The sequence below is a fragment of the Oncorhynchus mykiss genome, chromosome 27 (assembly GCF_013265735.2).
Source record: "Oncorhynchus mykiss isolate Arlee chromosome 27, USDA_OmykA_1.1, whole genome shotgun sequence".
NCBI lineage: Eukaryota > Metazoa > Chordata > Actinopteri > Salmoniformes > Salmonidae > Oncorhynchus > Oncorhynchus mykiss.
The window spans coordinates 21,054,880-21,120,000 of record NC_048591.1 but is presented as its reverse complement, the minus strand read 5'-3'; the positions used below and the strand labels follow the sequence as shown (position 1 = coordinate 21,120,000).

Sequence of the window (65,121 nt, the reverse complement as noted above, 5' to 3'; positions counted from 1 at the left end):
GAGAGCTGTGTTTTTATCCAATGTCTCTTCAGAGTTTACACAATACTTATGGCTTTGTAAAATGCTTCCTCACTTCAACACTGAGAACTGCACAGAACGAGATCATGTGAGGTGAGACCTGACAGGCACTGAATGATGACTCAAAATATCAGCAAATAAACATTACTTCCTGTGCATGATCCTGAAGAGTCAATTTATCTTATCTTACAGTGTCTTGTGCTTACTGTGTATGCGTACACAACAGAGCTGTGAGTGCTATTCATCCAAATATATGTTTGTCAGATGTATTGCAAGCTATTGATTGATCATATTTCCTTGATGACTGAACATAGGCAGACAGAATTTAACTGATTAATCTAGTAGTTGAGACTACTAGAACAAGGGCACTGATGCCATCCATTTCAATCCATCTCATACACTACATGACCAAGCGTATGTGGACACCTGATTGTCGAACATCACATGCCAAAGCAATGGGAATTAATATGGAGTTGGTCCACCCTTTGCTGCTATAACAGCCTCCACACTTCTGGGAAGGCATTCCACTAGATGTTGGAACATTGCTACCGGGACTTGCTTCCATTTAGCCACAGGAGAATTATTGAGCTTAGAATGTTGGGCGATTAGGCCTGGCTCGCAGTTGGCGTTCCAATTCATCCCAACGGTGTTCAATGGGGTTGAAGTCAGGGCTCTGTGCAGGCCAGTGAAATTCTTCCACAAATCATGTATGGACCTCGCTTTGTGCACGGGGGCATTGTCATGCTGAAAGAGGAAAGGGCCTTCCCCAAACTGTTGCCACAAAGTTGTTCATGGTGATCTTAGGCTTGTGTGCAGCTGCTCGGCCATGGAAATCAATTTCATGAAACTCCTGATGAACAGTTCTTGTGCTGATGTTGCTTCCAGAGGCAGTTTGGAACTCGGTAGTAAGTGCTGCAACCGAGGTCAGACAATTCTTACGCGCTACGTGCTTCAGTACTCAATGGTACTGTTCTGTGAGATTGTGTGGTCTACCACTTCGCAGCTGAGCCGTTGTTCCTCCTAGACGTATCCACTTCACAATAACAGCACTCACAGTTGACCGGGCAGCTTCAGCTGGGCCGAAATTTGACGAACTGACTTGTTGGAGAGATGGAATCCTATGACGGTGCCACGTTGAAAATCACTGATCTCTTCAGTAAGGCCATTCTACAGCTAATGTTTCTCTATGGAGATTGCATGGCTGTGTGCTCAATTTTATAGCCAAATCCACAAATTTGAGGGGTGTCCACATACTTTTGTATATATAGTGTATATTAACAGCTGCAAAATGAAAAACAACAGTACTGTGTGCTGGGGAAAACAGGTTCCACTTGCATTCTGTGCTTTATGCAAAATGCAGAAAGTGGAGCTATCACATGCACTTTAGCTTCAATGGATGTACAGAGTAGAGTTTCCCAAAAAGGAAGTCAGTACCACTTCACCTTTGTAGGGAGGGATGAAGGGATGGACGGGGGAAGGGAGGGATGGTGAGTGCATATGAACAGACAGTGTGTGGGTGAAGAGAGAAATGGCAGATCTCCACACACAGAGCACTGACACTAACATCTGCTCCATCTGCCTGCTGCGCCTGCCAGCTTGGTATTATACTGTAGCTAAACCCAGCCATCTTGGTTTTACACTGTAGCTAAACCCAGCCAGCGTGGTTTTATACTGTAGCTAAACCCAGCCAGCTTGGTTTTACACTGTAGCTAAACCCTACCAGCTAGGTTTTATACTGTAGCCAAACCCTGCCAGCTTAGTTTTATACTGTAGCTAAACCCAGCCAGCTTGGTTTTATACTGTAGCTAAACACTACCAGCTAGGTTTTATACTGTAGCTAAACCCAGCCAGCTTGGTTTTATACTGTAGCTAAACCCTGCCAGCTTGGTTTTATACTGTAGCTAAACCCTGCCAGCTTGGTTTTATACTGTAGCTAAACCCAGCCAGCTTGGTTTTATACTGTAGCTAAACCCTGCCAGCTTGGTTTTATACTGTAGCTAAACCCAGCCAGCTTGGTTTTATACTGTAGCTAAACCCTGCCAGCTTGGTTTGATACTGTAGCTAAACCCAGCCAGCTTGGTTTTACACTGTAGCTAAACCCAGCCAGCTTGGTTTTACACTGTAGCTAAACCCTGCCAGCTTGGTTTAATACTGTAGCTAAACCCAGCCAGCTTGGTTTTACACTGTAGCTAAACCCTGCCAGCTTGGTTTAATACTGTAGCTAAACCCAGCCAGCTTGGTTTCACACTGTAGCTAAACCCAGCCAGCTTGGTATTATACTGTAGCTAAACCCAGACAGCTTGGTATTATACTGTAGCTAAACCCAGCCAGCTTGGTTGTATACTGTAGCTAAACCCTGCCAGCTTGGTTTTACACTGTAGCTAAACCCAGCCAGCTTGGTTTTATACTGTAGCTAAACCCTGTCAGCTTGGTTTTACACTGTAGCTAAACCCAGCCAGCTTGGTTTTATACTGTAGCTAAACCCTGCCAGCTTGGTTGTATACTGTATCTAAACCCTGCCAGCTTGGTTTTACACTGTAGCTAAACCCTGCCAGCTTGGTTTTATACTGTAGCTAAACCCTGCCAGCTTGGTTTTATACTGTAGCTAAACCCTGCCAGCTTGGCTTTATACTGTAGCTAAACCCTGCCAGCTTGGTTTTGTACTGTAGCTAAACCCTGTCAGCTTGGTTTTATACTGTAGCTAAACCTTGCCAGCTTGGTTTTATACTGTAGCTAAACCCAGCCAGCTTGGTTTTACACTGTAGTTAAACCCAGCCAGCTTGGTTTTACACTGTAGCTGGGCCCAGCCTGCTTGGTTTTATACTGTCGATAAACCCTACCAGCTTGGTTATACACTGTAGTTAAACCCAGCCAGCTTGGTTTTACACTGTAGCTGGGCCCAGCAGGCTTGGTTTTACACTGTAGTTAAACCCAGCCAGCTTGGTTTTACACTGTAGCTGGGCCCAGCAGGCTTGGTTTTACACTCCCCCCAAGACAAGCAACAGCTCGTTGTCAACAGCTTTTGTTGTAATTTGAACAACTAAACTTACTGATGAGTTTTTTATTCCAAATAACATCTAGCCGTTGTATACCGAAGGGTTTCCCAAACTTGGTCCTGGGGCCTCCCTTGGGGGCACATTCCCCCCCCCCCCCCAGCACTACACAGCGTATTCAAATAATTGAAGCTTGATGATGAGTTGGTTATTTGAATCAGCTGTGTAGTGCACACAGTGGGCCCCAGGATCGAGTTTAGGAAACCCTGGTATACAGCACTCATCTAACTCAACTGCTGCAATAAATCCAGAGAGAACTCCAGACAACCCAACAAATGAACTTGTTTACCTGGCCATGAGACCCTGGTTTCAAAATGAATGTCCCAGAGCTTCTTACTGCCTGATAAATATTCTCTCGCCCACAGAACCTCATCCTGATTTCCTCCCATGACACCTGACTCTATCTACGCCCCAAACGACACCCTATTCACTTTATAGTGCACTACTTTTGACCAGGCCTGGCCTATGGGCTCTGGTCAAAAGTAGAGCACTTAATAGAGAATAATGTACCATTTCGGACACAGTCTCTCTTTCCTGTTTCACACTCAATCTTTTCACCAGGAGGTAGGCGGGTGGCAGTGTGTATGTCCAAAATGACACCCTGTTCCCTATATAATGCACTATTTTTAACCTGGGCCCACTTGGAAGGCAGATAAGGGCTCACGTTGCCCCGCAGTCACATTGATCGAGAGCCCAGACATTGTACCTGGGAGGCAGCGCTTACACCAACATGCCCTGCAGCAGAAAGAAGGTTAAATAAATGCTGACACCTTTTTTAAAACTCTCCCATACACCTACAACCTCACGAGAAATAATATTAGGTTGCAAAACAGACTGTGTGGCTTCTTCCTCCCTGTAAGCGGAGCACATTTCCAGGCCCAAGGCCTCCATTTCAGGAAGCAGCCTCCTCCTTATCATCAAAGGAGGGATCTGGGGCAGTAATCAGATTGTAAGCGCTGCTCTGACGTGACGCCACTGCTCTGATAATGCCATCAGAGTAGAGAGAGGAGGGAGAGGCCGCTGGGCTAGCTGGCTGACTGGATCTAGGTGGTAGTTAGCTCTCCCTCGTCACACCAAAACGTATATTCATTTAACATCCAAGTAAGAGCGCCGATTCAAGGATCAGTTTTACATCTTAAAGAATAAGGTTATATGGATGGGGGAGGGGGTCTGAAACGCTTTATGTATACGACCCCCAGACCCACTACACTGGCAGAGAATTAATCAAATCAGAGATGGAGCCCATTGTCAAACTGGGAGTCTGGGAGAGGTGTCACTAACAGGACCTGCTTACATAAAGCAACTCAGCACTGATGCTATGATGGAAAGTTGGTTATCATGTAATAGCATTAATAAACAGGTAACTGCTATTACACAATAATAAGTAAAATACTACACCATATACTGTAATACTTTTTACATAAAACATTTTATTACAGGAGAAATAAATACACTGTTATTTTCTTATCTGCTGCTGTGTCACTGACAATAAAGTACTGTACAAATAGGAAGGTATGTCAGTTTGGTTAGAAGTTAGAACATATACAAGGCAAGACTGATGCAAAATGTAGGACCTGAAGTTGATGACAAATTTAGAGATACGATAGGAAAACAAACATTCAAACAAAGGAGGGCCATTGAAACTTAGTTCTCACAGCACGTGACAACATCATTTCACCAAAACAACATGAGTATAAAATGTATCAGTTAGTGTCCAGTCCAGCCATGATCCCTGCTGGAACAGTCCTGACTCTGAATGGGTCCCAAATTACACCTGGCTCTGGTCAAAAGTAGTGCACTATATAGGGAAAATGGTCCCATTTAGGACACAACCTGTCTCTCAGGCTGGCCTAGGCTTTGTTGATGTAGCCCTCCTTGATCAGGAAGTCGTAGATCTTGCGTGTCTTGTTGACGTCGATCTTGATGAGTGCCCGGGCCTGTGCCAGCCGTAGACCACCCTGCCGCCTGCACTCGTTCAGCAGAGCCTGCTTGTACTCCAGGTAGGCACCTGGCACCAGACGCACCACCTGGCACAACTGCAGACAGCCACAGGACAGAGACGCCATGTTACATCAACACAATACCAGTCACCATGACCCACTATGACCCCAACCCGCTGTTTAAGCCTGCGTCCCAAATTCCACTGTGTTCCCCAAACCTGTTCCCGGAGAGCTAATGTAATATTGATTTTTGCACCAAACCTAATCTAGCTGGCCAATAAGGTGAATCAGGTTAGTCACAACTCGGGTTAGAGTGTACTACTAAAAGTAGTGCACTATGTAGGGAATGCATGTACTTTCCTGGTGGGGCTGAGAGCCTTACATCCATAAAGATCCTAGAATTCATATGTAATAGAATGTATTTTATATGCAATTCTATTTGTACCTCTTTCTCCCTGTCGTTGAGCTTCTCTGTCCCTGGCAGGCCAGTCAGGTTGAGAGGAGGGGCGCATCTCCTGCCTGTTGCTGTGGAACAATTAATCACACACATTTAAACCGACGTAAAACCTGACTGTTCTGTTGTTTTAAATGACAACCTGACAGGTTGATGAATCCAGGTAATCCGTTTTGTTGGAAAATAAAGACAAATATTTACAATAGGCAAATTAGTGTAAATGGATGGAAATGACTGAGTGTACATAGATGTGTCCTACTTGTGCACTGGAGGTTACAGAATGACAACGGAAAGATAAAGCTAGAGACAAAAACACATATTCGTCCTGTTTGTCGAGCGTATTTCTGAATGAGCATCTCTGAGAATGCATTAACGTGACTCCACCTGTTGCCATGACAAGAAAAGTCGGAGAGAAGGAGAGGGAGTGGGAGATGAAGAGTCCTTACCTGATGTGGTGATGGTGGTGACAACAGGAGTGATACCAGCGTCACTGTGAAGTGAGATAATAGCGTCACTACAAGCAGCACACACACAATTCTCACTCTCTGGGACCCTCGTCCAGAGAGAGAATGAATCATCACACACACTAGCAGTTTTGTTCTTTTTCTTCATGAAGAATAATTATCAGAACTTGGAGAATACCCAAGAGATGGGCTTAAGATAAGTATTGCTATTCTTGTTGTTTAATTTTTTTTTACAATCAAGCACTACTTGTTGCCGTTAGAGCCAAGCACACAGTAATAAACTACAGAGTAGGTGGGTGGTACCTCAGTTATAGTCCGGTGCTAGCACCCCTAATTCAACTAGTCAACTTATCAAGCCCTTGATTAGTGGAATCAGGTGGGCTAGTGATTGACTTGAACATGAATGTACAACCACAGGATCCAGAGCAATGGATAGTGAAACACCACACAAGAGTAAGGAGGAAGGATTACATGGCAGCCTGTTTGCTGAGCCACTGCTGGCAGGCCCGTCCGTCCTGAATGTACTGCAGCACATCAACTAGCATGGTCCTCTTCCTCCGCTCATCCTCCCTCACCTGCTTCACACGCTCATACACCTTGGCACCTGCAGGGGGACATAGAGGAGTGAGGGGGTTACTGGGGCAGTCAGTCAGCCCTGGGTCCTGGCTGACACAAGGGAGTTACTAATGAGGCTCTGGCTATGTCCCAAAATGCACAATTTTCCTACAAATTGTACTACTTTTTAGAGCTGTATGGGCCTTGGTGATGGGGTTAGATGGGTAGACTGGACTCACTGCAGAAAGACTGGATGCCTGCTCTCCTGTACTCCTGTAGCCTGCCGATCTCTCTCCTCAGCTCAAACTCCACTGAAAGACAAGGAGGACGAGGTCAATGAGGCCTGTCCACACTCACCTCAACGGTCTCTACTGTAGACAGGCGGACAGACGGACGAACAGAAAGGCAGACAGAGTGAGAAACACTTTACCCCTCAGATCTGTGCTTCCCAACATCAGAGCTGATCAGACCAGAGTTGTAGCTCAGGCAGACTCTACGGCTGTTCTCTCTGACACAACAATGGAGTAGCGCCATGCTATTCTGAAGCCCCAGCCCTTTAATTAGAACGAGATGATGTCTCATCCCCAGACACAAACGCACAGACACACGCCTCTCACTCAAAAGGGAGTTCACACATCCAGTCACCCCGTTGGGGTCTGCTGCTGCGTAGGGACAGGAGATAATCTGACTGGCTCATTACCACGCTGATGACCGTAGTGTTACCCACAATATTAAACACAGGGGAACACTGGATGTGTGACTGCTCTCTGTGTAGACCAGAGGGGGAGGGGTTGGAAGAAACAATTATATTGGTGTTAACATCAACATGTCTACTGTGTGTGCATGTACAATATCATAATGTTAAACTCACATGCATGACTCTCTATGAACTTGTCGTGTTCGATGGGGCCCACCACCCTGGCAAAACGTCTCATAGCATCATACAGATCCTGTACCTCCTTAGGGTAGCGACGCTCCAGAACTGGAAGACAAAAACACAATGGTCATGTGATATGTAGCTGTTATTGTAGAGCAGGGCTGCCCAACCCTCTTCCTGGAGATCTACCGTCCTGTAGGTTCAGTCTAACCCTCTTCCTGGAGATCTACCGTCCTGTAGGTTCAGTCTAACCCTCCTCCTGGAGATCTACCGTCCTGTAGGTTCAGTCCAACCCTCTTCCTGGAGATCTTACCGTCCTGTAGGTTCAGTCTAACCCTCTTCCTGGAGATCTACCGTCCTGTAGGTTCAGTCTAACCCTCCTCCTGGAGATCTACCGTCCTGTAGGTTCAGTCCAACCCTCTTCCTGGAGATCTTACCGCCCTGTAGGTTCAGTCCAACCCTACATACCGGACTCAGCCAGTTAAGGTCTTGGTGAGCAGTTAATAACTAGAATGAGTTGGTAAATTAGAGTTGGACTGTAAACTTGGTAGATCTCCAGGAAAAGGGGCTGGCAGCCATGTTGTAGAGAATATGACAGCAGTGATCTGTATTGGAGATCTGTATCACATTCAATATTGTTAGATTAGAGGCTTTTGCGGAACACCAGAGGAGGAAATGTCCAGACATCGCACATGGAGTGACCCCCTTGCATCAATGAGATACCCTGCCATGGCCGATGTAAAAGCTCCCCCGATGGGCAGGTCACCCCATACCACCCTACTCACCTCACCCCCCTTCAAGGGCTGCTGCTGCTCTTCTTTCAAATCATTGCTAGTGTTTGTGTCCCAAACGGCAGCATATTACCTATTTAGTCAAAGCCACTTCATACTTTGTGCCGTAAGAATCTACCTGTATACCTATGGTATATATTGAGTGGACTCTGGTGGCTTTGCAGACATGACAATTTCTTGGATAGTTCTATATTCTGTTCACAGTGAATGTGGGGTAGTAGTATGACAGCAGCTCAAGGCTGGTGCCCCGCACATCTGTGTCTGTCTTCAAGCTGGCAGCTGAGTTCCTCATTTATTTGGAGGCTGTACAGTGATAGCAACGTATAGATAGCAGCAAAACACACACAGGTAGAGTCAATGTCCTGCTGAGCGAAGTCAAAGATTTGAAACACTCCATAACAGGAATGGACTGGTGGTCCTGATGTCTATAAGGGGAGTGAGACTGTTGGTCAAACTGCCTGGAGCAACAGCATGATCAGACCAGGCACGACACTGAGCCACCCAGGCTTGGAAACTGCTTCTATTACCGTGACACACACACTTTGACAGTCTCCATGACAACCAGGCTGCAGCTCCACGGCAACTCTGGGTTCTCTTTTGTCTTGAAAGACTAGAGATAAGAGGAGAGAGGGGGAGGAGGTGGGTGGTAGTGACTGGAGGCTGGTAAATAATAAATAAAACGTAAGGGTGTCCTCCTCCACCCATAAAACTACAGCCAATTTCCCAGGGCATGACCTGGATATAGTACTGCACTGGGCAGTAAAGGAAAAAGAGGACTGATTGGACACATCTATTCAGGGAGTCTCTTGCCTTCCCATCTTCCATGAATAAAAAGTGGGACATGAACATCGATTATATTACCAAGCTAGATGAAACGCTGCCCATGGAGAGGGGATCAATAAGAGCTCAAAGCTCCAATACAGTTGGTCATTAGACCTGCAGTGTTCATTTCATAGGCATCTATTCATAGTGGAGCAATAATTATGCTGTGGCACTCTGGCACTCGTCGCACTGGTCTCAGCGTTCATCGTAAATAAGAGCACTGGCAGTGCCTCCGGGATCACAGGTTACTGTTGATCATTATTGCAACCATGGATACATAATGCATATTCAGTCTGGGTGTTATATTAATGCCTGGTTTGCTGGTGGTTATGCAACCCAGCTCTAATCTGTTAGGAGAGCACTTACTTTGGAACTTCCTCAGGTTGATCAGTCCATGGTCCCGGATTATCCTGGAAGACACACAACATTAATATGGACACCGTCCATTGGTAAATACCAGCAAACTCTCAGGCTGGTAGAGTGAATGAAAACAGCAGTGGGTTTAGACTGACATTAATTGAATGAGTGATGGTACCATATAGCTGTTGAACCTGAACCACATAGCTTGAAGTTGTGATTGTGATATAGAACAGCTTTGCAACAAGTAGCCTTCCTGTGATGTTAAACAGGACCGGACAGTGAGGCCTACTGCGTCTGAACTCTGTGGCCTGTAGGTCACTGCCTTGGGCCTTTGCCATTAGACCACTCCCAAGTGGCGCAGCGGACTAACATGCTGACCAGACCGAACACGTCACGTGCGCCACAAAATAAATGTAGAAATCCATGTTATTCAATTACTGCACTCACACTGCTCGCGCACGCCAACGAGCGTCTGCAACGCCAAGGGCCAAAATATTTCTGACGCAGATCGCGCTGCAAGTCCTGCCTCTCCCATCTCCTTATTGGTTTATAGAAGCCATCTCCTCATTGGTTATACCCATATGGGTGATTGAATATTTTGCCGGTTGTCGTGGTAATACTGTGAATGTGTAGATGCCAATCACCATATAAAGTTCAAAGATGAAAAAGCCTGGAAGGAGGAAAGATGACTAGAAACGATTCGGTTGGCTGTTTTATGTGTGGATTAATTGTCGGAGTAGAGGACCTTGTGCATTTCAGGTAAAATAACAACTCAATGTTTATATCCCAGGACAAATGAGCTAGCAACAGGGCGACCAGGAGGTCTGTGGGGCGACGCACAATTGGCCTAGCGTCGTCCGGGTTAAGGAGGGTTTGGCCGGTAGGGATATCCTTGTCTCATCGCGCACTAGCGACTCCAGTGGCGGGCCGGGCGCAGCGTCCGGGTTAAGGAGGGTTTGGCCGGTAGGGATATCCTTGTCTCATCGCGCACTAGCGACTCCAGTGGCGGGCCGGGCGCAGTGCACGCTAACCAGGTCGCCAGGTGCACGGTTTTTCCTCTGACTTCCGGGTTGGATGCACGCTGTGTTAAGAAGCAGTGCAGCTTGGTTGGGTTGTGTTTCGGAGGACGCATGGCTTTCGACCTTCGTCTCTCCCGAGCCCGTACGGGAGTTGTAGCGATGAGACAAGATAGTAACTACTAACAATTGGATACCAACATTTTTATAAAAAATAATAATTTGCTAGCAACAGCAAGCTAGCTAAATGGGACACATTAGCTAGCAAGTGCAAGCTAACTAGCTAAATTCCCATACATGTTTAATTATTTTTGACCTGTCCCCAAATGAATGTCATCGGTTCAGAGTTTGTTTTGATATTTTAACCTGCATGTCGGGATCGCGTTTGGTGTAGGGGGACAAAATAAATGTATGCACAATAGCGCACGCACGCAGCCGGTTTGGGTTCCGTGTAAGGCACTGCATCTCAGTGCTAGAGGCGTCATTACAGACCCTGGTTCTATTCAACCAGCCGTGATTGAGTCCCATAGGGCGGCGCACAATTGGCCCAGCGTTGTCCAGGTTAGGGTTTAGCTGGGGTAGGCTGTCATTGTAAATAAGAATTTGTTATTAACTGACTTGCCTAGTTAAATAAAGGTTAAATAAAATAAAAATATGTCACCAGCTGGGGGTAGGCTAGCAGTGTTTGCATCCCAAATGGCACACTATTCCCTACATAATGCACTACTTTTGACCAGGGCCCACCAAAAGTAGTGCACTATGTAGGGAATAGGATGCCATTTGGGACACACATGCATGCATGGTCCTGGGAGCTCTGGCCAGCTAACATACCATACCTGCCCCACATGCCATTCCACAGAGTTAGGGGAGCAGCAATTCGTTAAGTCCGATTTAATGATGGATGTATTACCACATGAATGGACTGACCACCGTGGCCAAGACCAGTACTGACACACACTGAACGGGGCAGTGGACGGAATGTGACAATCCATGAACATCTCAAATTCATTTAAAAGGGTGGCCAGGTCAAACAATACTCAAATTTGAGTTGTGTAATGTTTAAGCCTTTCAGCATTAATAGCAACCGGTGATTCTGAACAGGCTAGTGTAGAGTGTTATGTTACTTGTGTAGGTATCACATTTCTGATTTTGGAAAGCCAAATGTTATTGTGGCAACATTTGCAGAGTATTACAGGCATATGATAAAGGGCAAAGCTTCTAAGAATTGAGCTGAATAAGTCCATTACATCTTTATAGTTAAACGCAAAATATTTCAACTTACTTCTTTCTTCTTCCTCTCTCCTTTAACCTTGAATGGTATATGTCAACAACGGCAATCTTCAGCGCTAGAAAGAACCAGACAAATGTGTCAGACAAGGCAATGATGATATTAAAACACAGTACATGTACAATAAACATAAGCAGGGTTGGACTTTTCTCTCAATTCAAATACAATGATAGCACTTTCAACTCACCATGTAGTATGTCTGAGTCATCATCCACAAAATCAATGTCTTTCAGATCCCACTCAGCATAGTTGTCAAATTCCTAGACAGGATGACAAATAGCAGGAAAGAATCACAGAGGTACAAGGAGATGAGTCAGAGTACAATAAGACTGCAGTGAGGCGGCCATCAGGAGAATTAACATCTTCATTCATACATGGGTGGCAAGGGTTCTGTCTTGGTGATCTTTAAGTACTTCCTATGATTCCAATCATAATATGCCAAGAGTATGAGAACATACTCATTATGACATAGGGATATGTTCTTTGAACATGCAGAACAGAAAAATGGAACGTCTATGTCCGACTATGTGATTGGAACTACTAAAGGCATGGACGCTTTAAGACCCTAGTTCCTCTCACCTCCATGAAGTCTGCTCTGGCAGGCATGTATCCAGCCATGTCTCGAGACAACAGGGAGTCAAAGGTGGGCCTGGGGGGGTCGTCAGTGGCTGGGAGGAAAACCAACAGAGTATTTTTACCTAGTGATCTGAAAAGTCCCTCATGACAAACATGACAGTACAGTAATCAAGTTATTACTGTGTAAGAAATAAAGCATAAATGAGGAACGATGTAGTTGCATATCAGATAAATGAAAAAAGCCATGTATTCCTCCCTGCCTTTATCAGCTGGACATCAAATCAAATGCGTGCTGAATACAACAGGTGTAGGTAGACCTTACCGTGAAATGCTTTACTTACATGGCCTTAACCAACAATGCATTTCAAGAAATAGAGTTATGAAAATATTTACTAAATAAACTAAAGTTAAAAAATATAAAGTAACACAAAATAACAATACTGAGGCTATATACAAGGGGTACCAGTACCGAGTCAATGTGCAGGGGTACAGGTTAGTCGAGGTCATACACAAAAGCATATCCTAAATCGTATTTGTTGTGTGGCTTAAGAATTCTACTATAACTTGTGACAAACAAACTCTCCTTATTACTATGAAGGGAGAAGTCCAGAGGAGTAGGTGTGTTGTGTGTATACTGACGTTTGAAGGGAATGGCTGTGTCTGCAGTACGAGCCTCCTCTATCTGTCTGAGGTTGAGCAGGGTGGAGGAGAACAGGGGATTGTTGATGAAGTTCTTCATGTAGTGGGCTTCACACTCCTCCTTGTTTTTGGTGCGCATCTGATACGCCACATCCTGCCTGTGCAGAGTCAAACAGGAAAGTGACAGTTATGTTTTTGTTATCAACTTGAACGTGTTTATATGGGCAGATAGTACAAGTGAGGGATGCTACAGAACAAATCAGACTGCAAATGGCAACTAGTCTGCAAGTTTGTAATACAGTTGAAGTAAGGAAGTTTACATACACTTAGGTTGGAGTCATTAAAACTTGTTTTTCAACAACTCCACAAATTCCTTGTTAACAAACTATAGTTTTGGCAAGTCGGTTAGGACATTTACTTTGTGCATGACACAATTCATTTTTCCAACAATTGTTTACAGACAGATTATTTCACTGTTTCACAATTCCAGTGGGTCAGAAGTTTACATAAACTAAGTTGACTGTGCCTTTAAACAGCTTGGAAAATTATGTCATTGCTTTAGAAGCTTCTGATAGGCTAGTTTACATAATTTGAGTCAATTGGAGGTGTACCTGGGGATGTATTTCAAGGCCTACCTTCAAACTCAGTGCCTTTTTGCTTGACATCAAGGGGCAATCAAGACCTCAGAAAAAAAATTGTAGACCACAAGTCTGGTTAATCCTTGGGAGCAATTTCCAAACGCTTGAAAGTACCTCATTCATCTGTATAAACAATAGTACGCAAGTATAAACACCATGGGAACACGCAGCCGTCATACCGCTCAGGAAGGAGACGCGTTCTGTCTCCTAGAGATGAACGTACTTTAGCGCGTAAAGTGCAAATTAATCCCAGAACAACAGCAAAGGACCTTGTGAAGATGCTGGAGGAAACAGGTACAAAAGTGTCTATATCCACAGTAAAACAAGTCCTATATCGACATCACCTGAAAGGCCGCTCAGCAAGGAAGAAGCCACTGCTCCAAAACCGCCATAAAAAAAGCCAGACTACGGTTTGCAACTGCACATGGGGACAAAGATTGTGCTTTTTGGAGAAATGTCCTCTGGTCTGATGAAACAAAAATAGAACTGTTTGGCCATAATGACCATCATTATGTTTGGAGGAAAAAAGGAGAGGCTTGCAAGCCAAAGAACACCATCCCAACCGTGAAGCACGGGGGTGGCAGCATCATGTCGTGGGGGTGCTTTGCTGCAGGAGGGACTGGTGCACTTCACAAAATAGATGGCATCATGAGACAGGAAAATTATGTGGGTATATTGAAGCAACATCTCAAGACATCAGTCAGGAAGTAGGCGGCAGCTTGGTCACAAATGAGCCTTCCAAATAAATGGACAATGACCTCAAGCATACTTCCAAAGTTGTGGCAAAATGGCTTAAGGACAACCAAGTCAAGGTATTGGAGTGGCCATCACAAAGCCCTGACCTCAATCCCATAGTAAATGTTTGGGCAGAACTGAAAAAGTGTGTGCGAGCAAGGAGGCCTACAAACCTGACTCAGTTACACCAGCTCTGTCAGGAGGAATGGGTCAAAATTCACCCAACTTATTGTGGGAAGCTTGTGGAAGGCTACCCAAAACGTTTGACCCAAGTTAAACAATGCTACCAAATACTAATTGAGTAGATGTAAATTTCTGACCCACTGGGAATGTGATGAAAGAAATAAAATCATTCTCTCTGGTGATCCTAACTGACCTAAGACAGGGAATTTTTATTAGGATTAAGTGTCAGGAATTGTGAAAAACTGAGTTTAAATGTATTTGGCTAAGGCGTATGCAAACTTCCGAATTCAACTGTATATGACACTTGAGCGAGAGAGTCAGAGAATGTGTGTGTCTACTTACCAGTTCCCAAAGCCACAGTCCATGACTGCTTCCAGAAGGGCCATCTCCTCCTGTGCTGTCCAGCTAGGTTCCAGCACAGGGAAGTCTGATGTCTGTGAGGGAGGAGGCATGGTATTGAGCATGATCACAATAGCTTGCCAGAAGCATACTTTTGGTAAATAATGGATAACTAAAGAGTCAATATTATATATGTTAATCAGAATGGACACCACAATTTCCAATGTCTTACCATGATTTCATACTTGTGATTACTCTCATGTTTCTTGAACTCAAACCCTCTGGTAAAACACTGTAACATATTTGGATTAAACAATTCAAGTGTCAGCAGAGATGCAAAGTTATCAAGCTAGGCAAAATGTATAAACAGTTTTATGTGCATGCCCGAGGAAGCAATGTGCACCCCTCACCTGGAGACAGAGAAGGAAAGGTGAGGGTCCACACTCCGCACATTTTATATAGGGTTCCACCAGGTTAGATGAGCAACCTCGACATGGGGGCTTGTCAGAAGGGTCATCTGAAAGACATAAATCGGCATCCATGCGCATGAAGGCGTAACAGCTAGCTAGCTAACCTGAAAAATGTCCTCAGTGTATGCTGCCAGCGTCGGGCCATTAAGGGCACAGGGAAGAAACCACTGAAACTCTGTTGTGTGCCCTGAGACGAAGTCAGGAATGTTTGCATCATTGAGAAGGGTGAAGAAAGTTGGACAGATCTCATCGAGGCACATAAGGATTGTATGAAGGCGCTTGAATTCAATAAAACTCCATATAATAAGTGTGTCGTTGGTGGCCGGCTGTCCGGAAGGAGACCTGGGATATTCCTCATTTATACTGCAACCTGAATGGAAGATGTGATCGCTGTAATGATGATGTTCCACTGAGAGAAATGCGCTGGCACTTGTTCTGCTAATTAGAATTAAATGCATGTCCTATGAATAATCATTTTAAAAAGGGTTATCTGAAAATAAATCCGCGTTATGTCGCAAAACTTGCCAGTTTTACTGGTAAGAATATGTAGACTTTAGATACTGTAAATCCTCTTAAAATGTGTTATTGGTCAGATTTAAAGCCAGCATCAAATTTAGCAGTAGCTAACAACACAGTTAACGTTGGCTAGATAATGTAGCTAGCTAGGTACTTCAAGTCGGAAGCTAGGAGACAATTAAATGATGGATTAGTTAGCCGATTGAATGGATTACATGAAAGAAACTGATACATATAGTTTAGCTAGCTAAATGGCTAACTCTAAGCTAATTGTTAGAAATCTCGCTAGCTGAGCTGCCTTCTACCTAGCTAACGTTAGCTAGCTATGTAGCACGACGAGCTGAGCAATAAGCTAGTTAGATGGATGCCGATATTTCGTGCAAACTATTTAAGCCGTATTTGTACGCTGTTTTTAAATGTGCATTTTAGTCAACACTTACTTCCAAAAGATGCCAAGTGGTCCATAAGATCAACCAAACAGCTGAAGCCTGGATTTGTTGTTTGTTACCAATGTGTATTGCTTCGCGTTCGATTAAGCGTGTCTGAAAACGCAGCGTTGGCGCAACTTTGTTGATTCTACACATGGAACACACCTACACTGTTTTGAGAAAAATGGTACGCAGCGTCATCTTGATATGCGTGCAACAAAACTTCAACATTCATCTTCTGCTACCATTTCTGTAAACCCGTCTACGCATTCAATTTGATGCATTTGTTCGATAAAATCCGAACGCGCTGCAAGTTGATGTAACGTTACTTTTGGTGTACCAATACGCAAACACTGTCGGTATGATCGAGGGGAAATATGGGTAGATCAATGCACAGCATTCGCGCAAATGCTGCACCGTTCATGCTCAAAAATAAATCAAATTGAAGGCTAACTCATGTATCTGCAACCAGAGTGGGGACTACCAGGGTCATTAGTGTTATGCGGTACCTTATTTAGTGTAAAATGTAAAGTTAGATGTCCTTTGAAATAAAAATACAAAGATATGGATCTCAAAGGGAATTTTATTCATTTTGACCATTTTGTTTTCAGTGTATGTTGGCGTTTTTGACATGTCCCCAGTTGCTAATTCATCAATTTAAACGAGAAATATAAGCAATTAAACAATAAAATATTCCAAATATGTATTCATTATTTTGTAGTCCTACGTAAAATATCTGTCATCTATAAAAAAAAATTCTCTCATTATTATTATTATTAGTATTATTTCTTCCTGTGTGTCCCTGATGTCACTTTCCACCCTGTTAGTTTGCAGTAATACTCCTTTAAAAAACAGCCCCTTCCCACAATGATATCACGTTCAGGAAGTGTCAATTATCAACACCCGATTTTAATCTATATTTTAATGTTTCATGATGTTAGTCAGTATGTCTCACTCTTACATTTCCACCCTGTTAGTCCACATTAGATGAACATGTTATAAAAATTTTGAATTTCAAAATATTTGTATTTGTTATTTGACCTTTATTTAACTAGGCAAATTATGTTTGACATAAAAGTTTAAATTCTCTTCAAGTGTTCCCCATTATGCTAGCTGGATCTTGATCACTCACAGTGCTATGGCTAACTTAGCCTCCAAATTTCCATCCTGTTAAGTTGATTGGAGTCCACCTGTGGTAAATTTAATTGATTGGACATTGTCTATATAAGGTCCCACAGTTGGCAGTGCATGTCAGAGAAAAAACCCCAGCCATGTGGTCAAAGGAATTGTCCGTAGAGCGCAGAGGCTGGATTGTGACGAGGCACAGATCTGGGGAAGGGTACTAAAAATATGTCTGCAGCATTGAAAGTCCCCCAGAACACAGAGGCCTCCATCATTTTTAAATGGAAGAAGTTTGGAACCACCAACGCTCTTCCTAGAGCTGGCTGCCTGGCCAAACAGCATTCGGGGGAGAAGGGCCTTGGTCAGGGAGGTGACCAAGGACCTGATGGTCACTCTGAAAGAGCTCCAGAGTTCCTCTGTGGAGATGGGAGAACCATCTCTGCAGCACTCCACCAATCAGGCCTTTATGGTAGAGTAGCCAGATGGAAGCCACTCCTCTGTAAAGGCACTTAAAGGACTCTCAGACCACGAGAAACAACATTCTCTGGTCTGATGAAACAAAGATTGAACTTTTTGGCCTGAATGCCAATTGTCATGTCTGGAGGAAACCTGACACCATTCCTACGGTGAAGTGTGGTGGCAGCATCATACTGTGGGGATGTTTTGCAGACGACACAACAGTAGTAGGCTTGATTACCAAAAAAAACTCTAACTTTAACCGATACACAATTGAGAGCATCCTGTCATGGTACTGCAACTGCACCACCCACAACCGAGGGTGGTGTGGTCTGCACAACGCATCACCGGGGGCAAACTACCTGCCCTCCAGGACACCTACGGCACCCGATGTCACGGGAAGGTCAAAAAGATAGACTTGAAATCATTGGTCACTTTAATAAATGGAACACTAGTCACTTGAATAATGCCACTTTAATGTTTACATATATTGTATTACTCATCTCATATGTATATACTGTATTCTTTACCATCTATTGCATATTAGCCTATGCCGCTCTGTCATTGCTCATCCATATATTTATATATTCTTATTCCATTCAATTCCTTATTCCATTAGGTATTTGTTGTGGAATTGTTAGATATTGCTGCACTAGAAGCACAAACATTTCGCTGCACTCGCAATAACATCTGCTAACCATGTGTATGTGACCAATAGCATTTGATTTGATTTTTCAGCGGCATGGACTGGGAAACTAGTCAGGGGATCGAGGGAAAGATTAACGGAGCAAAGTTCAGAGGGATCCTTGATGAAAACCTGCTCAGGACCTCAGACTGGGGTGAAGGTTCCCCTTCCAACAGAACAACGACCCTAAGCACACAGTCAAGACAACGCAGTAGTGGCTTTGAGACAAGTCTCTGAATGTCCTTGAGTGGCCCAGCCAGAGCCTAGACTTGAACCCGATTTAACATTTCTGGAGAGACCCGGAAATAGCTGTGCAGCGATGCTCACCATCCAACCTGACAGCTTGAGAGGATCTGCAGAGGAGAATGGGAGAAACTCCCCAAATACAGGTGTGCCAAGCTTGTAGCATCATACCCAGGAAGACTCGACGCTGCAATCACTGCCAAAGGTGCTTCAAAAAAGTACTGAGTCTGAATACTAATGTAAATGTAATATTTCTGTTTTTTTTAAATACATTTGCAAACATTTCTAAAGCATCTGGTTTTGCTTTGTCATTATGGGGTATTGTGTGTAGATTGATGAGGAAAAAAAAACATTTAATCAATTTTAGAATAAGGCTGTAACCTAACAAAATATGGAAAAAGTCAAGGGGTCGGTTTACTTTCCAAATGCACTGTATGCACCTAACAGGGTGGAACATACACCTATCAGGGTGGACATTTTGTCAGAAAAGATAGAAAAGGATTTACTTATGTAAATATTTATTAGCATTTACATAATGCATTTATATTTTATGTACAGTATATTTAGATACATATTTGTTTCTAATTACACTAGGCCTATTTACATTTACTTAAATGTGATATATACAATTACATATCACATTTATTTAGTCATTATGATGTATAATTAGTAATGTAATTAGCAACAATATGTGTGTATCACAGGTTGCTGGTGGCACCTTAATTGGGGAGGACGGGCTCATAGTAATGGCTAAAACGGAATAATGGAATGGCATCAAACACATCAAACATGTTTTACATGTGGTTGATACCATTCCTTTCACTCTATTCCAGCCACTATTGTGAGCCACCCTCCCCTCAGCAGCCTCCTTTGTGTGTGTGATGATATATCACCATTTACATTATACATTTCTACGTTATGTACAGTATAATTAGATACATATTTGTTTCCAATTACTTTACAATGACTAGGCATATATATATATATTTATATATCTCTGAGTCAGAGCTATGGCATCCTGTAGTTGCCTCTTCACTGTTGACTTTGAGACTGATGTTTTGTGGGTACTATTTAATGAAGCTGCCAGTTGAGGACTTTTGAGACATCTGTTTCTCAAACTAGACACTCTAATGTACTTGTCCTCTTGCTCAGTTGAGCACCGGGGCCTCCCACTCCTCTTTCTATTCTGGTTAGAGCCAGTTTGCGCTGTTCTGTGAAGGGAGTAGTACACAGTGTTGTACGAGATCTTCAGTTTCTTGGTAATGTCTCACATGGAATAGCCTTCATTTCTCAGAACAAGAATAGACTGATGAGTTTCAGGGACAAAGTTCTTTGTTTCTGGCCATTTTGAGCCTGTAATCAAACCCACAAATGCCGATGATCTAGAAACTCAATTAGTCTGAAGAAGGCCCGTTTTATTGCTTCTTTAATCAAAACAACAGTTCAGCTGTGCTAATATAATTGCAAAAGTGTTTTCTAATGATCAATTAGCCTTTTAAAATGATAAACATGAATTAGCTAACACAACGTACCATTAGAACACAGGAGTTATGGTTGCTGATAATGGGCCTCTGTATGCCTATGTAGATATTCCCAAAAAATCTGCCGTTTCCAGCTACAATAGTCATTTACAACATTAACAATGTCTACACTGTATTGCTGATCAATTTGATGTTATTTTAATGGACAAAAAAAATAGTTTTTTTTCTCCAAAAACAAGGACATTTCTAAGTGGCCCAAAACTTTTGAACGGTAGTGTATATAAACTCATCAAAAAAAGAAACGTCCTTTTTTCAGGACCCTGTCTTTCAAAGATAATTCGTAAACATCCAAATAACTTCACAGATCTTCATTGTAAAGGGTTTAAACACTGTTTTGCATGCTTGTTCAATGAACCATAAACAATTAATGAACATGCACCTGTGGAACGGTCGTTAAGGCACTAACAGCTTACAGAAGGTAGGCAATTAAGGTCACAGTTATTAAAATTTAGGACACTAAAGAGGACTTTCTAGTGACTCTGGAAAACACCAAAAGAAAAATGCCCAGGGTCCCTGCTCATCTGCGTCAACAAGCCTTAGGCATGCTGAAAGGAAGCATGAGGACTGCAGATGTGGTCAGGGCAATAAATTGCAATGTCTGTACTGTGAGACTCCTAAGGGACTCCTACTGTGAGACTCCTAAGGGAGACTGGACGGTGTAGGTGATTGTCCTTGCAGCTTCAGACCACATGTAACAACACCTGCACAGGATCTGTACATCCAAACATCATACCTGCGGGACAGGTACAGGATGTCAACAACAACTGCCCGAGTTATACCAGGAACACACAATCCCTCCATCAGTGCTCAATAGGCTGAGAGAGGTTGGACTGAGGGCTTGTAGGCCTGTTGTAAGGCAGGTCCCCACAAGACATCACCGGAAACAACATCGCCTATGGGCACAAACCCACCGTCGCTGGACCAGACAGAACTGGCAAAAAGTGCTCTTCACTGACAAATCAAGGTTTTGTCTCACCAGGGGTGATGGTCGGATTCACGTTTATCGTCGAAGGAATGAGCGTTACACCAAGGCTTGTACTCTGGAGCTGGATCAATTTGGAGGTGGAGGGTCCGTCATGGTCTGGGGCAGTGTGTCACAGCATCATCGGACTGAGCTTGTTGTCATTGCAGGCAATCTCAACGCTGTGCGTTACAGGGAAGACATCCTCCTCCCTCAGGTGGTACCCTTCCTGCAGGCTTATCCTGACATGACCGTCCAGCATGACAATGCCACCAGCCATACTGCTCGTTCTGTGCGTGATTTCCTGCAAGAAAGGAATGTCAGTGTTCTGCCATTGCCAGCAAAGAGCCTGGATCTTAATCCCATTGAGCACGCTAGGGCCATTCCCCCCAGAAATGTCCGGGAACTTGCAGGTGCCTTGGTGGAAGAGGGAGGGTAACATCTCACAGCAAGAACTGGCAAATCTGGTGCAGTTCATGAGGAGGAGATGCACTGCAGTAACTTAATGCAGCTCGTGGCCACACCAAATACTGACTGTTACTTTTGATTTTGACCCCCTTTGTTCAGGGACACATTATTAAATTTCTGTTAGTCACATGTCTGTTTAACTTGTTCAGTTTATGTCTCAGTTGTTGAATTTTGTTATGTTCATACAACTATTTACAAATGTTAATTTTGCTGAAAATAAACGCAGTTGACAGTGAGAGGACGTTTCTTTTTTTTACTATATATATATATATATATATATATATATATATATATATATATATATATATATATATATATATATTTACACTACCGTGTAAAAGTTTTAGAACACCTACCCAGTCAAAGGTTTTTCTATATTTTTACTGTTTTCTACATTGTAGATTAATAGTGAAGACATCAAAACTATGTTCCTGTCACGGTCTTCCTCCTCTTCATCTGAAGAGGAGAGGCGAGAAGGATCAGAGGACCAAAATGCTACATGGTATGTGTTCATAGTGAATTTTAATAACGAAAACATCGAACACTGCAACACTATACAAAAACAATAAACCAATGACGACCGTGACGCTACAAATGAGACCTGTGCTGAACACAAGCCACTAACATAGACAATCACCCACAAACAAACAGCGCAACCAGGCTATCTAAGTATGATTCTCAATCAGAGACAACTAATGACACCTGCCTCTGATTGAGAACCATAATAGGCCGAAACATAGAAATCCCCAAATCATAGAAAATTAAACATAGACTGCCCACCCAACTCATGCCCTGACCATACTAAATAAATACAAAACAAAGGAAATAAAGGTCAGAACGTGACAGTTCCTGCCAAAATAGATGAGGGGGTCATGGCCTGTCCCTGCTTTGAGTTAAAAGAAGCAACTTTAGCAGCTGTTGAGACTCCAATATCAAATCTAGAAGCTATTGAGTCTCCAATATCAACTCTAGAAGCTGCTGAGGCTCCAATATCAACTCTAGAAGCTCCTAAGGCTCCAAGATCAACTCTAGAAGCTGCCGAGGCGCCAAGATCTGTGTGCACCATTGAAACACTGTGGCGACCAGAGGCCATTCACTCTCAGCATATTGGTCATTAGTGTGAGGTGTCCTACGACGATGAGCCATACCCAGGAATCATAACAGATGTGGAGAAGGATAACATCCAGGTCAAGTGCATGCACCGTAATGGAATAAACAAATCATTCTGGCCAAGCCCACATGACGGCACTTATTAAAGGTTCATGTATCCTTATATGTATAACATATTTTATAAACTTTTTGAATAACCATTTTATTAAGCGTGAACCGTGAGCCCAGAATTATTAAGAGCAAAATGAGTAGGACTGTTTATCATAAAATGCCTGATTAGTGTTATTAAACTTGAACCAACAATGATTTTCAAAACAATCTAATTGTTTTACATCTTGCTTTGTTTTTCTAATGCAGTACTCGTGTTTTAAAAATCTCTTTTTCAGTTGTTTAACAAACTTAGGTTGACAATGTTTTAAAAAGATGAAGTGAAATTAAATTAAAAACATATTTTTTTTTACATTTCACAGATGTCAAAGTTCATAAAATATCTTTAATTGTTTAAATATTTTGCTCATTACTGGTGTTAGTTCCACCCTGTTATGCTTCATTCCACCCTGTTAGGTCAGTGTTTTAAAAATCATAATTGAACAATTCCATCAACTGTTATGTATATCTTTGTGGTAACTTGTAGAGATAGATGGGATCAATTACAAATGCAAAAATGGTGACCAAATTCTGTTGTTATTCACTCTTATTAGGAAGAATGTGGCGCAAATGAAGCTTTGGTTCTGAAAATAACACACGTTTCTCTCAATAATCATTGATTTAGTTGCTAGTTAAATAACTTGCCTAGTTAAACATTTTTTTTTTTCAAATATATAATTATTTGAAGGAAGTAAATTAAAGCAATAGAGTAAGGCACATCTGATGTCTTAGAACATCTAAATCTATGTATATACATGCATTGATAGCACTTTCAGACAGTTATGTGTTTGTCCCTAACAGGTGGAAATATTCCATGGTCCATGTGTGAACAACATGCCCATATTTATTAGGATTTAAGTGCCTGAGCTTTTTCTGAAAGTCAAACGTCTTTTTTCTGATCGAATTCAAAACAAATGAAAAATATATACTTTTTTTCACAAAATGTATGTGGTCCAAAAGGCACCGCAACGTAGGAATGACCCACCACCAAAGCACTCTTGGTGTTTTTATCAGGAACCAAGGTAAGACCCAGATACAGACGGTCGAAGTAACAATGTTTATTACGGCCACAGGGCAGGCAAACGACAGGTCAAGGCAGGCAGGGGTCGATAACCAGAGTAGTGGAGGAAAGGTACAGGACGGCAGGCAGGCTCAGGGTCAGGTCAGGCAGAGGTTGGTAATCCAGAGGTGGGGCAAAGGTACAGGACGGCAGGCAGGCTCAGGGGCAGGCAGAGTGGTCAGGCAGGCGGGCTCGGAGATGGGACAGGCAAGGGTCAAAATCAGAGACTGGGGAGAAGCAGTAGATGAGACGAAAAACGCTGGCAGGCTTGACAAACAAGACGAACTGGCAACAGACAGACAGAACACAGGTATAAATACACGGGGGATGATGGGGAAGATGGGCAACACCTGGAGGGGGTGGAGACAATCACAAAGACAGATGAAACAGATCAGTGTGTGACGGTTTTATACATATTATTAGCAGAAAATGCTGTAAAAAGCAGCCTTTTCCTTCACTTCATCTCTTCTTCCAGGGATAATGGATCTCTTTATCTCTGATGTGTTTTGACTGCTGAAGCAACAGGACTGAACGGGGTAGAAGCCCTCATGACATGACAGCTGCTTATGTCTAATTGAGAGTGACTCCATGCATATATTAAACACCACCACAGTTTTATCTCAATTTTAGATCTATGATAGGTCAGTCGTAACATGATGGTGTGCTTTCTGTGTGGTATCATTTCATGTAGCGGTAGCTGTGAATACACATTTGGTTATTCTTGTGTTCATTAATGTTGCTGCTCTGTGTGCCTCCATGCTGTTTAAGCTATAACTAGACACCTTGCTTGATAGAAGGTATGGTTGTGCTTTAGTGCAACCATACTTTCAACTATAGTGAAACCCTACCATCATCAACATAGCTGGTGTTGAGGTGAATGCTGTGACGAAGAGCCTTCGTTATGAGGTCGAGCTGCCTGGACACAGTCTGGAGATGGTTCTAATGCGATGAAGCCTAGATGAGGAGGTATATTCACAGCAGCCACCCCAGTCTGAAATGGGACCACTGTTGTTGTGAGTTGATTAGAAGAAATTAAAGGTAAAGTGATAACAGTATGTAATATGATATCATACAATGTTCACACGGGCAATTGATAAGATTTTGAAATCTAAATATTTTTTAAGACATACTAGTAGACAGAATACTTTCTAGTATTTTTTATTTAACCAGGCAAGTCAGTTAAGAACACATTCTTATTTTCAGAACAACAGATTTGTACCTTGTCAGCTCAGGGGTTTGAACTTGCAACCTTCCATTACTAGTCCAATGCTCTAACCACTAGGCTACCCTGCCACCCCAGTAGGCTATTTTAATTCCACTAGGTTTACTCACTGCTGTTTTCAAGCATGGTTGACTCCATATGGTTGTTCTGAATTCTAAAAAGAAAAAAAGTAGACCTTGGTATAAAACATTAGTTCATTTATACATTTTTGGTTAATTCCAGTCATAAAACAAATACACAGACAACTCACATGGCTGGGATGTTAAATGGAGTACACCTCTTCCGAGGAAAGTGCAGATTTTCATAATACACTTCTATATTGAAAGCAAATGGGTTTTCTTCACATTGTTGTGAGATCTAGAAAAATAGTCATAGCCAGTTATTTGATGTTACAGAAAATATATGCTAATTTATTTACACATTCAATTCATTTGTTATTGTAACATTTGAAATTCAATGATAAGTACTTGGACAGTTCAGTAGTTTAGCAGTTGAAACCAATACCGTTAGAGGTTGGTGAGGATGCCGTTCATCACAATTCTCAACCTCAGAGGGGCTGACGCCTGGATTGTCCTCATTCGGAGCCTCACTCTGGGTCTGCAATATCACAAAATGCATTCATAACTTTAATAACCACTGTACTGAATGAAACATAATAAAGTGAAGAAGTTCATTTTCTTTATCATATAGTTTAATTGTTGTAGTTTACTCATTTGGAACTCAATAGATATTGTAGTAGGTCAGCATGTGCTACCCTCACCAAAACTGACTTTGACTGTCGTCTCCGAGGCTGTTTCCTGTGCCATGCCCTGAGGGACGAATGATCCCTATAGACTAAAATTTGGTCAAATCTCCCATCTACACTATTGTGCAAAATTACCAAATATCTTGTGAAATTATAGAAAAAATTATATACAGTTACGTAATTATATTGCACTTGTTGAGTAGCATAGCACACACAATATGTTGTTGACCTCTATCTTGCCAAAAATCTACACGCATGTATGCACATAGTCTATGTTTAATGTAGATTAACATTCTTCATTTCCATATGTATAGAGAAAAAAAAAAGAAGAAGAGTTTTAAACACGAAACACTACCTTTTCGGCATCAAAATGTTTTATCGTCATGTTTGCAGTCATTGTTTGTGGATGAAGAAAGGTTCCGCCCACTAACCTACGTAAGTACTGTGACTGTACGTTTGGCGCCACTGTGCCTCATTTACATAATCATAACTCTTTGTATTCGTTTTTAGTAACTAAAGAATAAACAGTGTATTTTTGGAAGAAATTTCAGTATTTTGAATATTCAAGATGAAACTGATTGAAACCATGCAATACAATCGCTTCCTTACCGTGGGGTTGTTCCCGTCTGAAAACTTAGTCTCATTGACATGAATCCTTGTATAAGTTACTTACTGTGCCAAATGTTGTTCATTGTCCAATTCCAAAGTCAAATAAAGGCTTAATATGCTGTCAGGGAGCTTTTGAAAAAGTATTCTTCCAACTAAAACCTGTTTTAGTGTCCTCCTTCATAGATCGATATATAAAAACCTGGAAGGCATGTTCAAAGGCCTACATAGGTAATACTGCACTAATTAACTCTTGCCAAAAATATGTTCTGGTTTTATAACATAGACTGTGCTCTGTGCGATGCTGCTTAGTTCCCATTCATGTAATGATTGAGTTAAATCTGTAGCTAGTTATTTTACAAGAGGAAATGAAACTTGTTCAGAAGTAAACTACTATGGTCAGCATTATTGAGAAACAAACGGGTTTTAGGCTTACTTTGTTATTTAAAAGAAACTGGGTTGTATAGACTATGATTGTGGGAGCAGAGGAGAACTGTGGATCCACCAACATTTTGCTGATCATCATTAATTGTTTAATTTGACTTGATTGGTAAGACTCCACGTATTTGTTATAATGTCAATAAGAAGCCATGGGAAACTATTCATATTAAGTTAACATACATAACTAACTCCAACTAACTCCCTTGGCGGGAACTACTTGTCAAGCTTTATGTGACCATTCTTGTTCTCGCCACTCTTGAAGTCAAATGAGAAAATGGCACAGCACAGTGGTGGTCTAACGAACATGCTCACGCTCAAACTCACTCAAAAGCTAAATAAAGACCCAGGTTTAGCGTGAGAGGCTCCCCTCCTTTCCCCTGAAGTTGTACTCTAGACCCACACTGACATTGCATTATGCCCGAGTCTGCTATTTCACAATCGTCTGACGTATAATGCAATATGCTAGCCTAGGTACCAATCTGTTTAGCTAACATTCTACTCCTTGTATTCAGTGTCATATGCTGTATGTTAGTTGCAAAGAGTGGAATGATAGCTAAACAGACTGGTATCCAGAATAGCTACAGTTGAAGTTGGAAGTTTACATACACTTAGGTTGGAGTCATTAAAACTCATTTTTCAACCACTCCACAAATTTCTTGTTAACAAACTAAAGTTTTGGGAGGTCGGTTAGGACATCTACTTTGTGCACAATCATTTTTCCAACAATTGTTTACAGACAGATTATTTCACTTATAATTCACTGTATCACAATTCCAGTGGGTCAGAAGTTTACATACACCAAGTTGACTGTGCCTTTAAACAGCTTGGAAAATTCCAGAAAATTATGTCATGGCTTTAGATGCTTCTGATAGGCTAATTGACATAATTTGAGTCAATTGGAGGTGTACCTGTGGATGTAGTTCAAGGCCTACCTTCCAACTTCCAACTTGCTTGACATCATGGGAAAATCAAAAGAAATCAGCCAAGACCTCAGAAAAAAATGTGTAGACCTCCATAAGTCTGGTTCATCCTTGGGAGCAATTTCCAAGCGCCTGAAGGTACCACGTTCATCTGTAAAAACAATAGTTTTTCCCTCAAACCTGACTCAGTTACACCAGCTCTGTCAGGAGGAATGGGCCAAAATTCACCTAACTTATTGTGGGAAGCTTGTGGAAGGCTACCCAAAACATTTGACGCAAGTTAAACAATTTAAAGGCAAATACTAATTGAATGTATGTAAACTTCTGACCCACTGGGAATGTGATGAAATAAATAAAAGCTGAAATAAATAATCTCTCTACTATTATTCTGACATTTCACATTCTTAAAATAAAGTAGTGATCCTAACTGACCTAAGACAGGGTATTTTTACTAGGACTAAATGTCAGGAATTGTGAAAAACTGAGTTTAAATGTATTTGTCTCAAGTGTATGTAAACTTCCGACTCCAACTGTATATGCTGTTAACTGTTTACTTATGAATAAACATCATGTTTGGCAAGAGTTATTAGGGGTGGTGAGTAAAATGATCAAATTACTTTACAGATCTACTGACAGCTATTCCTAGGAACCAGAGGGACAAAACATTCACATTTTTGTTCTTTATTAAACTTACAATAGTTGTTTAATTATTTACAGGAACGTTAAACTGTACAATACAAACACAGGAGCTGGAAGCAAAGCAAACAGGAAGGTTACAGTATGTGTTTGCTAAGGTCAAATGTTTAACTTCATGACCCCCTTTGCTGATTAACATAATTTTGCTGTCTGTGATGTTACGTTATTCTGATGCTCAGACAACATCATGCCACGTTAGCTCAGTATTCCTCCCGATCCTGTTTGTCATCGTCCACCGTGTTCGATTCTTCATACCAACGCTCGATCAGTCCTGAGGGCTCCATATCTAACAAGACATGCAACCAGACATAGCAGGTTGGCTTTAGTTATTTGTTCTCTGGACAGCGTCAAAGCTAATGAAAATGCAGAGTTTAGCTACATATATTGCTTGACATAATTTGGACTGATTGCTCAGTGGACCATTTGGCTTCTCTGTATTGGATTGTATAACAGCACAAATGATTAAGTCATTTGGTTTACTATATGTTTAGATATTTCAGGCATCATTCGTAGTAACAGTTATAGGTCAATGATTGTTTATTTAGAGCACAGATATTGTTGTGGCTGTATGTACCTTGTTGTAGTGAGCCATGCCCTTGACCTTGAGTGAGATAGTTGGTCACAGTAGGATGTATATGAGGTAGATGCACATGGTGAGAAGGTCTTGGAGTGAAGTTTGGAAAGGATTGTTCTTCTACTGCCACCAGATCCACTATTTCTGGAGGGGAGATGAAAAAGCTTGATGATCAAACACAAATCTGGTACAGCATAATACCTTCTCATATAAACTATGTTAACTACATTTAAGAAGAATGCATAGGAAATAGTGCAGACATTGGGCAAAATGTTTTTTTGGGGGGGTCAATCATGCTTGATCAAATGCTTCTCATTTACCATGACATACAACTGCTTTAGTTATTTGTACTGCAGTCTGGACAGCTCCAACACCTGAAGATGAAAAGCATAGCTAATTACACTCACTGGTCAGTTTATTAGGTACATAGGTATATAGTACCGGGTCAGACCCGCCTTTGCCTCCAAAACAGCCGGAATTCTTCGGGGCATGGATTATACAAAATGTCGGAAACATTGTTGCTCAATTGGTATCAAAGGCCCTAACATGTGCCAGGAAAACATTCCCCACACCAGTACACCACCACCACCAGCCTGTACCAGGCAGGATGGGTCCATGGACTCATGCTGCTTATGCCAAATCCTGACTGTCATCAGCATGACGCAACAGGAACCGAGATTCGTCGGACCAGGCAATGTTTTCCCACTCCTCTATTATCCAGCGTTGGTCATCGCTTGTCCACTGGAGCCGCTTCTTCTTGTTTTTAGCTGATAGGAGTGAAACCCGGTGTGGTCGTCTGCTGCAATAGCCCATCCGTAACAAGGATCAACAAGTTGTGTGTTCTGAGATGCCATTCTGCTTACCACTGTTGTACTACCCCGTTATTTTTCTATTTGTGGCCCGCATGGCCTTGCCATTCTCCTTTGACCTCTCTCATCAACAAACTGTTTTTGCCCACAGGACTGCCGCTGACTGGATGGTGTTTGTCGCACCATTCTCTGTAAACCCTAGACACTATGGTGTGTGAAGCCCAGGAGGCCAGCCGTTTCTGAGATACTGGCCACCGGTGCACTCGGCACCGATGATCATACAACGCTCTAGCTCAAAGTTGCTTAGTTCACTCATTTTGTCCATTCTATCGTTCAATTGAACAGTGTCTGAATTCCTCGATGCCTGTCTGTCTGCTTTATATAGCAAGCGGTGGCCACGTGACTCACTGTCTGTAGGAGCGTTCAATTTTCATGACCGTGGTGGTGTACCTAATAAACTGGCTGTGAATGTACAGTACCAGTCAAAAGTTTGGACACATCTACTCATTCAAGGGTTTTATTTATTTAGACTATTTTCTACATTGTAGAATAATAGTCAAGAAATCAAAACTATGAAATAACACATATGGAATCATGTAGTAACCAAAAGGGTTATAAACAAATCAATACATTTTATATTTGACATCCTTCAAAGTAGCTACCCTTAGCCTTTGTGTCAGCTTGGCACGCTCTTGGCATTCTCTCAACCAGCTTCTCCTTTAATGCTTTTCCAACAGTCTTGAAGGAGTTCCCACATATGCTGAGCACTTATTGGCTGACTCTGCGGTCCAACTCATCCCAAACCATCTCAAGTGGGTTGAGGTCGTTTGATTGTGGAGGCCAGGTCATCTGATGCAGCACTCCATCACTCTCCTTCTTGGTCAAATAGCCCTTACACAGCCTGGAGGTGTGTTGGGCCATTGTCCTGTTGAAAAACAATTGATTGTCCCACTAAGCCCAAACCAGATGGGAGGACGTATTGCTACAGAATGCTGTGGTAGCCATGCTGGTTAAGTATGCCTTGAATTCTAAATAAATCATAGTGTCACCAGCAAAGCACCCCCATACCATAACACACCCTCCTCCTTGCTTCACGGTGGGAACCACACATGCAGAGATCATCCGTTCACCTACTCTGCGTCTCACAAAGACATGGTGGTTGGAACCAAACATCTCCAATTTGGACTCAGACCAAAGGACAGATTTCCACCTGTCTAATGTCCATTGCTCGTGTTTCTTGGCCCAAGCAAGTCTCTTCTTATTAAGGAACCTTTAAAGTTCTTGAAATGTTCGAGTTTGACTGACCTTCATGTCTTAAAGTAATGGACTGTTGTTTCTCTATGCTTATTTGAACTGTTCTTCCAATAATATTAACTTGGTCTTTTACCAAATAGGGCTATCTTCTGTATACCACCCCTACCATGTCACAACACAACTGATTGTCTCAGATGCATTAAGAAGGAAAGAAATTCCACAAATTAACTTTTAACAAGGCACACCTGTTCGTTGAAATTTATTCCAGGTGACTACATAATGAACCAGGTGACTACCAGCAACAGACACTCAAACTGGACAGTTTTATCTCCATCTCGTCATTCAAAGACTCAGTCATAGACACTGACAGTTGTGGCTGCTTTGTATGATGTATTGTTGTCTCTACATTCTTGCCTTTATGCTGTTGACTTTGCCCAATAATGTTTGTACCATGTTTTGTGCTGCTACCATGTTGTGTTGCTACCATGTTGTGTTGTCATGTGTTGCTGCCTTGCTATGTTGTTGTCTTAGGTCTCTCTTTATGTAGTGTTGTGTTGTCTCTTGTCGTGCTGTGTGTTTTGTCCAATATTTCATTTTTTTTAAATAAAAAATCCCAGCACCCGTCCCCGCGGGAGGCCTTTTGCCCTTTTCGTAAGCCGTCATTGAAAATAAGAATTTGTTCTTAACTGACTTGCCCAGTTAAATAAAGGTTCAATTAAAAAAATGTTTTTTAAAATGCTGGTTGAGAGAATGTCAAGAGTGTGTAAAGCTGTCATCATGGCAAAGGGTGGATACTTTGAAGAATCTCAGATCTCAAATATATTTTGATATGTTCAACTCTTTTTTGGTTACTACATGATTCCATGTGTTATTTCATAGTTTTGATGTCTTCACTACTATTCTACAGTGTAGAACATAATAAAATAAAGAAAAACCCTTGAATGAGTAGGTGTGTCCAGACTTGACGGGTACTGTATATTGTGTCACATAATTCTGACAAAGATTGTTAAGTACACAGCTATTCTTCTGGCTGTACTGTATGTGCTTATTGAAGTTCCCATGCCCCTTACCTTGAGTGAGGTAGTTGTTCACACTAGGATATATATGAGTTAGATGCACATGGTCAGATCGTCTTGGAGTGAAGTTTGGAAAAGATTGTTCATTTACTGCCACCAGATCTAACATTTCTCCTGAATATGAGGGAAGATCAAATCTCAATGATCAAGCATAAACCTTCTCATGAATTAGATTTGAGGAATACCATAGGAATTTATCATGAATTCATAATGCAGTTCCAGGTGAAAAAAAAGTGCTTTATAAGAATCCATGTCTTGCCAAATATTGGTTTGAGAGAGATAGATAGGATATATATCCTATCACACACACACACACACAACTGTTTCCTGATAATTGGTAAACTCACCATTATTTCCAGACAGACCTCTGTCTGCTTCTGCAAGGTTGTTTGGCCTAAAAAAAATAAAAAAACGACCTTTCATTTCCATATGCTTATAAAAGCAGGACCACACAGTCCTTCCTACCTGCTCATCACTGTTTCCCTCCAAGTTGAACAAACATCATAGATCTTTTAGTTACCTGGTCATTAAAATATAATTGTAACGCTCGTCTGTAATGGAAGAAGGTGAGGACCAAAGCTCAGCGTGGTATGTGTTCATGATGTTAATATTTAATTAATCAAACTGAACACTGAAATACAAAATAACAAAAGTACAACCAACCAACCAACCAACCAACCAACCAACCAACCAACCAACCAACCAACCAACCAACCAACCAACCAACCCAGTCCCCTTGGTGAAACCACTAACACAGGATACAGAAAATAATCACCCACAACTCAAGGGTGAAAACAGGCTAACTAAGTATGGTTCTCAATCAGGGACAACGATTGACAGCTGCCTCTGATTGAGAACCATACCAGGCCAAACTCAGAAATCCCAATTCATATAAAAAAGAACATAGACTGCCCACCCCAACTCACGCCCTGACCATACTAAAACAAAGACAAAAGGGCCTCCTGGGTGGAGCAGTGGTTAAGGGCGCTGTACTGCAGCGCCAACTGTGCCATCAGAGACTCTGGGTTCATGCCCAGGCTCTGTCGTAACCGACCGGGAGGTCACCCGGGTTAGGGAGGGGTTGGACGGTAGGGATGTCCTTGTCTCATCACACACCAGCGACGCCGGGCGCAGTGCGCGCTAACCAAGGTTGGCAGGTGCACTGTGTTTCCTCCAACACATTGGTGTGTCTCATATAAAACTGTGAAGGACCTCGGCATTACTCTGGACCCTGATCTCTCTTTTGAAGAACATATCAAGGCCAATTTGTGTGCTCTCTCTAATTCTCTCTTTCTCTCTTTCTTTCACTCTCTCGGAGGACCTGAGCCCTAGGACCATGCCTCAGGACTACCTGACATGATGACTCCTTGCTGTCCCCAGTCCCCTGGCCGTGCTGCTGCTCCAGTTTCAACTTTTCTGCCTTATTATTATTGGACCATGCTGGTCATTTATGAACATTTGAACATCTTGGCCATGTCCTGTTATAATCTCCACCCGGCACAGTCAGAAGAGGACTGACCACCCCACATTGCCTGGTTCCTCTCTAGGTTTCTTCCTAGGTTTTGGCCTTTCTAGGGAGTTTTTCCTAGCCACCGTGCTTCTACACCTGCATTGCTTGCTGTTTGGGGTTTTAGGCTGGGTTTCTGTACAGCACTTTGAGATATCAGCTGATGTACGAAGGGCTATATAAATACATTTGATTTGATTCGATTTGATTTGCGGCTGGCTTCCGGGTTGAATGCGCGCTGTGTTAAGAAGCAGTGCGGCTTGGTTGGGTTGTGCATCGGAGGACGCATGACTTTCAACCTTCGTCTCTCCCGAGCCCGTACGGGAGTTGTAGCCATGAGACAAGATAGTAGCTACTAAAACAATTGGATACCACGAAATTGGGGAGAAAACGGGGTAAAATTCAACAACAAAAAAACAAACAAAGACAAAACAAAGGAACTAAGGTCAGAACGTGACAATAATGTACAGACAACTCACCTGTTATGGCTTAGAAATGGAGTACATCTCCGTATTGGAAAAGACACCTCTTCTGTAACCACAACCCCATTGAAACCAAATGGGTCATCCTCACACTGCAATGAAACGTATAAAACATAACCATCTTTAGTTCAATATTTAGTGTCCTGACATTACGGTCATTCAAAGAAAGTATTTTACAAGCTTCTTTCAGTAAGTATATGATACATCAAAGTAAAACAAACATACCAGTGCATCTCGTGAGTAATGGTAGGTGTCAGTTTCAATAACTACTACATATGAATAGGCCACTGCATTGTCCACACACTGGGTAGGGTCCTGTAATATGCCACAATGTATCCATAATTATATATAGACAATACCTGGTGTTTTTTAAAAGAAGGATCGAAGGAGTAAATAGCTATGCTTCCAATCTAACGAAAAGGTAGTAATACAACTGAGCAATAATATCATAGTATCATTCGGGAGTCTGAAGCGGTTGGTTTCACAGCATATTGCGCCACTCACAGTGTAATTGAACTGTTATATTAAAGTCACACTGGGAAAATTAAGATAATTCACGATCGGCACCACTTCCTACTTTTGCTGTTGTTGTCCTCAAGACATTATTCTAAGAACAAATATGCCTAGTATATTTGAGTCATTATTGATTGTAATGACTAAACTGATGTTTGCAGTGCACTATAGTGAACATAGTCATGTTATTATCAAGCTGCTTATTAGTGGTTTATTCAACTATGTATTGCCGCCATTACGGTAGATTTAGGTTTGAGAGGATGAGCTCTAGGGGCACCATAATGTACACCTGTGTTCCAATAATGTACAATCTAGTAGGTTTGTTATGGTGAGTGAATGAGGACCCAAAAGCGAACTAACTTAAACAGAGCTTCTTTAATAACAAAACATAGGTAGGCTCAGATAGACCGGCAGATTCCGACAGGACAGGACAAGGTTACAGCAAACATGACGATAGTCTGGCTCAGGCATGAAACACAAACAAACAAGAATCCGACAAGGACAGGAGCAGAAACAGAGGGAGATATAGGGACCTAATCAGAGGGAAAAAGGGAACAGGTGGGGAACGGGGTGAATGGGTAGTTAGGAGGAGACAGGGAACAGCTGGGGGAAAGAAGGGGAGAAAAGGTAACCTGACACGACCAGCAGAGGGAGACAGGGTGAAGGGAAAGGACAGAGACAAGACAACATGACAGTACCCCCCCACTCACCGAGCGCCTCCTGGCGCACTCGAGGAGGAAACCTGGCGGCAACGGAGGAAATCCTCGATCAGCGCACGGTCCAGCACGTCCCGAGAGGGAACCCAACTCCTCTCCTCAGGACCGTACCCCTCCCAATCGACAAGGTACTGGTGACCACGGCCCCGAGGACGCATGTCCAAAATCCTGCGGACCCTGTAGATGGGTGCGCCCTCGACAAGGATGGGGGGGGGGGGGGGGAAGACGAGCGGGGGCGCGAAGAACGGGCTTAATGCAGGAGACGTGGAAGACCGGGTGGACGCGACGAAGGTATCGCGGAAGAAGAAGTCGAACTGCGACAGGATTAATGACCCGAGAAATACGGAACGGACCAATGAACCGCGGGGTCAACTTGCGAGAAGCCGTCTTAAGGGGAAGGTTCTGAGTGGAGAGCCAAACTCTCTGACCGCGACAATATCTAGGACTCTTAGTTCTACGCTTATTAGCAGCCCTCACAGTCTGCGTCCTATAACGGCAAAGTGCAGACCTGACCCTCTTCCAGGTGCGCTCGCAACGTTGGACAAAAGCCTGAGCGGAGGGGACGCTGGACTCGGCGAACTGAGATGAGAACAGCGGAGGCTGGTACCCGAGGCTACTCTGAAAAGGAGATAGCCCGGTCGCAGACGAAGGAAGCGAGTTGTGGGCGTATTCTGCCCAGGGGAGCTGTTCTGACCAAGACGCAGGGTTGCGAAAAGAAAGACTGCGTAAGATGCGACCAATAGTCTGATTGGCCCGTTCTGCTTGACCGTTAGACTGGGGGTGAAAGCCGGAAGAGAGACTGACGGAAGCCCCAATCAAACGGCAAAACTCCCTCCAAAATTGAGACGTGAATTGCGGACCTCTGTCCGAAACGACGTCTGACGGAAGGCCATGAATTCTGAAAACATTCTCGATGATGATTTGTGCCGTCTCTTTAGCAGAAGGAAGCTTAGCAAGGGGAATGAAATGGGCCGCCTTAGAGAACCTATCGACAACCGTAAGAATAACAGTCTTCCCCGCTGACGAAGGCAGTCCGGTGACAAAATCTAAGGCGATGTGAGACCACGGTCGAGAGGGAATAGGAAGCGGCCTGAGACGGCCGGCAGGAGGAGAGTTACCGGACTTAGTCTGCGCGCAGACCGAACAAGCAGCCACGAAACGACGCGTGTCATGCTCCCGGGTGGGCCACCAAAAACGCTGGCGAATGGAAGCAAGCGTACCCCGAACGCCAGGGTGGCCGGCTAACTTGGCAGAGTGAGCCCACTGAAGAACGGCCAGACGAGTAGGAACGGGAACGAAAAGAAGGTTCCTAGGACAAGCGCGCGGCGACGGAGTGTGAGTGAGCGCTTGTTTTACCTGCCTCTCAATTCCCCAGACAGTCAACCCGACAACACGCCCCTCAGGGAGAATCCCCTCGGGGTCAGTGGAGGCTACTGAAGAACTGAAGAGACGAGACAAAGCATCAGGCTTGGTGTTCTTAGAGCCCGGACGATAAGAAATCACGAACTCGAAACGAGCGAAAAACAGCGCCCAACGCGCCTGACGCGCATTAAGTCGTTTGGCAGAACGGATGTACTCAAGGTTCCTATGGTCAGTCCAAACGACAAAAGGAACGGTCGCCCCCTCCAACCACTGTCGCCATTCGCCTAGGGCTAACCGGATGGCGAGCAGTTCGCGGTTACCCACATCATAGTTACGTTCCGACGGCGACAGGCGATGAGAAAAATACGCGCATGGGTGGACCTTGTCGTCAGAGAGGGAGCGCTGAGAAAGAATGGCTCCCACGCCCACCTCTGACGCGTCAACCTCGACAACGAACTGTCTAGAGACGTCAGGTGTAACAAGGATAGGAGCGGATGTAAAACGATTCTTGAGGAGATCAAAAGCTCCCTGGGCGGAAACGGACCACTTAAAGCACGTCTTGACAGAAGTAAGGGCTGTGAGAGGAGCGGCCACCTGACCGAAATTACGGATGAAATGACGATAGAAGTTCGCGAAGCCGAGAAAGCGCTGCAGCTCGACGCGTGACTTAGGGACGGGCCAATCAATGACAGCTTGGACTTTAGCGGGATCCATCTTAATGCCTTCAGCGGAAATAACAGAACCGAGAAATGTGACGGAGGAGGCATGAAAAGTGCACTTCTCAGCCTTCACAAAAAGACAATTCTCTAAAAGGCGCTGGAGGACACGTCGAACGTGCTGAACATGAATCTGGAGTGACGGTGAAAAAATCAGGATATCGTCAAGGTAAACGAAAACAAAGATGTTCAGCATGTCTCTCAGGACATCATTGACTAATGCCTGAAAGACAGCTGGAGCGTTAGCGAGGCCGAAAGGAAGAACCCGGTATTCAAAGTGCCCTAACGGAGTGTTAAACGCCGTCTTCCACTCGTCCCCCTCCCTGATGCGCACGAGATGGTAAGCGTTACGAAGGTCCAACTTAGTGAAAAACCTGGCTCCCTGCAGGATCTCGAAGGCTGAAGACATAAGAGGAAGCGGATAACGATTCTTAACTGTTATGTCATTCAGCCCTCGATAATCTATGCAGGGGCGCAGAGACCCGTCCTTCTTCTTGACAAAAAAAAACCCCGCTCCGGCGGGAGAGGAGGAGGGGACTATGGTACCGGCGTCAAGAGCTACAGACAAATAATCCTCGAGAGCCTTACGTTCGGGAGCCGACAGAGAGTATAGTCTACCCCGGGGGGGAGTGGTTCCCGGAAGGAGATCAATACTACAATCATACGACCGGTGTGGAGGAAGAGAGGTGGCCCTGGACCGACTGAACACCGTGCGCAGATCGTGATATTCCTCCGGCACCCCTGTCAAATCACCAGGCTCCTCCTGTGAAGAAGAGACAGAGGAAACAGGAGGGATAGCAGACATTAAACATTTCACATGACAAGAGACGTTCCAGGAGAGGATAGAATTACTAGACCAATTAATGGAAGGATTATGACAAACTAGCCAGGGATGGCCCAAAACAACAGGTGTAAAAGGTGAACGAAAAATCAAAAAAGAAATGGTTTCGCTATGATTACCAGAAACAGTGAGGGTTAAAGGTAGCGTCTCACGCTGAATCCTGGGGAGAGGACTACCATCCAGGGCGAACAAGGCCGTGGACTCCCTTAACTGTCTGAGAGGAATGTCATGTTCCCGAGCCCAGGTCTCGTCCATAAAACAGCCCTCCGCCCCAGAGTCTATTAAGGCACTGCAGGAAGCTGACGAACCGGTCCAGCGTAGATGGACCGACAAGGTAGTGCAGGATCTTGAAGGAGAGACAGGAGTAGTAGCGCTCACCAGTAGCCCTCCGCTTACTGATGAGCTCTGGCTTTTACTGGACATGAAGTGACAAAATGACCAGCAGAACCGCAATAGAGACAGAGGCGGTTGGTGATTCTCCGTTCCCTCTCCTTAGTCGAGATGTGGATACCTCCCAGCTGCATAGGCTCAGCTCCCGAGCCGGCAGAGGAAGATGGTAGTGATGCGGAGAGGGGGGCAACGGAGAACGCGAGCTCCTTTCCACGAGCTCGGTGACGCAGATCAACCCGTCGCTCAATGCGAATAGCGAGTTCAATCAGGGAATCCACGCTGGAAGGGACCTCCCGGGAGAGAATCTCATCCTTTACCTCTGCGCGGAGACCCTCCAGAAAACGAGCGAGCAAAGCCGGCTCGTTCCAGCCACTGGAGGCAGCAAGAGTGCGAAACTCAATAGAGTAGTCTGTTATGGATCGATTACCTTGACATAGGGAAGACAGGGCCCTGGAAGCCTCCTCCCCAAAAACAGATCGATCAAAAACCCGTATCATCTCCTCCTTAAAGTCCTGATACTGGTTAGTACACTCAGCCCTTGCCTCCCAGATTGCCGTGCCCCACTCACGAGCCCGTCCAATAAGGAGAGATATGACGTAGGCGACACGAGCAGTGCTCCTGGAGTAAGTGTTGGGCTGGAGAGAAAACACAATATCACACTGGGTGAGGAACGAGCGGCATTCAGTGGGCTCCCCAGAGTAACACGGCGGGTTATTGATTCTGGGCTCCGGAGATTCGAAAGCCCTGGAAGTGGCCGGTGGATCGAGGCGGAGATGGTGAACCTGTTCTGTGAGGTTGGAGACTTGGGTGGCCAGGGTCTCAACGGCATGTCGAGCAGCAGACACTTCCTGCTCGTGTCTGCCTAGCATCGCTCCCTGGATCCCGACGGCTGAGTGGAGAGGATCCGAAGTCGCTGGGTCCATTCTTGGTCGGATTCTTCTGTTATGGTGAGTGAATGAGGACCCAAAAGCGAACTAACTTAAACAGAGCTTCTTTAATAACAAAACATAGGTAGGCTCAGATAGACCGGCAGATTCCGACAGGACAGGACAAGGTTACAGCAAACATGACGATAGTCTGGCTCAGGCATGAAACACAAACAAACAAGAATCCGACAAGGACAGGAGCAGAAACAGAGGGAGATATAGGGACCTAATCAGAGGGAAAAAGGGAACAGGTGGGGAACGGGGTGAATGGGTAGTTAGGAGGAGACAGGGAACAGCTGGGGGAAAGAAGGGGAGAAAAGGTAACCTGACACGACCAGCAGAGGGAGACAGGGTGAAGGGAAAGGACAGAGACAAGACAACATGACAAGGTTAACCTGTTCTGCCTCATTTTTCATTCATTTAGTGACCAAAATAAGCATAATACTTCAAAATCAAAACTTTACCATTTCTTCAAGAACACTCTCGTCCGCCATTCTTTGTTGGCGGATGCAAAATGGTGTCACTATGAAAGTGTCACTGTGACCTACGTCATCAATGCCACTACTGTAGTCTGAACTCCATACTAATTTGTCATTTTTTTCAAAAGCTGAAAAGTGTATATTTATAAATAAAATGTACCTGTTTTGAATTTGGCCATAAGATAAGTGTTCGGTTGAATTAATTATTCAAGAAATGCTGAGGCGACACTTGGTTTGGCTAAGGGTGAAGGTTAGGGTTAGGGCTAGGGTTAGTGGATAGTTAGTAGAAATGTTGTTGACAGTTATTGAACATCTACCGAACGTCTACAAATCGTCTACTTGAGACTATCCAAATAAAGTGTCACCAATGCTGAAAATGAAGATGGTATGTAACCACAGTTTTCTTACCGTAGAATAGTGCCCTTGAATAAAACTCCACTAGTTATTGCATAGATGACCTTTCAGTTCACACGGACTCAGTCAAACATTATTATTATCTATCCAAATGTTGTTCAGGTTCCTTTTCTCCGGTTAAACAAAGCTTGAGATCATGAGCCTGTTGATCGAAAGATTTTCAAGACTTCCTTTTCATACTCTGAATTCCAAGGAGTGTCCAGGAACAGATACTTAAAGAAGAGGAACAGATACTTATCATGGACGTGGTTACATAATTAGATTGCTCACTGCAGAATGTATGGGCTTGTTTATACAGTAACTCTTACATATGGTCAGAATGGGGCGGCAGGGTAGCCTAGTGGTTAGACTGTAGGACATTCAAAACCCCCGAGCTGACAAGGTACAAATCTGTCGTTCTGCCCCTGAACAGGTAGTTAACCCACTGTTCCTAGGCCGTCATTGAAAATAAGAATGTGTTCTTAACTGACTTGCCTAGTTAAATAAAGGTAAAATAAAAAATAATAAAAAAGAAGGCTGGCTTAAATGTATAATTTAGACTGATTGAGACCATTGTCCACAAGCTACACTGCCTTGTCAAACTATGGCATTCCGCTTGATCATAATGGCAAAGCAGTGGGAAACTTGGTGACTTTTAGTTTTCGTGAACAAAGAATGTAAATACTAGGAATGGGAGACCACTGAGCCTGGTTGTCCCTGACGTTCTTTCTGGCCATTCTCTTTCTTACCACAAGGTGATGATACTGCACCAGTCATTTTCTGATGGTGCACAAGTTATCTCACCAGTCAGAGAGCGGTGAACTACAACTCTCTCTCTCTCTCTCTCTCGCTCCCTCTCACTCTTCTCTCAAGGTTCCATCTCTAACCTCGTTCGAGGATTCTCATTCTCTTTGTTCGACCACACAAGTCTATTTCCTCAACCAGTCTCTCGCTCTCTATCTCTCTCTCATCTCTCTTCTCTCTTCTGTCTCTCTCCCATCTCTCTCTCTTTTATATATATAAAATCTACTCCAGTAGGAGCCATAATCCCATTACGATGGGTGCAGTGTAGCCGTCAAGGCAAAATAAAGGCCCCTCAAGGATGAGAGGCTCCTCTTCTTTCCCCCTGAGGCAGCACTGAGACCAAGGGGACAAACACTGACAAGTGGGTCCCTGAGCCCCTCTACCACTTTAACAGCCCCTCTGGTACAAAAAATGCAAATCTGGGGGGCAAGACCTCTTCAGCGTCTTACCAGCTGCAACAGGACGGGAGTGCCTAGAGCCATCCTATACCATCAAGAAAAGGCTCCCAACAGATTGAGCACAATAAAAAGGACAATAGCACTTACAATTTCACTGGGATAACCACTTTCTGATAGACCTCAGTGTGTTGAACGACCCTCTCAGAACACATGATCAATTTATCCTTCAGAGACAGACTAAATAACAGACTAAATACCTTTTAGAGAGCATACTTAAATTAAAAAGTGGCATGTTGTTACTCAATTGTTTACAATGGTTTTTCTCTGTGATCATGAAGTATTGCTCCTGCGCACTGGAACTCATACAACTATTTGTGAGATGCCTGAATCCTTCTAAGCCTGCTTAAATGCTGCTACAACGGACAAATAACAAAGACAAGCTGCAGGAACCTGACATGTAGTCTAGCCTACTATCTGCCTCAGGAGAGCACGCACTCACCATGCGTCAACCTATTCAGAAAATAAATGAAATTGCCACTTCAGTTCTCCGTTACTCATGCCAGGGTTACCATATGTGGTGGCATATAAAATCACATCTAGAGAGTGCAGCGTGGGCTAACAAAGGGAATAAAGTGAGCATCACACAGACTGACACGTGTGCTTTTGTACACCCCCCGCGGCAGCATCTCTGTCTGTGAGCAGACTACCTGCCATCTCTCCATCCATGCCCCCCCCGCCCCTACCCTGTGGCTCCCACTCCCTGCCTCCGAGCCCTGGGAAAAGGTAAGACAGACCAGGCACACCCCTGCCCCAGCCTGCAGGCACCTTTGTGGATCAAAGGATGCAAAGCCTTGGGGTTCCAGTGTATAGAAGTGTGCCAAATTATGCACTAGCCAAACAGATGCCCCCCACTCCCCATTCCCCCCCTCCACCCCCCATCACTCCACATTCCCCTCCTCCACCCCCCATCACTCCCCATCCCTCCCTACTGTCTCCCCTCACCCCTGCACTACCCAGCTGCTGTGATTTAAATGAGGGCCCCATGAAGAAAGGAGGGCATCTGCCACATGCCCAAGAGCCTCGCCTCAGAGAAAAAGGCGTCCCTCTCATGGAGATGTCCTGTAACAAGATTAAGTCATTTGAAAAAGTAGTGGGCTAAAACGGAATGGATGGGTGCATATATGTTTGAATTGGAGCTGAAGCTTTAGGACAGGGATGGCAGCAAAAGACACCTGGGTCATGTGATCGTCATTACCCCCCAAATGATAGATTAGATATGGAGCTGTGTTAGGGCAGCTGAAAAAACAAAACAACTAGAAGATCAAAACCAAGTGTCCTGAAACCATATTTGAAGTGTGTACAGCACTGCACTGAATACTGAATTTGTTAAGTACCTGGAACAAGTTCTGTATGTATGGTAATGTTTTATATCAATTCAGCTGAGAGAGAGGGATGATGTGTTCAATCATTAATAGTCTTTCCCATTGCCATGATCTCATGGTCCTTGCTATCCGGTACCTTTGGACATCCCCACCCCATTGAAGTTGACATTTCAAATGGTTAAGGTAAGAGTTATGGTTAAGATTAGGGTAGGGGTTAGTGTTTAGGGTAGGGACGTCCCAAGGAAGCCGGATAGCACTAACAAAGATCTCATTATCTCTCCTCTCTCTGGTCATATATGGTCCATTATGCTTTTCTGCTTTTACAGTCCCTCACAGCAATGCAGTCTCTTAATGATGATGAGCATGGCATGGCGTTACAACCTCACCACTGCATTAATGCACCAGCCAGTCAGAGAGTGGCACAGCGGTCTACGGCACTGCATTGCAGTGCTAGAGGCATCACTACACACCCTGGTTCGTTCCCAGGCTGTGTCACAAACGGCCGTGATCGGGAGTCCCATAGGGCGGTGCACAATTGGCCCAGCGTCGTCAGGGTAAGGGGAGGGTTTGGATGGGGGGGAGCCGTCATTGTAAATAAGAATTTGTTCTTAACTGTCTTTCCTAGTTAAATAAAGGTTAAATAAAAAATGAAAAGAAAAAGATAGGGACTGTGTCACAATAATTTTTATCCCAATGGTTGAACTCACCCTTATCCCAATGGTTGAACTTGAGCTATCACTCAAGCTTTGTCTATTTCCCCAGAGGTCGTAAATCTCCGATTAATAAAGAATTAGACAAAGTCTCAGATTCTGCAATAGATCAATATTTTATTCAGAGAGTACTCTGGCCCTCAAAGGCAGAGCCAGTGTTTTTATACACCACACACACACTGTAACGATTGTCTTCCTCTTCTGATGAGGAATAGGATGGATCGGACCAATGCGCAGCGTGGTAAGTGTTCATGTTATATGCATTAGAACAGAAACACTAATCAAAATAACAAAGCAGTCCTGTAAGGTGCAGCAACAGAAAACAGAAAACAACTACCCACAACCCATAGTGGGAAAACACGCTGTCTAAGTATGGTTCTCAATCAGAGACAACGATAAACAGCTGCCTCTGACTGGGAACCATACCAGGCCAAACACAGAAATACAAAAACATAGAACACATGGAATGCCCACCCAAACTCACTCCCTGACCAAACTAAAATAGGGACATAAAAAAGGAACTAAGGTCAGGACGTGACACACACACACACACACACACACACACACACACACACACACACACACACACACACACACACACACCCCCACACACACACACACAGATGAACTCACATCAGTAGAAACTCCACCTCTCTTTAGGGGGGCTGTATATTTCCACAATACTAACACATAGTTTCTTATAATCTTCTGCAAGCCTAGCCATTTCTAACAGTTAGTTATCACAAGTCGACAGTTCAGTTGGCCTTGAATGTCTCAACTATACCCAGCTTATATTGTGAAATAGTAACACAAAGGCCTAGTCACACACATTATTGAATTATGACTCTTAACACACTTAACACATTTCATACAATTATATGGTTTCAGGGTGGAATACTTTAGTCATTATCTTAAATATACAAATTATTCTATCAGACTGAAGCTCGAGCAATATCTGGGTCTCTGATCAGTACGGCATCTGCCAATCAGATCAGACCAGTTTAACAGAGTGGTTGAGTGGTTGAGAGTGCCTAGAAAAGCCTACCTACCCTCTAATCCAGACTCATAATAAACCATGAGAAGCAAATGCATCAGAGGAGGATGGTGGGAGGAGCAATAGGAGGATGGAGCTCGTTGTAATGGCTGTAATATAATCAATGGAATGGTATCAAACACGTCAAACATATGGAAACCACATGTTTGACTCTGTTCCATTAATTCCATTCCAGCCATTACAATGAGCCTGTCCTCCTATAGCTCCTCCCACTAGCCTCTTCGGAAATGTGGCCTAATGACCAGCTCTATTGGAGGTCATAGTGTTCAGTGGATGTTGAGTTTCCCCTATACACTTTGATTAGTGTGGAGGGGATCAAAATGATCACCCCACTGTGGCTATACAGATGGATCTATCATCCCTGTGTTTACAAACACAACATCCTGTGTTTAATGGATGAAACAGTAAGGTTATCTCCAAAACCCTTTTTGTCTTCATTTCTTTAATTTAGGATTAAGCTAATGATATGTTGGCAGTAAATGTGTAATCCCTCTGTAAAGGCTGCTTTCACCTCTGATTAATTAAGATACCTGCCCATTTGCTCTAATTAACACACAGCTGCTGCTTAACTAGCTACATGTATGCAGGCAGGAGAGGGTTCAGTATGTCTCTCTCTACCTCTCTACCAATTCAATTCAATTCAAGGGCTTTATTGGCATGGGAAACATGTGTTAACATTGCCAAAGAAAGTGAGGTAGATAATATATAAAGTGAATATATAAAGTGAAATAAACAATAGAAATTAACAGTAAACATTACACATACAGAAGTTTCAAAACAATAAAGACATTACAAATGTCATATTATATATATACAGTGTTTTAACAATGTACAAATGGTTAAAGGACACAAGATAAAAAAAATATGCATAAATATGGGTTGTATTTACAATGGTGTTTGTTCTTCACTGGTTGCCCTTTTCTCGTGGCAACAGGTCACAAATCTTGCTGCTGTGATTACACACTGGAATTTCACCCAGTAGATATGGGAGTTTATCAAAATTGGATTTGTTTTCAAATTCTTTGTGGATCTGTGTAATCTGAGGGAAATATGTCTCTCTAATATGGTCATACATTGGGCAGGAGGTTAGGAAGTGCAGCTCAGTTTCCACCTCATTTTGTGGGCAGTGAGCACATAGCCTGTCTTCTCTTGAGAGCCATGTCTGCCTACGGCGGCCTTTCTCAATAGCAAGGCTATGCTCACTGAGTCTGTACATAGTCAAAGCTTTCTTTAATTTTGGGTCAGTCACAGTGGTCAGGTATTCTGCCGCTATGTACTCTCTGTTTAGGGCCAAATAGCATTCTAGTTTGCTCTGTTTTTTTGTTAATTCTTTCCAGTGTGTCAAGTAATTATCTTTTTGTTTTCTCATGATTTGGTTGGGTCTAATTGTGCTGCTGTCCTGGGGCTCTGTAGGGTGTGTTTGTGTTTGCGAACAGAGCCCCAGGACCAGCTTGCTTAGGGGACTCTTCTCCAGGTTCATCTCTCTGTAGGTGATGGCTTTGTTATGGAAGGTTTGGGAATCGCTTCCTTTTAGGTTGTTATAGAATTTAACGTCTCTTTTCTGGATTTTGATAATTAGTGGGTATCAGCCTTATTCTGCTCTGCATGCATTATTTGGTGTTCTACGTTGTACACGGAGGATATTTTTGCAGAATTCTGCGAGCAGAGTCTCAATTTGGTGTTTGTCCCATTTTGTGAAGTCTTGATTGGTGAGCGGACCCCAGACCTCACAACCATAAAGGGCAATGGGCTCTATGACTGATTCAAGTATTTTTAGCCAAATCCCAATTGGTATGTTGAAATGTATGTTCCTTTTGATGGCATAGAATGCCCTTCTTGCCTTGTCTCTCAGATCGTTCACAGCTTTGTGGAAGTTACCTGTGGCGCTGATGTTTAGGCCAAGGTATGTACAGTTTTTTTGTGTGCTCTAGGGCAACAGTGTCTAGATGGATTTTGTATTTGTGGTCCTGGTGACTGGTGACTGGACCTTTTTTGGAACACCATTATTTTGGTCTTACTGAGATTTACTGTCAGGGCCCTGGTCTGACAGAATCTGTGCATAAGATCTAGGTGCTGCTGTAGGCCCTCCTTGGTTGGTGACAGAAGCACCAGATCTTCAGCAAACAGCAGACATTTGACTTCGGATTCTAGTAGGGTGAGACCGGGTGCTGCAGACTTTTCTAGTGCCCGCGCCAATTCGTTGATATATATGTTGAAGAGGGTGGGGCTTAAGCTGCATCCCTGTCTCACCCCACGACCCTGTGTGAAGAAATGTGTGTGTTTTTTGCCAATTTTAACCGCACACTTGTTGTTTGTGTACATGGATTTTATAATGTCGTATGTTTTACCCCAAACACCACTTTCCATCAGTTTGTATAGCAGAGCCTCATGCCAAATTGAGTCAAAGGCTTTTTTGAAATCAACAAAGCATGAGAAGACTTTGCCTTTGTTTTGGTTGGTTTGGTTGTCAATTAGGGTGTGCAGTGAATACATGGTCTGTTGTACAGTAATTTGGTAAAAAGCCAATTTGACATTTGCTCAGTACATTGTTTTCATTGAGGAAATGTACAAGTCTGCTGTTAATGATAATGCAGAAGTTTTTCCCAAGGTTACTGTTGACGCATATTCCACAGTAGTTATTGGGGTCAAATTTGTCTCCACTTTTGTGGATTGGGGTGATCAGTCCTTGGTTCCAAATATTGGGGAAGATGCCAGAGCTAAGGATGATGTTAAAGAGTTTTAGTATAGACAATTGGAATTTGTTGTCTGTATATTTGATCATTTCATTGAGGATACCATCATCACCACAGGCCTTTTTGGGTTGGAGGATTTTTATTTTGCCCTGTAACTCATTCAATGTAATTGGAGAATCCAGTGGGTTCTGGTAGTCTTTAATAGTTGATTCTAAGATCTGTATTTGATCATGTATATGTTTTTGCTCTTTATTCTTTGTTATAGAGCCAAAAAGATTGGAGAAGTGGTTAACCCATATATCTCCATTTTGGATAGATAATTCTTCGTGTTGTTGTTTGTTTAGTGTTTTCCAATTTTCCCAGAAGTGGTTAGAGTCTATGGATTCTTCAATTACATTGAGCTGATTTCTGACATGCTGTTCCTTCTTTTTCCGTAGTGTATTTCTGTATTGTTTTAGTGATTCACCATAGTGAAGGCGTAGACTCAGGTTTTCCGGGTCTCTATGTTTTTGGTTGGACAGGTTTCTCAATTTCTTTCTTAGATTTTTCCATTCTTCATCAAACCATTTGTCATTGTTGTTAATTTTCTTCGGTTTTCTATTTGAGATTTTTAGATTTGATAGGGAAGCTGAGAGGTCAAATATACTGTTAAGATTTTACACCTTCACTATTACAGTGGAACGTTTTACCTTGGAAATTGTCTAAAAGGGATTAAATTTGTTGTTGCTTAATTGTTTTTTGGTAGGTTTCCAAACTGCATTCCTTCCATCTATAGCATTTCTGTTACTCAGTTCCTTTGGCTTTGATGCCTCATGATTGAGTATTGCTCTGTTTAAGTAGACTGTGATTTTGCTGTGGTCTGATAGGGGTGTCAGTGGGCTGACTCTGAACGCTCTGAGAGACTCTGGGTTGAGGTCAGTGATAAAGTAGTCTACAGTACTACTGCCAAGAGATGAGCTATATGTGTACCTACCATAGGAGTCCCCTCGAAGCCTACCATTGACTATGTACATACCCATCATGCGACAGAGCTGCAGGAGTTGTGACCCATTTTTGTTGGTTATGTTGTCATAGTTGTGCCTAGGGGGGCATATGTGGGAGGGAATGCTGTCACCTCCAGGCAGGTGTTTGTCCCCCTGTGTGCTGAGAGTGTCAGGTTCTGGTCCGGTTCTGGCATTTAGGTCGCCACAGACTAGTACATGTCCCTGGGCCTGGAAATGATTGATTTCCCCCTCCAGGATGGAAAAGCTGTCTTCATTAAAGTATGGGGATTCTAGTGGGGGGATATAGGTAGCACACAGGAGGACATTTTTCTCTGTTAGGATAATTTCCTTTTGAATTTCTAGACAAATGTAGAATGTTCCTGTTTTGATTAATTTAATGGAGTGAGTTAGGTCTGCTCTATACCAAATTAGCCCTTCCCTGTTTCACATCTGGTAGTTTGGTGGATGGGACTACCAGCTCTCTGTAACCTAGAGGGCAACCAGTGGGTCCGTCTCCTCTATACCAGGTTTCTTGCAGGATGACAATGTCTGTATTACCGATTTATTGGGTGAAGTCCGGGTTCCTGCTCTTTAGGCCAAAGGCAGATGACCTCAGGCCTTGGATATTCCAGGATGATATAGTGAAGGCTTTTTGTTCCATAGAGTGTCCAATGTTGTTGGTTGTGGTTTGGCCTCAGGCCAGTAAGTGTGAGCAGAGCCTGCTGAGCATCTGGTACATGCCATTGGCTTGGGCGAGTGTGAGAGTGGGGGTTGGGACTGTTTGCCCGCTCACTACCTGGGCGTATGTGTGGCTTCCATGTTGAGGCCCTCTTTGCGGGGGTGGGGTGCATGGGGTGGGCAGGAGTGGCATAGATCTGAGGGGGCCTAAATGGGGTGTGGGCATGGTTGACGTGGGGGGGTGTTGATTGGTTGGGGTGGGGGTGTGGATGTGTCTGGGGGTGCTGTGGTCTGGATGTAATTCCTCTTGGCGTGGGTCCTCTATGTGTAGGTCCAGGGGGGGGTCCTGCAGGTCTGGGAGGGTGTCTCGCTGGTCTGGGTGGGGTGTCTATTGATCTGTTACTCCTGTGTGAAGTGTTGGGGATACGTTTGAGAGCGATGTCCTTTAGGGTTCGGGCAAAGGTGGGCACTGCTGCCTTGTAGAGGTGGACCTGGTCATAGAGGCTGTTCAAGTCTAGGGTGGAGTGGTGGGCCAGGAAAACATTTGGTTTTGAGGCACAGTCACGGGAAATACTTGCGTTTACCCGCTGTATTGTGGCAGGGTGGAAGTCTTTTTGTGGTAGCAGGGTGGAGATAACCACTTGTGTGTTGGGGAAAGTAGAAGAAGCCTTTTCAGTCACTCCCTTCAGTGCTGTGGCCACCCTTTCCTGCTGTGCTCTCAGGTCGTTTGTGCCTGTGTGTATTATTATGTGGCTAGGTGAGCCTAGTTGGTCCTCAGACAGAAGGTCGAGGGCGCTGGGTGTTTGGACACCAGAGTTTAGACACACTGTGTTTGGGAAAAGTTTTTTTTTCTTATTTCTATATTTCCCATTTGAGTCCATAAGTAGTACAATCTGTGTCTTGTGTTTGTCCTCAGTGGGTGTGGGGGGGTTGTCAGAAGGGCTATCAGGGTGGCTGACAGGTGGGGTGCTCAGAGGGGGTGAGAGCCACTGGGCTTGGGGTTCTTCATTTGTCTGTTCTGCTGTGATGTCAACTCTATGGTCAGGGTCTGGTGTGGACTGTTCTGCTGTGGTGTCGAGACTTTTGTCGGGTGCTGAGGTGGCCTGTTCTGCTGACTTCTCTGTGGGGGTGACCACCTCTGTAGTGGGTTATGCTCTCTGACACACGTTGTCCCCCTCAACCTCTCCTCCGTCCCCCTCACCCTCTCCTCCATCCCCCTCAACCTCTCCTCCACCAGCAGTCTGATCCTCTCCTCTACCTCTCTCTACCTCTCTACCTCACTCTACCTCTCTACCTCACTCTACCTCTCTCTACCTCTCTCTACCTCTCTACCTCTCTCTACCTCTCTCTGTCTCTCTCTACCTCTCTCTACCTCTCTACCTCTCAAAATCTCAGCAAATCTACATTACCTCGTGCATCATGACCAACCAGCAACAGTGTCCAAGGGTGTTCATTTCCACATTTGTTTCCATGCATTTTTATCAGTTTCACCTGAGACATACAGCTTGTGTTCATTGTGAAAACACATATAGATCCTGTATCTGACTCCTAATACATCATTCATATGTTGAAAACGATCAAAAAGTTCCAGAAAGATACATTATGGTAATAAAGCAGGCCATCCATCAAAATACATCAAACATCACAACAAATATCTAAAATGAAAAGAACAGGAGTCAATATTTCATGAACAAAAAGCAGCACAATAACATGGGGAATAGTATGATGTCAGACATGGCTTGGGAGAAATGAAGAGGAATAGGGATTCTGCATTACTCTCTGGTGGTGATTGTTCGGGGCTGGGGGAGGGGCCGGGTGGAGGAGACGGTAATGTGCATGTCATGACCCCAGGCCAATCTGATGGATGGGCTCCAGAGCCACAAAGATTTCTTTTGGGATTTAATATTAGTCTTGAATCACTGTGTGTGAAACACCCCTTCATTAATCAGCATGAATCTCACTGTTTTCCTTTAGCTAGTTGTTTTAATGAAAGTCCTACATTTGGCCCAGTATGTAATAAAGAAAAAACAAATGCAAAGGTTGAACATCAACAGACCTCTTTGAACCGATGCATTGACCCACCATGTGCTTTATTAAAACAAGATGGGAGTTTATCCTAAAGGCCATGTATGCTTCCCAAATGGCACCCTATGCACTACTTTTGACCATGGACCCTGGTTAAAAGTAATGTACTATTGGCCTCCCGGGTGGCGCAGTGGTTAAGGGCGCTGTACTGCAGCGCCAGCTGTGCCATCAGAGTCCCTGGGTTCGCGCCCAGGCTCTGTCGTAACCGGCCGCGACCGGAGGTCCGTGGGGCGATGCACAATTGGCCTAGCGTCGCCCGGGTTAGGGAGGGCTTGGTCGGTAGGGGTGCGCACCAGCAGTGTACGCTAACCAAGGTGGCCTGCGCCTGCACTGTTTCCTCCGGTGCATTGGTGCGGCTGGCTTCCGGGTGTGCTGTGTTAAGAAGCAGTGCGGCTTGGTTGGGTTGTGTATCGGAGGACGCATGACTTTCAACCTTCGTCTCTCCCGAGCCCGTACGGGAGTTGTAGCGATGAGACAAGATAGGATTGGATACCATGAAATTAGGGGGAAAAATTCAACAAAAAAGGTATGTACTATAAAGGGAATAGGGTGCCATTTCAGACACATACCATGTTAATCACACGGAGGTTAAGCTACTTCTTCAGCTGAAGAAGTCTTATGAAACAAAAGAAAGAAACGTGGTCAAAATGTCAGGGAAAGAGGCTGGGAAAGAGGCTGACATTCCAACAGTGACCCTGGGCATGGCAGGGACCATCACATGTAGGAGCACCTCTCAGTCACACAATACACAGGGTGGCACAGGGTACACACAGTGGCACTAGTATTTCATATTTTGATCAAATCAAATTTATTTATATAGCTGATATCTCAAAGTGCTGTACAGAAACCCAGCCTAAAACCCCAAACAGCAAGCAATGCAGGTGTAGAAGCACGGTGGCTAGGAAAAACTCCCTAGAAAGGCCAAAACCTAGGAAGAAACCTAGAGAGGAACCATGTGTATTGTGTGACTGAGAGGTGCTCCTACATGTGATGGTCCCTGCCATGTGACCCTGCCATGCCCAGGGTCACTGTTGGAATGTCAGCCTCTTTCCCAGCCTCTTTCCCTGACATTTTGACCACGTTTCTTTCTTTTGTTTCATAAGACTTCTTCAGCTGAAGAAGTAGCTTAACCTCCGTGTGATTAACATGGTATGTGTGCCAGTCCTCTTCTGGCTGTGCCGGGTGGAGATTATAACAGAACATGGCCAAGATGTTCAAATGTTCATAAATGACCAGCATGGTCGAATAATAATAAGGCAGAACAGTTGAAACTGGAGCAGCAGCACGGTCAGGTGGACTGGGGACAGCAAGGAGTCATCATGTCAGGTAGTCCTGGGGCATGGTCCTAGGGCTCAGGTCAGTTGAAACTGGAGCAGCAGCACGGCCAGGTGGACTGGGGACAGCAAGGAGTCATCATGTCAAGTAGTCCTGGGGCATGGTCCTAGGGCTCAGGTCAGTTGAAACTGGAGCAGCAGCACGGCCAGGTGGACTGGGGACAGCAAGGAGTCATCATGTCAAGTAGTCCTGGGGCATGGTCCTAGGGCTCAGGTCCTCCGAGAGAGAGAAATAAAGAGAGAAGGAGAGAATTAGAGAACGCACACTTAGATTCACACAGGACACCGAATAGGACAGGAGAAGTACTCCAGATATAACAAACTGACCCTAGCCCCCTCGACACATAAACTACTGCAGCATAAATACTGGAGGCTGAGACAGGAGGGGTCAGGAGACACTGTGGCCCCATCCGAGGACACCCCCGGACAGGGCCAAACAGGAAGGATATAACCCCACCCACTTTGCCAAAGCACAGCCTTACCATCCTGAGACAAGGCTGAGTATAGCCCACAAAGACCTCTGCCACGGCACAACCCAAGGGGGGGGGGGGCCCAGGTCGTGTTCACTAAGGCACACCGTAGCGAAACCCTTTGAAACAGAAATGTATTAAAATAACTGCAGGTATTACCTCCCTGTATCACTCTTTCATAAGCGATAAGTTCATACATACTGCCTGTAATTTATCTCAGATTAGTAGTGCTGATATAAGATCAGTTCCCCATAATCATATTTATTATGATCTAAAAAACTAAACTGAGCCTAGACCAGCACTCCTCTGTGATTCTTTGTGAATACAACCCTGACGTTTAAGTCTGAAAATAGTGAGAGTTTCTACTGGAGACTTCCTGTTTTACTTGTTTGCTTTCAACTTTACTTGTTTGCTTTCAACTCAACTTCCTGTCAATATCCTGATATTCTGACATAGAGTGAGATGTGCTTAATAGTCTAATGAGCACTTGAGTTAATGACATATGTCACTTGATGTCACTAATTACCTCTTGAACAAAGCCTGGGAGGGTGTTTGAAGCCCCCTTAATGCCATGCCCTTTAATTAATTTACGATATAAAAGATTGGGGCTGAAGTTCCCTGAGGCACAACTACTACAGTGCAATGTTAATATCATTAGGGATCTGTCCTCTGTCGATCTCCTACGTACACAGACAGTGACGTAACGTTACTGCAGGCATTGTTATATGGGGACGGTATATCCACAGCGAGCCAACTAAACCTATGGTCTCCCACACAGATGTGTTGTGTGTTTATTTTCCCTACAGTATGTGTGTGTGTGTGTGTGTGTGTGGGGGGGGGGGCCTCATTGACCACAGAGAGAGCTAGCATATGTTGAATCCTGAGTGCTGGATGGACATCCTCTCCCCGCAGCCAAGGTAGCCCTGAAGACTCTGCGTGAGTCGGTCCAGTGAGAGTGAGAGTTCAGGAAGGTCAACAAGTGAGTTTGGAATGTGCGCGTTTCCCACACGGTGATCACCTCCACATACACATAAGCTCTGAGAATACACGTGACGGGCCTCTGCCCAGCAGACTGGAATGCCAAAGGGCTGCCCTGGGGCTGCATCCAATGAACCACAGTTTTTGAGGAGCCATTGGGTTAAGTGAAACACAGAGAGAGAGGAGTGAGACAAATGTGAAGAGAGTCTAGAAGGGACTGGTGGATAATGTGTGTTTCTGAAAAGAAGAAATGCGTTCCTTTCGCTTGTGCACAACACACACAAACACACACAGTCCACCCCACGGAGGTTAAGCTACAACTGGAGCCGTAGAGACAGAGAGAGTACCCGATGTGAGTGGCCCTGTTGTTTTCTCTGTACCTCTCACGGCAGAGCGGCTCTGCCACAACACTGTCAGAGCACATCAGTAGAGGAGGGCTTGATCACTCCCACACTCCTGCTCTCCCACAGACAGCCTGGTCCCACCAGACCATTGACCCTCTCTGGGGTTGTGTCCCAAATGTCGTCATATTGTCTTTATAGTGCATTAGTCTTGACCAGGGCCCTGGTCAAAAATAGTACACTATAAAGGGAAAACCGGGTCTCAGCGCACTCTCTAACACAATATCCCCCTAACACTAATCTGAGGGAAGAATGGTGATGTGCATGGGGTATTATCTAGGGTGAGGTCTGACAGATTGTATAGGAATAACAGCAAATGGTCATTTGGGACAATGTAAGAGTTGTGATTTTTTTTATTTGACCTTTATTTTACCAGGTAGGCCAGTTGAGAACAAGTTCTCATTTACAACTGCGACCTGGCCAAGATAAAGCAAAGCAGTGCGACAAAAACAACAACACAGAAATACACATAAACAAACGTACAGTCAATAACACAATAGAAAAATGTATGTACAGTGTGTGCAAATGTAGAAGAGTAGGGAGGTAAGGCAATAAATAGGACATAGAGGCAAAATAATTACAATTTAACATTAACACTGGAGTGATAGATGTGCAGATGATGATGTGCAAGTAGAGATACTGGGGTGCAAAAGAGCAAGAGGGTAAGTAATAATATGGGGATGAGGTAGTTGGGTGTGCTATTTACAGATTGGCTGTGTACAGGTACAGTGATTGGTAAGCTGCTCTGACAGCTGATGCTTAAAGTTAGAGAGGGAGATATAAGACTCCAGCTTCAGTGATTTTTGCAATTCTTTCCAGTCATTGGCAGCAGAGAACTGGAAGGAAAGGCGGCCAAAGGAAGTGTTGGCTTTGGGGATGACCAGTGACATATACCTGCTGGAGCGTGTGCTACGCGTGGGTGTTGCTATGGTGACCAGTGAGCTGAGATAAGGCGGGGCTTATCTAGCAAAGACTTATAGATTACCTGTAGCCAGTGGGTTTGGTGACAAATATGTAGTGAGGGCCAGCCAACGAGAGCATACAGGCCGCAGTGGTGGGTACTATATGGGGCTTTGGTGACAAAACGGATGGCACTGTGATAGACTGCATCCAATTTGCTGAGTAGAGTGTTGGAGGCTATTTTGTAAATGACATCGCCGAAGTCAAGGATCGGTAGGATAGTCAGTTTTACGAGGGTATGTTTGGCAGCATGGGTGAAGGAGGCTTAAGGATAAACTGTTGCACTGAGCAGAGATAACTTTGTGCCCTGCCTGAAGTTATGGCTGTAGTGGAATGTGACAATGTATCTCATGCTTGATTAAATGTCCTCATTCGGAAATATGGCTAACCTTGCAAATAACAACAGTGATGACTTGTGGCAACAAGCAGAGAAAAATGTCAGTCATGTCATCAACCAGGTCTTCCCTCTGGCGGAATGCAACCTATCACGAGAGAGCACATATTCTTAGTTGCCACATGCTCTTCTGAAGTGAGTATATAGAGTGTTGAGGAGTAGAAGTGACCAATGAAAGCTCAGGGTCAGAGCTGGAATGTAACCACAGATTAGAGTTGGCACTCAGCACAATGGCACCCTATTTCCTATAAGCTCTGGTCAAAAGTATTGCACTATGAAGGGAATAGGGTGCCATTTTGTACACAGACAGACTCTCACACAAGTGTGAGGCTGACAGGGACAGGCCCCATCTCTCTCCCACCTTCCCATAGGCCACCAGTTAGGGGTCATGACCTGTCCACCCTATCACTTTCTACCACACAGCAGAAATGTGCAACACTAGCAAGGGAGCACAGGCACAGCACTCTCCATTACCGCTGAGCGATTAACCAACATGTCTGTTATTCTTCGTTTTTAAACAACTAATTGACCAAAGTTGGTTCAATTATTTGAATTCCATTCATTGAAAATGTGCAGTTTCTGTAAAGACAAATAAGGCCAAGCTTGAACTGTGCGATGTCGTAGGGAGTTGTAGTTTCCAACAGGCCAATATTCTACTTAGTTTAGCTCAGAACACATGGTAATTAACTACAATGACCATAATCCATTGCACACCCGCTTAAACTTGTACGGTCTGTGCGGAGCAGACACAGAGACAGCTCAATCAGAGAGGGATAGAAAGCAGTTGCTTCGCATGCCTGAAAATACATGATCCAAATGATTGATAGTTGGTATTCAGCAGTCATAAAAGTATGTCTTATTTACTTTGAAGAACTACTAAAATAGTGATTTTGTCAGACAGCATAGGCAGCAACTCTACAGAGATGAGATGATGACTTGGAATGAAATAATAAAGTCATCAAATGAAACACATATTTTATCTAATTAAAGTAATGTGTATAAATGATGCAGTAATAAGTGATGAGCAGTAATAGGCAGTCACTACGATAATGAGACTTTTGTTAATTGTTTTCATTCTGTGTTGTTACAGCATTCAACCCACTGTCACGCCCTGACCTTAGAGAGTCGTTTTATTTCTCTATTTGGTAAGGTGTGTTTGTTCACTGGAGTACAAAGAGTGCTAATAACAGACTGTTAGCGGTGGTCAATGAGCCCAGCACTAAATTAGAGCACCTCAATCCGAGTGCTGATCAATGCGCTGGCAGAGCATAACAGCCGACATGTTGTCGCGCTGACTTAGATGCCTCAGTCCAGACAGGGAGAGATGGGGGACCAGGGTGACTTCACAGATTTAAGCAGATAACGGGAACTGCCAGTGAGTTGGGATAAACCAGCACTATCAGTGGTTTATGATCAACATTGCTGAAGATTGACAAGTTAATTGCATGGAGATTTTGTATAGAGATTTGAACAGAATGACAGAGAGAGAAGTGTGTATACTGAACTAGTGCTGATGAAATCAGAGCATCTGTGAGAGAGGACGAGGCGATATGGGGATAAACAGATGAGCGGAAGAGAAAGAGGAGTTCACGAAGCCTGAACAGATTTAGATTCAACATGCCCAGTCTCACACCCCATATCTAACAGTGTAAAATATCGACACATCCAACCGCAACAAATTATTCTCCCTCATTCTCCTTAGGGAGAAAGGGCGGGAAAATACAATCTGACAGATGAACACTGTAAAAGCTATTGGATAGCAGATCACATAACAGCTCTCTCTATATATATTAACTGCAGCGAGTGCTAGTAACAAACTCTCACAGCAAGCCTACGAATTCTTTATAACCAGAACAATTTATACATAAACATAAACCCAATAAAATCCAATATGACAATGAACAAGGCAGGCCCATAACTGCTTTAGAATGTAATGAATATGCAGGCATTGAGTGTAGGAACAGAATACCTTTGGGACAGGATCGTAAACAGAGCAGGCAGGGACTGATGGGGGTTGGTTGGGGCGTTTGGGTTGAGACAGACAGAGAGAGGCATGTGGTTGTGATTGCCGTGGCACACAGTGGAGAGAATAATCATTGTGTATAGGGGCTTTAACTGGCTGCAGCCTTGCACATGAGCAGATCAGAAACACATGTTCCAGTGTGATTGTGTCTGACGGCCCATAAAGATGGAACACTGCATGGCTGCAGAACATCCAGGCCCTAGCTGAGTCCTAAATGGAACCCTATTCCCTATAAAGTGCACCTCTTTGGACCAGATCACTGCACGTTTCAATGGCCTGGGCTTTTTCAAATGCCTTATGCAATACAGAACTAACACATGAGCTGACTCAGTTCAAATGTATTGTATGGTATAGGAAAGAGAGGAGAGGGGTTTCCTAACTTTGACAAAAATAGTGCTTGGGGAAAATATTCCAAACGCAGTTAGAAATGAATTATGTGGGGCCTCCCGAGTGGTGCAGGGGTCTAAGACACTGCTTAGCAGTGCTAGAGGCGTCACTACAGACCTGGGTTCGATCCCAGGCTATGTCACAACCGGCAATGACCGGGAGTCCCATAGGGCGGCGCACAATCAGCCTAGCGTCATCTGGGATAGGAGAGGTTTTGGCTGTGGGGGCTTTACTTGGCTATTCACACTCTAGGTGACTCGGTCGTCAGTTGAACAGTGTACTCTCAGGCTTAGTGTGAAGTTTTTCTTATTTTGTGGACCCTATTGGTAATAAACTGGCATAGCCTTAAGAAACAATTTTCCTGCTGCTTCCTTGATTCTAGAATGTTTCATTATTTTATAATGAACTGGAATAATATAGAGCTGGAGCATGAGCTGGAGCACAGCTCATGCACTCATGAAAATCCAAAATGGTGCCCTATGCACTACTTATGTTTTTCCTCTGCCAGAGAAATGGAATCTGTAGGGTGTGAAGGGTCGCAAGTTCCTTGGCGTCCACATCACCAACAAACTAATATGGTCCAAGCACACCAAAACAGTCGTGATGAGGGCACAACAAAACCTGTACCCCCTCAGGAGACTGAAAAGATTTGGCATGGGTCCTCAGATCCTCAGGCACTACAGTGGATACTGCGTACGGCCCAGTACATCACTGGAGCCAATCTTCCTGCTATCCAGGACCTTTATACTAGGAGGTGTCAGAGGAAAGCCCTAAAAATGGTCAAAGACTCCAGCCACCCTAGTCAAGACCGTTCTCTCTGCTACCACACGGCAAGCTGTACCGGAGAGCCAAGTCCAGGTCCAAGAGGCTTCTCAACAGCTTCTACCCCCAACCCATAAGACTCCTGAACATCTAATCAAATGGCTACCCAGACTATTTGCACCCCCCCCCTCTTTTACGCTGCTGCTACTCTCTGTTATTATCTATGCATGTACATATTTCCTCAATAAACTTGACTAACCGTTGCCCCTGTAAATTGACACAGGTACCACCTGTATATAGCCTCACTATTGTTATTTTACTGCTGCTCTTTAGTTATTTGTTACTTTTATTTTATTTTATTTTTTTATTTTAATTTTTTAGGTATTTTCCTAAAAGTGCATTGTTGGTTAAGGGCTTGTAAGTAAGAATTTCACTCTAACACCTGTTGTATTTGGCACATGTGACAAATACAATTGGATTTGATTTGATCATCAATTTCAGTTATGTAAGTGCTGTGCTTGTTGAGTGTCCTTCCCTATAAGCGTGCTGAAAGTCCATTGTCAATTTGTTTTCTGTGAAATAGCATTGTATCTGGTCAAACACAATTTTTTCCAGAAGTTTATTAAGGGTTGGCAACAGGCTGATTGGTCTTCTATTTGAGCCAGTAAAGGGGGCTCTACTATTCTTGTGTTGCGGAATGACTTTTGCTTCCCTCCAGGCCTAAGGGCACACACCTTCTAGTAGGCTTAAATTGAAGATGTGACCAATAGGAGTGGCAATATCGTCTGCTATTATCCTCAGAAATGTTATATCCAGATTGTCAGACCCCGGTGGCTTGTCATTGTTGATAGACAACTATTTTTTTTTTTTTTTACCTCTGCCACACTGACTTTACGGAATTCAAAAGTATAATTCTTGTCTTTCTTAATTTGGTCTGATATACTTGGATGTGTAGTGTCAGCGTTTGTTGCTGGCATGTCATCCCTAAGTTTGCTTATCTTGCCAATGAAAAAGTCATTAAAGTAGTTGGCATCATCAGTGGGCTTTGTGATGAAATGGAGCCGAGTTGGCTTTTTTCCCCAAAATGTTATTTAAGGTGCCCCAAAGCTTTTTACTATTATTCTTTATGTCATTAATCTTTGTTTCATAGTATAGTTTATTTTTATTAGTTTAGTCAAATTATTTCATAATTTGCCAATCAGTTGGGCTGCCAGATTTATTTGCCATACCTTTTGCCTCATCCCTCTCAACAATACAATTTTTCAATTCCTCATCAATCCAAGGGGATTTTTACAGTCATTTTATTAATGGGTGTGTGCTTATTAGTAACTGGAAAAAGCATGTGTCAAGTGCAGCGTCTGCTTGCTCCTCATTACACACCACAGACCAGCAAATATTCTTTACATCATCAACATATGAATCACTACAAAAGTTATTGTATGACCTCTTTCTTATACATTATATTGGGCCCGGTCTTTGGACCTTTGGTTTTCCGAAATATTGCTACTATATTGTGATCACTACATCCTATGGATATTTTGATTTGTTTAACACTTTTTTTGGTGACTACATGATTCCATATGTGTTATTTAATTTGGTGGATGAAAATTGTAGAAAATAGTAAAAAAATAAAGCAAAAACCCTTGAATGAGTAGGTGTGTCCAAACTTTTGACTGGTACTGTACGTCCTCAGTGGCGACTGAGTGTGTAGCCCACCCTGTCATCGGGGGCTCTCTTCGGCAGCTCAGGGTCATTGTGCTCGAATCTTGAGAAAAGTTATTTAACTCATCCGGTATGGTGGCGTTGGTGACCGCGATGTGGCAGGCTTTCCTTTTGTAAACTTTGATGGTTAGGAGCCCCAGGCACATACACATAAAGGCATGTTAGAACACAGCCTGAGGAGTATATCAGTACAGTTAATGGACAGTTCATACCATGAACTCACACACATGCATACGCACACACAGCTGTGGGGTTGTGAAACAGCTTTGTCTACTGTGGCATTGTCTACTGTGTCTATATACAGATAATCATTTTACCATAATTTATTTTGGCAGTGTGTCATTAACAATTGCAATGGTTGAAAAGACAGTTGTTGTGCACTCTAATCCAGCAGATGGCTTCGTGAAACTGATTGTCTATTTTCAACATCAGATTACCAAACACAACATGGTGAATCAATGCTTCCATCAACTGAAATCGTACTGGTGTTGCAGCTGTGGTAATACTGTTCATGTGTGACATCATAGATGTGTGTTAATGCTGTTGAAAGACTGAGGAAAACAGAGATCTGCATTTGGAAATGTGTGTGTAATTTATTGCGGGATATTCTTGCATAGATGGCTACCACCCGGCTACTCAACCCTGCACCTTAGAGGCTGCTGCCCTATACACATAGACATGGAATCACGGGCCACTTTAATAATGGAACACTAGTCACTTTAATAATCTTTACATACATATTTACTCATCTCATATGTATATATGGTAGGAACACAAGCATTTCGCTACACCCGTAATAACATCTGCTAAATAATGTATGTGTTCGTGACCAATAAAATGTGATTTGATTAGAGAAACTATTGGCCAATCCGCCAGCCAGTCAGCCAGCCAGCCAGCCAATCAGCTCAGTCAGCTCAGCCAGTCAGCCAGCCAGCCAGCCAGCCAGCCAGCTCAGTCACTGGTGTATCAGTCCCATCAGCAGGTATGGACTGACTTGTTAATTGAGGTAATTGTAACAGGGTTATCTCTCTGAAGCAGAGAGCTCATTAAGACCCCCACTTGCTGCCAGACAGACAGAAAGCACAGCATAGCACAGCTAGGGACAGGCACCATGCCACTTCCACCCATTGTCCCTCTCCCTTCTTCCCTCCCAGACCCGCCCAAACCATATTTAATTAACTCCCAAATTAATTATGAACAATCCATTCTCTGCAGTTGGAGGGGGGCAACTTGGCACAATATTGGTATACATCTTTTGAACATGCAAATTGTATTTTCCTTTTTAACCAAAACCCAGCAGGGTGGTCAGGTGGCTTATTTGCCAACTAGATGGTTTATGTCAAGTGTCAACTTAGAATACTGCCTGTATTGACACATTTAGCCCTTGTATGACACATTTAATGAGCAGGTTTTAATGTATACTGAGAGTATTATGGCTAAATTGTTAATGCAAATTCTCTGGGGTTATATAAACAAAGCATTATTCCTGCGTTCTATGTCCCTACAGTAGGTCTTAGAAACAATTGTTAAACTATCATAGAAGAGTTTATGTTTTGCTGCTTGGACCGTATGCCCTAATATTATACCAGCAAGAAACACGTACAACTTCAAAATGGAGCAACAGTGTTTTTCATCACCACTTTTAAGACTACAGCCTGAAGCTTACAGTCTGTATTTCAGAGCATGCTGCTCATGAAGCACTGCATCATGTGTGTTCTTTATTGTAATAAGACCTTTTCGACATTGAGGAATCGATTGTCCATGAGGCTATGTTTGGCCAGGATCTTCTTGACACGGAAACAGACCTCTATGAGTGTGGAATAACCTGTCATCCATCACTCACTTCCTGTGTGGAATCTCTCTTGTCGGTGTTAATTGAATTGCACCCTATTCCCTAAGTAGTGAACTATATAGGGAATAGGGTGCATTTTTGGACAAGACTGGGTCTCTATGAGGCAGTTGACTGAAACAGCCTGCTAGGTCTCCTGTCCTGTCCTGTCAGCAGCAGGTGCACTGTCTTTAGATAAATGTGGCAGCCAGCAGTGGCACCTGTCTTTATTGAGCAGCACAAGTAGCCATGACCTAGGCATCAGACCACCATGGTCTGGGAAACTGTTACTGTTTCACAGAGTTAGGATGACCTGTTTGAACCAATGAACCTCATCACACCAAGGCCAGTCAAACTCTCTGAAGCTGTCACTCAAAACAACAACTCCATTTACCCTTTACACTCGTGGGAATCAGCCCATTAGATAGGGCTAAATTGAAATGTTTCTTACAGAAGAGATATGAAAAGCATATGCATAAGCATGGTAGCAATTGAAAGGGAACCGTTTGGAGATGTGGAAATTATTAGACAAAAGGTGAGTAGACAACTTTTCACCTGACACAAGACTGAAACGGCAGGGTAGCCTAGTGGTTTGAGCGTTGGACTGGAAGGTTGCAAGTTCAAACCCCAGAGCTGACAAAGTACAAATCTGTCGTTCTGCCCCTGAACAGGCAGTCAACCCACTGTTCCTAGGCCGTCATTGAAAATAAGAATTTGTTCATATTAACTGACTTGCCTAGTTAAAATAAAAATTAACACAACATTACACTGTTGATTTTATGTGTATTTTACATTTACTGTACTTTTTGCTACATTTGTTGATAATGAAATCTGAAAATATTCTGGATACATTCGGTAACATGATAATACTATTTCTGGAAAATGTGGGATAGGTGCAACATAAGACAAAAAAATGACAAAGGTGAGAGGACTAACTGGCGTCTCCAAGTGGCCATACACCTCTCCAAAGTGTGCACACATCCTAAGCAATTTTAATGAAACTTTATGACTCAAAGAAGATTTTTCAACTATAAGGACCATTTTTGAGCTTTCCTAGCTGTGCAGTTGAGGAACTAAAGCAAGCACACTTGTAGTTATTTCATTTGGAACACAACTCTGCTTCCCCACAATCACACAATTACTGCTTACGCAATCCCAAAATGTTCGGGCATGATTTAAAAGCTTGTTCTATTGCCAAAATGGCTAGCTAAATTATACTATACAATCTTACAGTGTTAGGCTTTTACAAGGAAATTTGGAGAAACAGAAATGTTGACGATGTATATGACGTGAGTTTTTTTATTTGGAAATGTGAAGTGCACATTTGGACTCACAGGTGTTTGGCTTGCTTATATGATATCAAAGCGGACAAAAAAAATGTGCACACGTTGCCCAATTACCGCGAGGGATAGGGGCAACTTCTTGTTGCGCGCGGTGTGCAAATTCAGAATGACTGTCATTCAAAACCCATACAGCGCTGTTAAGCGCAGAAACAGAGCTCTAACATCATATATAGCATGTTACTGTAAAGCCACTACATTCCAATTTAGGCGCTTATAAATACCCAAATCTGCCATTTTCAATCTGTATACCGGTACGAGTGTTAAGGGCTACAGAAAGGTTGAGCTTGTTGACTAGAATAATGCCTATAGACATGCAGTACAGACAGATCAATGTTTTTTTTCAGCAAAGTAAAGATTTCAATAGATTTAAGATTAAATATATGTCAATATAATGAGAACAGAACATTCTGGAGTCATTTGGTGGATGAAAATTAAAAGTCTTTGACTAATTCAAAGTAATAGAGCTTCAAGCTATTGAACTCCAAACTTTCGGTTGCACTCTGAGACAATTATTTCCTTGACAATTCAGAATATCAATATGCAAAATTATTCCTGGCAAAAAACAAAGGGAAATCTTGCACATTTCGTTTGGAAAATGTTTTGTAATTACAATTCCACACCACACATTGTTTGGTGACTCTCCAAACCAGTTAAAAAAGCCAGATGAACTGACTGCACCAATGTGGCCACAGCAACTCTTATTCCTGTCTTGCCCCATCCACAGTGTATAAACGCTGGGAGACCATGTGCCTGATTGAGTGGGGGATGCAGTATATACCTTGTCTGCTCTGTATCCCAAATGACACCCTATTCCCTATATTGTACACTACTTTTGACCTGGGCTTTATTCGTGCAGACAGGATTAAAGAACTCTTCGGGAAGAAGAAAGTCGGGGGTGTATGTTTCATGATTAACTACTCATGGTGTGATTGTGAGAATGTACAGAAGCTCAAGTCCATTTGATTGTGAATACTTCACAATCAAATGCCAACCATATTACCTCCCAAGATATATCAATTCGGTTATAGTCACAGCCGTGTATATTCTCACTCAAGTCGATACCATGACGGCCCTCAAGGAACTACACCTGGACTTTATGCAAACTTGTT

The 65,121-nt window shown here is 43.5% G+C and overlaps 1 protein-coding gene and 1 long non-coding RNA gene across 2 annotated transcripts; both read right to left on the bottom strand.

Annotated features, from left to right (window-relative positions):
• Positions 1-4,481: 4,481 nt before the first annotated feature.
• Positions 4,482-16,622, bottom strand: tada2a (transcriptional adaptor 2A). The gene is made up of 15 exons (XM_021587971.2): positions 16,175-16,622; positions 15,159-15,265; positions 14,981-15,040; positions 14,752-14,843; positions 12,854-13,011; positions 12,218-12,306; positions 11,826-11,898; positions 11,633-11,696; positions 9,341-9,384; positions 7,356-7,466; positions 6,724-6,795; positions 6,401-6,533; positions 5,912-5,955; positions 5,457-5,536; positions 4,482-5,107 (listed from the first exon to the last, which is right to left on the bottom strand). Exons 1-15 carry the CDS (start codon positions 16,197-16,199, stop codon positions 4,922-4,924), a joined length of 1,338 nt encoding a protein of 445 aa, XP_021443646.1. The 5' UTR covers positions 16,200-16,622; the 3' UTR covers positions 4,482-4,921.
• Positions 16,623-22,393: 5,771 nt separating this feature from the next.
• Positions 22,394-26,895, bottom strand: LOC110507758. Its single transcript, XR_002471180.2, has 6 exons — positions 26,596-26,895; positions 25,682-25,774; positions 25,428-25,534; positions 25,288-25,331; positions 24,804-24,946; positions 22,394-24,305 (listed from the first exon to the last, which is right to left on the bottom strand). It is a non-coding gene; the product is annotated as an uncharacterized LOC110507758 (long non-coding RNA).
• Positions 26,896-65,121: the final 38,226 nt, after the last annotated feature.

Coding starts and splice junctions, on each gene's coding strand:
- tada2a (XM_021587971.2), bottom strand. CDS start 16,199: ATGGACCACTTGGCATCTTTTGGAA. Junction 6,796..7,355: donor GTTCATAGAGAGTCATGCAT/GTGAGTTTAACA, acceptor CTTGTCTTTCAG/TGGAGTTTGAGCTGAGGAGA. Junction 5,956..6,400: donor CTCAGCAAACAGGCTGCCAT/GTAATCCTTCCT, acceptor CTCACTTCACAG/TGACGCTGGTATCACTCCTG.